Genomic DNA, 65,136 nt, shown 5'->3' on the forward strand with positions numbered 1-65,136 from the left:
TAGCTGGGACTGCAGGCGCCCGCCACAACGCCCGGCTATATTTTGGTTGCAGTTTGGCCGGAGCTGGCTTTGAACCCGCCACCCTCGGTATATGGGGCCGGCGCCCTACCGACTGAGCCACAGGCGCCGCCCAATTATACTCTTTTCTTAATAGTTTTGAAATGTACCATGCATCATGCACATTAGGTGAAGTCCCCCCAAATACCATCCCTCCTCCCCCAAAATGTTTGTTTTGCTTTTATTTTGAAATTGAGGACTGTCCTCAGGAAAGGGAAATAAAGTTCATAAAAAACATTAATTCAAACTAAGCCAAATAGTACAATGGCCCAGAGGAAATTTAGCCTTCTAGATGAAGTGGTTTTTTTTTTTTTTTTTGTAGAGACAGAGTCTCATTTTATCGCCCTCGGTAGAGTGCCGTGACGTCTCAGCTCACAGCAACCTCCAACTCTAGGGCTCAAGCGATTCTCTTGCCTCAGCCTCCCACATGGCTGACACTACAGGTGCCTGCCACAATGCCCTGCTATTTTTTGTTGCAGTTTGGCCGGGGCCGGGTTTGAACCCACCATCCTCAGTATATGGGACTGGCGTCCTATTCACTGAGCCACAGGTGCCACCCGATGAAGTGGTTTTTAAAAAAGGAATTTCTAAACACTTCAACAGACATGCTTTGAACTGCCAAACATGAAACTGAAACTTCATAGTAGCCAGGACCATTATTTCAGAATGGTGAAACCTCAGTATACAGTAGTATCTTTTATGAATTAATGACAAAAAGAAATAAACCATTTTATTCTGGATCACTGCAAGTTACATTTCCTTGAACCTGTGGTCTGTTACTTAAATTCCCTTGCTATGTAATAATGGTTGTAAAGCTTCAACTTTTAAGTATTAAAAACTGCAAATTATGAGTATTTTTAAAAAGGATGTAAATATAAAATTGTGATTAAATTCACGTAAATCCTCCAATCTATTTGAGATGTATTAATATTTATTTTGAAGGAAATTTAATAAAGACAATAGTCCTAATATTTAATCTATCTTATTACTGGCATAGCCTCAAAAGTTCTTTGGTTAACAGGACTCCCTCTTTGCAGAACTGAACTGCCTCTATTCTGTTTTTGGTGAGACTGCCAATCAAAATCACACCTTCTCATGTTTTTAAGAACAAATAGCTGGATACACCATCTCTTTTAGGAGGGAGAGACTGAAGAGTTTGGCAAAGGCAAAATATCCCTTTCTGGCTTGGCGCCAGCCACATACATGGGGGCTGGTAGGTTAGAACCCGGCCCAGGCCTGCTAAACAACAATGACAACTGCAACAAAAAATAGCCGGGTATTCTGGCGGGCGCCTGTAGTCCCAGCTACTTGGGAGGCTGAGGCAAGAGAATGGTTTAAGCCCAAGAGTTTGAGGTTGCTGTGAACTGTGACGCCATGGCATTCTACTCAGGGTGACAGACTGAGACTGTGTCGCCAAAAAAAAAAAAAAAATTATGGCATTCATTAAGCTATTTTTATGTGTGTCAAAATTTACCATAGTAAGATAAACTTTTAAAATGTCCTTGGCTGGACGGCGCCTGTGGCTCAAGGAATAGGGTGCCAGTCTCATATGCCAGAGGTGGCGGGTTCAAACCCAGCCCTGGCCAAAAACCAAAAAAAAAAAAAAAAAAAAAAAAAAGTCCTTGGCTGACAAATCACCTGCTTACACTGATAATTCTTTTTTTTTTGTAGAGACAGAGTCTCACTTTATGGCCCTCGGTAGAGTGCCGTGGTGTCACACGGCTCACAGCAACCTCTAGCTCTTGGGCTTACGCGATTCTCTTGCCTCAGCCTCCCGAGCAGCTGGGACTACAGGCGCCCGCCACAACACCCGGCTATTTTTTTGTTGCACTTTGGCCGGGGCTGGGTTTGAACCCGCCACCCTCGGCATATGGGGCCGGCACCCTACTCACTGAGCCACAGGCGCCGCCCTACACTGATAATTCTTAAGTCTCAGCGTACTACTTTCTTGAAGTCTCTCCATTCAACAAGCCTCAAGGAGTGAAATATTTTTCTTTTCCTAAAGCTCAGAATTTTATAGATAGCTCCAAATATTTCTACGTGCAGAAGCAAAGAGCATTATGAATCAATGTATATGTCCCTATGACTAGACTCCACACCATTAAATCTTTAAGAAATCAATTTTCCGCCTGTAGTCCCAGCTACTCGGGAGGCTGAGGCAAGAGAATCGCTTAAGCCCAGGAGTTGGAGGTTGCTGTGAGCTGTGTGAGGCCACGGCACTCTACCGAGGGCCATAAAGTGAGACTCTGTCTCTAAAAAAAAAAAAAAAAATCAATTTTCCTAACACTCTTTTTAATTGGATTACCACTTTTCTCCATAGGTGGTCAATTCGATTACTCACTAATCCAATATTTATTCACCTATCAGAACTGCCTTTTAACTGATTTCCACCATACCTCTTAGATGATAATCTCCAAGTGGACAAGAATTTATTTAACTCAAATTTATTTAGTGCCTGTGGCTCACTGAGTAGGACGCTGGCCCATATACCGTAGGTGGTGGGTTCGAACCTGACCCTGGCCAAACTGCAACAAAAAAATAGCTGGGCATTGTGGCAGGCACCTGCAGTCCCAGCTACTCGGAAGGCTGAGGCAAGAGAGCTAAGAGCTGGAGGAGGTTGCTGTGAGCTGTGACCCCATGGCACTCTTCCGAGGGCTACAAAGTGAGACTCTTGTCTCTAAAAAAAAATTTATTCAACTTGTTTGTACAGTGTACTGCTGACTGAAAAGTATTTGCCAATTTTAAACACCTAGGCGTTTATTTCTCTGTTACCTTGTGTTGACTGATGATTTTGGATATATTGTATACTGTGAATCATTTTAGGATTATAAATAACTCATCCACTAGGCTATAAATTTTACTAGATAAAAAACAGAAGTGAGCAAACAGCTGAGACATCCGATATAATTTTTTTTCTAGTTAACATCTCAGACACAATTTTTGTAATTTCACACTAGACCTCAAAATTACAGCATTTCTATTATTTGTGAAAGGTTAAAGACAATAGAAGTGTATCTAAATTTTTATTCTAACAATACGAATAGGCAGTTACACTCAAACAGAAGCTGAATTCTAGGTATAAATGTTCTTTTGCAAGGTACATCTTAAAATTTGCTTAAGTCCAGAGAGATTTTTATTCTACAACTTGATTTTTACATCAATAAAATCTTAGATATAACAATACAGATGAAGAAACAATTTAATTTGTATTGAAATAAATATTAAGACATACAAAGCACACACAGAGAAAAAGGGTCACAGTAAATTACAAGTAGAGGCATTATTTCACTCAATCACCAAAGAAAGCCCTTGATACTTCCAATTTCACACCATTAAATTTATCATTCCTGCTGATTTAAGCAGAACACAAAACAAATATGGATCCCAGGGCTTACTTTCACAGGTACCAGCATGGATAATTTACTACAGTGATCCGATTTGGAAATCAGTAGGGACCAGTAAATCGCTGCATAAAAGAAAGAGTGAATGAGGTCCTTTTTCCTTAGTGTCAGCAGGCTATGATTATTATGTTTATTAGATTTTCTTGAAAGGACTTCACATTTTCTCAAATATGCAGGCGAAGTATATTTCCCCTCTGAGCCCTACATTAACATTTATGTGCTTTGGTCTTGAATACAGGGGAATGATGAATTTTTCAATTTATTTTATAAATTTATATAGTCTGTATAGTGCTGGCCCGAAGAATGTAACTCCCCAACCTGTACAATACTAGATATTAAAAATCGATTCAAGAAAAGTTACTAAGAAATGCTGACACACTGTGTATACAAATTTTTTAGTTCAATATATCCCATTATATAAAGCACCAGAAGTAATGCATTTATAAATCAAGCAGTTTTTATGACTTTGTTTCTAATCTCTGCTACCCTTTTACATTTGTTCCATTATCTACACATCATAAATGTTACCTGGCAATGACTTTGCCCATTTGGTCTTAACTTACAAATATGCATGTTAAGGCAAAAATTAATGTCAAATGTAATTGTCCTATCTTAACGTTACAAAGGAAAACAGTAAATGTTTGGAATTAAGCTGTCATGAAGCAAGAAAAAAAGGTTAGTTTCAAAGTGCAGAGCCTATCAAAAAAAAGCAGCTTTGGAAGGCTATGAAGGAAAAAAATGATTCTTAGGCTTTTCTCATGGAATATGAGCTAACTGTTTAGATCCCAGCAAAGATATCCATCTACAATATTTTTCCTCATTTTCTAAGAAAGGAATCAGCTTTAGATTAAAAAAATACTGTACTTTTATCTCATCACATCAACTCAAATTTAGTGCAGGTCAGATTTTCTATAAGCACAAGACAGGAAAGACTATATGTAGTTAATCTCAGACACGGGAATAAAGTCCTTCTAAAGAAAACTCATAAATACCACTTTAGAACGTAAGTATTTCCTGGAATAACTATTACCAGGAAGCCTCTCAAACTTTTGGCAGCTCCTTATTCTGAATAAGACTCAATAGCTTTCTACCCTAAATAGAAGAAGACTGCTCATTTAAACAATTTCTGGTAATAACTTCTGGATTTATATAGGTATGTCTTTGGTATACTACAGACTATTTGCTGACTATTTGCTGATCTACTATATGAGCATTCATATAGCTTCTATGGAATTCTCCTAATTCTAGAGAATTTCAAAAAGGTGTTAAGATAAACTAGTTGTCTACGCAACTCAAACTTAATTTTCCAATCTACCTACCATTCCTGATACAGTATCCCAAAATTTCAACATATTTTACTGTGAAAAGTCTACATTTTAAAAAAGATTGAACTGGACTTATCTAGTATATCTACAAAGTGATGATGACAAATTTGAAGGATCATTTTTCTACACAACAGAAGACGAAGAACACATTTATACTGGTGTGTTCAGGCACTCACTTGGTATGAAAAGACAGGAGAGACCTGATCTGAATGATGCCACATCCCAATTGGGGCCTATTTTACTGTTTTCCTAGACAGTCCATATCAACAAGGGTATTTCTTTTGAATACCAGTATTTACAAAGTGTACCCACAGTAAATACTTACTAAATATCTGTTCAATATTGAATGATTATACATTTAAAAGGGTCATGAAATTCAGATCCTTCGTTTTATGACTGACATAACCTTAGTGGCATTTAACCTTCCAACACAGCCTGTGAAAACGGTGGTTGGGGGGCTACTCGAGGAAAAAGCACCATCTGTTGATTTCAAACATAACTGAGGCTTTCATTTCTGAGTATCAAAAATTAGTCTAATTTAGGGGACAGCTTTGAGGGAGCAGATCCTAAGAAGGATCTGCTTAGGGCTGTGGTGGGAGGTGTTAGATCAACTTACTAATCAAAGTAAATTCCTTAGCATTAGTTAAATGTCTTTACCTCAATTCCTCAAAATTAATTTCATTTATTCTGATCTAAAGCTTTTTTTTTTTAAAGCCTTTCAATTCTTCCAAATTAAATTTCTTTTTTTTTTTTTTAAGAGACAGAGTCTCATTTCGTCACCCTTGGGAGAGTGCCATAGCATCACAGCTCACAGCAACCTCCAGTTCTTGGGCTTAGGAGATTCTCTTGCCTCAGCCTCCCCACTAGCTGGCACTACAGGCACCTGCCACAGCGCCTGGCTATTTTTTTTGTTGCAGTTTGGTCTGGGCCAGGTTCGAACCCACCACTCTTGGTATATGGGGCTGGCAACCTACTCACTGAGCCACAGGAGCTGCCCCCAAATTTAATTTTTTCAAAAAGTTAGCTTTCTAGGCTGGGCATGGTGGCTAATGCCTGTAATCCTAGCACTCTGGGAGGCCAAGGCAAGCCGTTGCCTGAGTTCAGGAGTTCAAGACCAGACCGAGGAAGGAGTGAGACCCAATCTCTTAAAAAAAAAAAAAAAGAAAGCCAGGCCTGGTGGTGGGTGCCTATAGTCCAGCTACTGGGGAAGCTAAGGCAGGATTACACTGAGCCCAAGAGTTTGAGGTTGCTATGATCTATGATGCCAGGGCACTCTACCAAGGGCAACAAAGTAAGACTCTGTCTCAAAAAAAAAAAAAAAAGTTAGCTTTCTCTCTTGCTTTCTTCCAGGAGCATCTACCTCAGAGCATTTTATTCTACAAAAATTTAAATATGAACTGTATTTAAGAAATTTCTCCTTAGACAGCTGTTAAATAGTTTAATAGTTACCAGATATACAAAAGGAATATAGAATCCTTGCTAGAATAAAGTAGGTTTTGTATGAGACTTCTACTTGTTCAAGGCTTAATATTCAGAAGTATCAGAACAGCAGCATTATACTACTTCCTGAAGAATTAAACATCTGGACTTAAATCAAATTCTTTTAAACCTGTAAGTAAAAATACATTCAGGTATGCAGAAGAGTTACTTCCTCCCACTGCTTTCATTGCTTATACTGTTATTATATTCCTTTAATTTAAATTTCACAGATGTACATGCAACACAATAATTTCAGGTGCCAAATTTGCTGGCTGCAAATATTTATACTGCAGGATTTGCAGCAAGTTCATGCAACCGAAACATCTTGAAATGCTCAAATTGTAATATTTATTTTTTTGTGAGTTTAAGAGTGTTTAAATTATATATTAAGCCCTCCTTTAAGAAGCAAATTTGTTTTCCTTCAGTCTAAATATCAGCATATCAGAAATATAATCCTATTGTGTGATAAAAAGCCTTGATTTAACGCAGAGTGTTTTATATTGTAGTGATTTTACTGAAAATCCTTTTCATTAAAACCAACATAAACTGGCTGGAAGCGAGGGCTCACGACTCTAATCCTAGCACTCTGGGAGGCCGAGGCGGGAGGATCCCTGGAGTTCAGGCAATTGAGATCAGCCCTGAGCAAAAGTGAGACCCCATCTCTACAAAAAAATAGAAAAAATTATCAGGTTGTTGTGGTAGGTGCCTGTAGTCCTAGCTACTCAGGAAGCTGAGACAAGCGGATCCCTTGAACTCAGGAGTTTGAGGTTGTTGTGGTATAGGCTGATGCCATGGCACTTTAGCCTGGGCAACAGAGTGAGACTGTTTCAAAGGAACAAAACAAAACAAAAACCCCCAACCCCAACATGAATTATTTCCTTTAAAGAAATCTTTCAAAATAAAGAGGAAAAACTCAAACCAGAAACATACTTACATAAATCTTTAAAAGTAAAAGACAATCATAGTAAAAATAGGGGACACAAAAAGAAAACAAAAAAATGGAAAAACTGGTGAAATTTAAGTTGTGTTCTTTAGTTAATATTGTGCTAGGGTTAATTTCTTACTTTGGATACACATTCTACTAAAATTATGTAAGATGTTAACACACATATCCAAAATGGATATGCAAGAACTCTGTACATTTTTCAAACTCTTCTGTAAATGTAAAATTACCAGGATAAAACAAATTACAGAGAAAACACCCCCAATAACTCCAAAACAAGCCTTCAGCTGCCAAAATTTCCTGATACAATTCTAGACTCAATTTTTAAAAACATAATTAGAAATCAGTAGTATGTTTACTTAACATTGTAATCACTTTATTGCTCTAGAAAGGTCAGTATTTAAAGCCATCAGATTACATGTATAGTGATAATGAGGCTAACCAGACATGCACAAAATCAACTGCGTATCAGGAGGCTGCTTCTCCAACTTAGTGGATAAATACTACAAAAATAGTTGGTTCTAGTTGAGCTATCAAGTAGAATTTTTCTTGTAATCTACCTTAAGTATAGAATCTTTCTGAAGATTAGGAAATTGAACAAAAAGAAAACTGATGTTACTGATAAGTTATTAATAAATGTATCTGAGAAATCCAAATTACATGCAGAGGAAATTGGTTACAAAACCACCGTCACTTAATACTAAAATTGTGCAATGTTTTAAACATTTCCAATCATGCGAAAGTAATGAGGATCAGCATGAATTTCATGAAAGAATTTATGGGAGCTCAATGAACAGAACACATTATACAACCCAAATCACAGTTGTATAATATATCAAATTCCCCCAAATTTGTGTATTACAAGACTGAAATGCCATTATTCCCCCACAGGTTCTCCCCCAGTCCCATTCCCAATTAGCTTACCTATAAACCTTTCCATTTAACCTCTAAATTAGATTTGATATTTAAATATGTAATCTACAGGATGCTTTTCTTTTTTTTTGTAGAGACAGAGTCTCACTTTATCACCCTCGGTAGAGTGCCATGGCATCACACAACTCACAGCAACCTCCAACTCCTGGGCTGAAGCGATTCTCTTGCCTCAGCCTCCCCAGCAGCTGGGACTACAGGCGCCCACCACAACGCCCAGCTATTTTTTGGTTTGCAGTTCAGCTGGGGCCGGGTTTGAACCCGCCACCCTCGGTATATGGGGCCGGCGCCCTACTGACTGAGCCACAGGCGCCGCCCTACAGGATGCTTTTCATTATTACTTCAGAATAGACACAAGTATAGTCAGATGATCAATCTTCAGTTACATTCCATTCAAAAGGCATCTAAACTGCTACAACTGTCTTTAAAAATTCAAGCCTAAGAAACTGAGAAAATTTCCTGTCAGGAATCTGAACTAGGTAATTCTATGAATTACAATAATACTAATTACCTATGTGTCCACATTGTAAAAGAAGGACTTCCTATTTGAAAAATGTTACTCAGTGGGTCTATGAAAGGAAATCTGTGTTACTGCTTTTTAATGTAAAATGGTTAGGTGACCCCAAGTATTTATTTATCCAATTGGATAAAAGGCTTATAAATTGAGTCTTTTAAAAAATACTCAAAGCCAGAGCAGGAATCATAGAAATAAAATTTTAGGTCAGAGCGTAAGGTACATATAGAATTCAGCAGCACAAAGTCAATTCAGTAACAATTTGAAGTTAAATATAGGGGGAAGTGCTTCCGTTAAAATCATGAACCAAAATTACTAAATGGAAAAATACTGTCTCAAAATCTACTAATTCTCATGTTAATTATTATCATAACTCATGCCAGATATAAATTAGGTTACTAACTACACAGAAAATTTAGAGTTATTTTTACCAGAGAAATAAATGTATTTCATGATGTAGGCACAACAGTATCTAAAAAAAAAAAAAAAAAAAATTGGTAATTTTTATCACAAGATACAAACTTCCTTAACCATTAGCAACACAGCATAGAAAAATTTACTCAAAACTTTTTAAGCTTGATTTAACATGCTAGGAAAATGATTATTTTTCCATTGAGATGCATTTATGTAACTTATGTAAATTGGATTGAGGTCAGTGTAACACTTGGAATTACAACCCCTAGCAGAAGTACCAGCTGCTAATAATGCTTGTATTGTATGTATAGCTTGACTGAATGTTAAACTATGCAACTGTTGGAGCCAATCTGCTTATAAAGGCAATGCTCTGGAGACAAAGTCTTCTCAGGAACAGTGGGCAGGCAGGTTTCATTATAATGTGTTCAACGACAATCCTCAGTTCATTAAACAAAGTCCTGTAAGATAAAATAGTTTTCTTTCAGAAACACAAGGAAAAAGCAACATATAGGCATACCCTGATTTGCTGCACCTCACTTTACTGCACTCCATAGATATTGCATTATTTTTTTTAACAAATTGAAGGATTGTGGCAACAGTGAGTAAAGCAAGACGACTCTAAGCACCATTTTCCCAACAGAATGTGCTCATTTCATGTCTCTCTGTCACGTTTCAGCAATTGTCACTATACTTCAGATGCTTTCATCATTATTATAACCATTATGGTGATCTGTGATTAGTGATCTTTGATGTGAGTATGGTAACTATTTCGGGACACCAGACTGTCCCGAAGTCATGAAGATGAAAAACTGTCGTGTGTGTTCATGAAGGAAATTAAAAATGCCACGCTGCTGAACGTTGATGAAAAACTGTCGCGTGTATCTGGCTGCTCCAAGAGACTGTTTCCTGTCTCTCTCTTTTCTCCTCAGACCTCCCTATTCCGTGAGATACAACTGTATTGAAACGGTGCAAATTAAAAACCCTACCATGGCCTCTAAGTGTTCATGTGAAAGGGGAAGAGTCAGACACCCCTCACTTTAAATCAAAACCTAGAAACGATTAAGCTAAGTGAACAAAGTATCTCTAACGCTGAGACAGGTTGAAAGCCAGGCCTCTAGTGCCAGTTAGCCAGGTTGTGAATGTGAAGGAAAAGTTCACGAAGGAAATTAAAAATCCATGCTGCTGAACGTTGATCAGCGTGTTGATTACACGGAGAAAGTTTTGGTGGACTCTATAAAAGATCAAACCAGCCACAATGTTCCCGTTTTCTGACAAAGTGCTGTTGCACATTAACAGACTATGGTATAGTGTGAATGTAACTTTTATATGCTCTGGGAAACCAAGAAATTCATGGGACTTGCTTTACTGTAATATTAACTTTATTGTGGTAGTCTGGAAATGAACCTACAGTATCTCCGAGGTATGCCTAGAATACTAAGCAAATGCTGATGAAGGAATGTACCATAGCCATTAACAAATTAGAGAAAATAAAAGAAATAACTAGAACGCACTGTATGGGCCACACAGAATACACACAATATAATTCTCAAACCCAACACCTGTGTCTCTGAGTAGAAACATTCGTTTAACAAGGCATTTAATAAATGCTACCTCTGACTACTGTGGTTAGGGATTATTTATTTTTTTTGTTTATAACTCCAGCAAATTAAAATAGTTTTTAAAAAGAGAACATGAAAAAATATACAATATGGTTAATCCCACCATTTCCCTAAATATACAAATCTCTCAGAGAGTTCCTCATGTGTAAAATTAAGAACACATACTTCATAGAATTGTAGTGAATTTTGTTGTTATTATTTTATTTTTTTTGAGACAGGGTCTTATTCTGTTGCCCAGGCTGGAGTGCAATGGGCACAGTGATAGCGTACTAACACCCTGAACTCCATCCTCCTGCCTCAGCCTCCACATAGCTAAGACAGATGCCCAACTAATTAAAAACTTTTTTTAAAGAGTTGGTATCCCGCTATGTTGCTCACATTGCTGGTACTGAACTCCTGGCCTCAAGCAATCCTCTGAACTTGGCCTTCCAAGTGCTGGGATTACAGACCTGAGGCACTGCACTTTAGCCTCAGTTGTGGTGAAGTTTAAATGTTTAAATGAGAGAATAGAGAAGATGCTCCATAAATGTTACTTCTTAGATCATTCTACTGTTTAAAATGTTTTTTGCCTTCAGACTAAAGCCCAACTCCTCAAGCTACCATCTACCAGCTTCCACAATCTGGTCTCAATCTAGTTTTCTATCTCATCTCCTGCTGGTCCCTGCCATAACTCCTGTCACTGATTTATGTCGCATGTTTGTGCACAAAACAGTTTATGGACTTTCCCTTTGCCTGAACTGTGCTTGTTGCCTATAAGGTACTCTTTATTACATACCATACACATCACATGTACATTCTACAGGCTAGTTATACACAAAAGCACATAGACTGTACTGTAACTTCTAAGTGATTTCAGGCATCACCAAGGGTAAGGGTAATTTCCATCTTATGTGCTGATTGAACCTGTGTAGAGATGCAGTAACTCCTATTCTACCTTTCTGTATCTTGTTTTACATTTATAGTTAGAAAAAAGAAATCTACTTTTTCAAAAGTCTTTAATATGCTCTCACACAAAGACAGGAATGATACTTGGAAAAATGAACACTTGCCCCAGTATTCTATGTACTAAATATCTTTCAAATCTGTTCCCTTTTTCTTTAATCATTGGATTAGTTCAGGCTCTAGACTAACAATCTCCAAACCGATGTATCCTTTTCTCCTTTTGGTGAGCCTGCAATTATTTCTCAAATATCATTATGGGGGTTCCCAACCCCTCCAATGTTACAATCTCCCTACCTCAAAATAAAATCCAGGTCCTTTCTACTATCTACCTTTCTGGGCAGAGATCATTGTCATTTCTTGGTATATGTCCTGAGCTCAAGTAACAGTTAACACTATTAGTGTGCTGAGCACTTTCAGGCACCCAGGGGCCTGAACTCAGACTCAGTCTTTAGAAGGAATGAAGCCTCAGTAGGTCAATAAAGTCAAATGGCTATTTCCTTTTTATTGAGACAGAGTCTCACTTTGTCGCTTTTGGTAGAGTGCCGTGATGTTATAGCTCACAGCAACCTCAAACTCTTGGGCTCAAGCAATTCTCTTGCCTCAGCCTCCCAAGTAGCTGGGACTACAAGCACCCACCACAACGCTTGCTATTTTTAGAGACGTGGTTTCGCTCTGGCTCAGGCTGGTCTCAAACCCATGAGCTCAGGCAATCCACCCACCTCGGCCTCCCAGAGTGCTAGGATTACAATCGTGAGCCACTGCACCAGGCCTGGCTATTTCTTTTATTACTGGCTCTATCACTGGCACAAAGTCACAGAGCAAGGGTGATAATAGAACTTTCAGCAACATTTATCAAAATGTTGTGTATCTGGGCTGTCCAAACAACAGACACCAACAATACATGGCTTCTGACCATTTCAACTGTGGTTAATCTCAAGAACTGAGTTTTAAATTTTATGAATTTTAATTAATTTAAATGGTTAGATGTGGCCAGTGTGCTGCATTGGACAACAAAGCCATGAACTATCTGCTCTAGACATCCACTGGTATCAGTCCCACCAACCTGAAAATAAATATCACAGTAAGTAAAAATGGTACAAACTGTGAATATAGGTGGCTTAAAACCTTTAAACAAAAAAAGTATAGTGCAGAAGATGTAGTTTTATAGCCTGTTTCTCCTTAGGTATAAGCTCAAATATTTTCTATTTCCTTTCCACTGTTTTGATTAAAATGTGTGCTTCTGAAAGATCCTGAAGATGCTTGGTGCACATTTGTGTTATTGTCATTTACTGCTATCCTTTCTTTTCAGCGTACTGAAAACTAAACTTCTAGACATACGGATATGATTTACAGTAACATGGAGAGAATGGAAGTGGAGAAGGAAATATATAGCAGCACAGAAAAATAAATTTGCTGGGCGGCGCCTGTGGCTCAGTGAGCAGGGCGCCAGCCCCATATACTGAGGGTGGCGGGTTCAAACCCAGCCCCGGCCAAACTGCAACAAAAAAATAGCCGGGCGTTGTGGCGGGCGCCTGTAGTCACAGCTACTCGGGAGGCTGAGGCAAGAGAATCGCCTAAGCCCAGGAGTTGGAGGTTGCTGTGAGCTGTGGCCATGGCACTCTACCGAGGGCAATAAAGTGAAACTCTTGTCTCTACAAAAAAAAAAAATATATATATATAAAAAAAAAAAAAGAAAAAGAAAAATAAATTTGCTGATGAAAAAAATGGATGTCAGGGAGGGGTTCAAGAAGATAATGTCTGAAATGGCCCAAAAAGAAAAAAGGCAAAAAACATGGAATCAAGCAAAAATGAATATTAATTTGCTACTAGAGACTGGCTATATTTCAGGCAGGATCACAAAAAGACACTGTTTAAAGGAGCACAAAAATGTCCTAAAAGGAGAATCAGATCATAGAATATGGAGAATAAACTACTGACAACTTCAGAGATTCGAAGTATTTTTTAAAAATACTACTTCACTTCACCTCCAGGAGGTTACCTCCTCTACCAATGAAGAAATTAAAATTTTAAATAACTTGCCTAAAGTCATACCTCTGGTTAATAATAGGTCAGCGTTCAGATTCAGTTCTTTTTACTATACTTGTGAAAATATAATATAGAGATCATTTTAATATACTCATTATTTCTGGCTGAATTCTACTATTAAAATAGAAAATAAAAACTATGTCAAAACAGTACCTGAATAACATTCAAAATACTACTAAAAATAGCTATTCATTTTAGCTGAATTACTCTAGTATTGGAGATCAGAATGCATAATTTAACATATATTAATCTAAACCTCCATTCCTAAAAACTATAGTAATTTCCTAAGATATTTCTGCTTCCCCATTTTTCTGCTCCAAAGTATTCTACACAAGGCTATCAGAATATTTTGACCATGTCCAAACTATCATGTCTCAGATACTTAATAGTTAAAATCCAAACTCCCACCCTTCTTACTCAAGAAGCTTTATTATATGGCTCCAATATACCTTTCTAATCTTAGCTCCATATCACCATTCATGATCCTCAGTAGAGTCAAATAAGTCTATCAGGGTCCTCAAGTAAGGCTTACACCTTCCTGCCTCTGAACTCTCACTTCTACGGTCTCCCTACCTACAATGTTCTCCCTATTATCGCCATCTATTCAAAGACTTTACTCATTCCAGAAAAAAGATGAAAGGGGTCCAGAAATATCTACAGATGGAATGATTTTTCCTTTGTAATTATTATTAATAAATACTTAGAAATACTTCAAAATCTATTTTGTGAAATCCCTTCTGTGGACTATAGCACTGATACAATAAAGCAAACCCGGTTAATTTTCTTATCTTATGTACTGGCTTGTGAATACTGTATCCTAAACTATTGTTCCTTTATTTTATTAATTGACATGTTTTTTTTTTTTTTAAGACAGAGCCTCAAGCTGTTGCCCTGGGTAGAGTGCTGTGCCATCACAGCTCACAGCAACCTCCAACTCCTGGGCTCAAGCGATTCTCCTGCCTCTGCCTCCCAAGTAACTGGGACTACAGGCGCCTGCCACAACGCCCAGCTATTTTTTTTTTGGTTGCAGCCGTCATTATTGCTTGGTGGGCCTGGGCTGGATTCGAACCTGCCAGCTCAGGTGTATGTGGCTGGCACCTTAGCCACTTGAGCCACAGGTGCCAAGCCTGACATGTGTTTTCGTTTCTTCAACTAGGAGAGTTCCTTGAGAATGGAACTTATGTTATATATATTTTTAAATTCCCAAAGTGCTTTAGAGGTGGTCAAGCTAACTCCAGTCTTAGTTTCTAAAAGGAAATAAAACTACATCCTCATCAACCCCAGTCACTTCTAAGGCCTAGAATTTAAATTCACAAAAACATTACTTGCTTCTAAATTCTAACATAATCAGCAAGAATTATAATTATTATACTTTTATAATACTCTGAACAAATAAAATTTAAACTAATCAAAAACTTACCGACAATATGGATTTCTTCGAGAGGAATATCGAAGAGTAAGGAATCTATAGTATATAAAAGGCTGGAGCAAACTTCCTTGACCACTGAAATAAACAAATACGAGGGTGATAAAGATACATTACCAATTCATATTCACACTGTCAAAACTTAAAAGCAATTCATCTGGAGGATACCTTTATTCATCAAAAGGTCATAGTAAAAGCATATCTAAATCCAAGTTATTCTTAAAAGGGCAATAAAAGAATATATGTGATTGGTAAAGTAAAATGCTACTGTTCAAATTTTTGTAAATGTATTCTTGTATGTACTACTTTAAAATTTTTTTTCTCTCTTCATGTCAGACTGGTAATGTGCTGAGGTCAAACAGTTTGAGGGAGGGACATTTGAAACTTGAGCATGAAGACCCCAATCCCCATGCTCATGAACTACAAAAGGATAAACCATGAAATTATAAAATACTAATTATTTTTTTTTTTTAATTTTTTTATTAAATCATAACTGTATACAATGATATGATTATGGGGCATCATACACTCACTTCATAAACCATTTGACACATTTTTATCACAGTGGTTAACATAGCCTTTCCGGCGTTATCTCAGTTACTGTGCCAAAACATTTAGTAAAATACTAATTAAATAAGAAAATGTTACATAAATAATTCCATAATTACCACAATTAATGAAATCAAGGTTTTCATTTTTTTTTGGAGACAGAGCCTCAAGCTGTTGCCTTGGGTAGAGTGCCATGGCATCACAGCTCATAGCAACCTCCAACTCCTGGGCTCAAGCAATTCTCCTGCCTCTGCCTCCGAAGTAGCTGGGACTACAGGTGCCTGCCACAACTGCCGGCTATTTTTTGATTGCAGCCATCATTGTTGTTTGGCGGTCTGGGCTGGATTCGAACCCACCAGCTCAGGTGTATGTGGCTGGCACCTTAGCCGCTTGAGTAGAGCGCCAGCCACATGCACTGAGGCTGGCAGGTTCGAGCCTGGCTTTATGGCAGGTGCCTGTAGTCCCAGCTACATGGGAGGCTGAGGCAAGAGAATCGCTTAGGCCCAGGAGTTTGAGGTTGCTATAAGCTGTGACACCACAGCATTCTACTGAGGGTGACATAGTGAGACTTTAAAGAAAAAAGATATTCACTGAAATAATCAGGTCAGGCGTCTATGGCTCAGTGGTTAGGGCACTAGACACATGTTCCTGGGCTGGTGGGCTCAAACCTGGCCCTGGCCTGCTAAACCAAAAAGAAAAAAAAAATAGCTGGGCGCCTGTAGTCCCAGCTATTTGGGAGGCTGAGGCAAGAGAATTGCTTGAGCCCAAGAGTCTGAAGTTACTGTGAGCTGTGATGCCACAGCACTTTACCGAGGGTGACAAAATGAGACTGTCTCAATTAAAAAAAAAAGAAAGAAAGAAAAAAGATATTCACTGAAATAACTACAAATAAAATGCAAAAACAGTCTACTGTGGACAGTAAGGTAGGAGGGTTAAATAACTTTTATTATGTTTATTCAATGGATTTAGGATGCCACTACTTAAAATCTTGTCTCAGCCACTCGAGTAGCGTGGGACTACAGGTGCCCACCACAACACCTGGCTAGTTTTTTTATTTTTAGTAGAGACAGGGATCTCCCTTTGCTCAGGCTGGTCTCAAACTCCTGAGCTCAAGTGATCCACCTGCCTCAGCCTTCCAGAGTGCTAAGATTACAGGTGTGAGCTACCATGCCGGACCCAAACTACACATATTATTACAACCATATTTTAAAATTAATTTTGGAGAAAATATATTAAGATGCTAAATGTTTTTTTTAGCAAGAGACAGAGTATCACTTTGTTGCCCTCAGTAGAGTGCTGTAGCGTCACAGCTCACAGCAATCTCCAGCTCTTGGGCTTAGCCAATTCTCTTGCCTCAGCCTCCCGAGTAGCTGGGACTACAGGCACCCGCCACAATGCCCAGCTATTTTTTTGTTGTTGTTGCAGTTTGGCCAGGGCCAGGTTGGAACCCACCACCCTTGGTATATGGGACCAGCGCCCTACTCACTAAGCCACAGGTGCCACCCTAAATGTGATTTTTTAAGTTAATTTTTTACCCTTTTACTTTCTCAAAAAATTTACAGAATTATAAACTTACTGCTAAATGCCATATCCTTTTCCTCCAATAAATAATTTGACAAATTTTAACTTTTTGAAGTGAGAAAGTAATACGCATTAATACAAAAAATATAAAGAGAAATTATTCACTTAAAAAATAAGTTTACAAGTTAGCACCTTCTTTAAAGTTATAGCACAATTTCTAAAACACCTTTCCAAAATTTATATACATTGTGTGTATGTGTATAATGATGAACACTAAAACAGCGTTCCCTTATAATCCACTGAATGTTTGATAACTCTAGGAGGGAGGTGGTATTATTATTCCTATTATTCCCAAGAAACTGAGACAGAAATCTATCTTACGTCCTTATGTATGCCCACATCACCCCAAAATATAAATGGGAAACATCATAGGCTGTTTGCCCAGCTATTTTTTTTTTTTTGCAGTTTTTGGCTGGGGCTAGGTTTGAACCTGCCACCTCCGGCATATGGGGCCGGTACCCTACTCCTTTGAGCCACAGGTGCCGCCCATGCCCAGCTATTTTTTGGTTGCAGTTGTCATTGTTGTTTAGCAGGCCGGGCCAGGGTTGAACCTACCACCTTTGGTGTATGTGGTCAGCGCCCTTCTCACTGAGCTACGGGCACTGAGCCTAGGCTGTTCTTAACTGACTTTCACTTACTATATCTTAGAGATCATCCCATATTGCAACACATAAATTACATTATCCTTTTTATAACTTTAAGTATTCCATCTTATGTTTCTACCTTTATGTAACAAGCTCCCTACTAAATATCTTGGGATGGCTCCAATCTATAGTTAGAAATAAAGCTACAATGATCATCCTTTTTAAGGGCAACGTGTTTGGAATGGTCATGATTTAAGATTGTTTTTCATTTTATAGCTTGGGTTATATTTAAGTTACATAATAAAGCATTAACAGCTTTTCCTATTAGGAATTAAGTGCAACTTTCTAAGCTGATTTTAATTTTAAAAAATTTCTCTATTTAGATACTTTTGATTGGGCGGTACCTGTGGCTGAAAGGAGTAGGGCGCCAGCCCCATATGCTGGAGGTGGGGGGTTCGAACCCAGCCTCAGCCAATAAATAAATAAATAAAATAAATACTTTTGATAAATTCTCGTCTCTTTAACCATAATCTTAAAAATTAAGATACTAAGTTTGTACATGAGAGTTTAAATGAAATGTTTAAGAAGCACAACTGAATTAATGTATCCAAATGAAGTTTTTGTCTAAGTTTTCATGACATCTCAGAATTTCATTAAAATTATCTTAAGCTGGGAGGTGCCTATGGCTCAAAGGAGCCAGGCTCCGGCCCCATGTGCCGGAGGTGGAGGGTTCAAACCCAGCCCTGGCCAAAAACTGCAAAAAAAAAAAAAAAAAAATCTTAAGCTTCCTTTCCTTTTGAATAAGCTAAGAAAATTATCTTAAGCTGACTTAATAAGCATAATAATTTTGCTTATTAAACAGAATATACAGGTTTCAGAATATAGACATCAATTATATCCATATGAACAACTAGTTTTGGTTTCTACCATTTTAACTATCACCCAGTTACATAAAACAAACATAGAATCTGGTATGACCCAAGAGTAGAATTAAGTGACTCAAGAAATAGAAAAATGGGCGGCGCCTGTGGCTCAGTGAGTAGGGCGCCGGCCCCATATGCCGAGGGTGGCGGGTTCAAACCCAGCCCCGGCCAAACTGCAACAAAAAAATAGCCGGGCGTTGTGGCGGGCGCCTGTAGTCCCAGCTGCTCGGGAGACTGAGGCAAGAGAATCGCGTAAGCCCAAGAGTTAGAGGTTGCTGTGAGCCGTGTGACGCCACGGCACTCTACCAGAGGGCGGTACAGTGAGACTCTGTCTCTACAAAAAAAAAAAAAAAAAAAAAAAAAAAGAAATAGAAAAATGAATAAGAGAGTAAGAATGCAGAAAGTTCCTTTCATTAATTAAAGTTTGTGTAAAGATCACAAAAGAGAAAAACAGATGTGTAAGATTTGTCCCACACTACATTACTCTGTGTGTGCGTGTGCGTGGTTTTGGACAGGGCTGGGTTTGAACTCGCCACCTCCAGCATATGGGGCCAGCACCCTACTCCTTCGAGCCACAGGCACCACCCTACATTATGAGCCTTCAGCTTCCAAGGTAAGAGAAGACTTTCATTAAACTTTAGGGCAACTGTTTCAGAGTTAAATAACTCACAAATACAGCTGCATCAAATCCTATATTCAGCATTCATGGAATGCTGTAGGTGGAAGGATTTTAGGCATTTACCTGTCTTAACCAATACTAGTTTTTAAATGAGAAAAAGTCTCAGAAGCCTACATAAATAGTTTAATCAACTAAAATCCAGGTATGTTACACCTAATAAGACGTCCTTCCATTGTTATCACTCTAGAACTTTATTTAGATTACATTTTCTAGTTTGAAGCTCCCACAATTTAAGCAACATGTGACAACCCTGAGTTCTCAGAGGAAAGCATTACGTAAAAGAGCGGCACAGATGCATTCACAAGAAAACCTGTAAGACTCTGTATTTGGTTTGAAGAGACTGCTAAATGAGTTAATTGTCTGGTATATAAAAACCTTACTACTTAATCAAGGCAATGCATATGAAAAATTATAACTATGCAATCAATAACAGTTTGTCACAAATGAACAAGTTTATGGGAAAGAGGAAATACATTTTAAAGGACAATTTGGCATGGTCTATTAAACACAAGAGTTTATGCTCAGCAAAATCAATTTTGGTGCCTGTGTTAAAGAAAACACTGGCACATTAAGTATGAGCAGGTAGAAAGATGTTTACCCCATCAATATTCAATATTAATAAAAGTAAAAATATGGAAACAAATGCTCACGATCAGGGGAATGAGTAATAAAATGCAGCACACTAATACCATGGAACACTATAGTCATTCCACGAAGGAAACCAGAATTGCACACGCCAACCCAAATAGTCATGAAAACATAGTGCATGAGTGGAAAAGAGCAAGACGCAGAATAACACTTTCGTTGTCAAATAAAAGCTAAACAAATAAACAAAACCCCATACTCACAACATAATAACATACTTTTTATAGATTTAAGTATTTTTCTGTGTGTTTTAAGTATATCAAACTCCTTAACTTTGGGAAAACAAAGGACAGAATTCCAAGGAAGATTTATAGTCAAGTGATATTTTAGTTTTTTATCTATAATGTTCTACTATTTGCAAAACTAAAAATTGAAAAAAGCAATCATCCAGGTAACAATGTAGATTATTTTAAAATTTAAATGCAAGAATATCAGTGCAGCTGTCAATACTATTTTAATGTTCTAATTTTTAAGAGCAAGGCTTTCTTTTTATTGCCCAAGCTAGAATGCCATGACATCAGCCTAGCTCACAGCAACCACAAACTCTAGTTTCACGCAATCTTCCTGCCACAGCCTCCCAAATACCTAGGATTACATGTGCCCACGACTCCCAGATAATTTTATGTGTTTAGCAGAGATGGGAGTCTTACTCTTTCAGTCTGGAACTCCTGCCCTTGGGGGATACTCCCACCTTGGCCCTCCTAGAGTGATAGGATTACAGGTATGAGTCACTATGCCTGGTCAGGAAGGCTTTCTTTATTCATGTATTGTTTCTAGAATTAAGATACAAACAAAATAAGGAAGGCAATAACAGGTTAACTATTAACACAAGACCTTTTTTTTGAGACAGAGTCTCACTTTTCACCCTCGGTAGAGTGCCGTGGTGTCACAGCTCACAGCAACCTCAAACTCCTAGCTCAAGCGATTTTCTTGCCTCAGCCTCCCGAGTAGCTGGGACTATCGGCACCTGCCACAACACCGGGCTATTTTTAGAGATGGGGTCTTGTTCTTGCTCAGGTTGATCTCAAACCTGTGAGCTCAGGCAATCCACCTGCCTTGGCCTCACAGAGTGCTAGGATTATAAGCATGAGCCACCGCGCCCAGCCTAAAACCATAATTTTTAAGGTTTTTCTCAAGTATAAGAAAAATCACCTCAGGCCAGTTCCAGTGGCTCACGTCTATAATTCTAGCACTCTGAGAGGCCAGGGAAGAAAGATCTCTTGAGTTCAGGAGTTTGAGACCAGCCTGAAAGAGCAAGAACCCTGTCTCTCCTAAAAATAGAAAAAAATTATCTAGGCATTGTGGTGGGCACCTGTAGTCCTAGCTACTTGGGAGGCTGAAGCAAGAGAATGGCTTGAAGCAGGAGTTTAAGGTGGCTGTGACTGAGGTTGACGCCATGGCACTCTAGCCCAGAGTGAGAACTGTCTCAAAAAAAAAAAAAAAAAAATCATCTTACTAATGGCAGAGAATGAACTAAACTAGACTTCCTAAGATTCTTTCAAAGGTAGAAATTCTGAAAGTAAATTTCTTTTTCTTTCTTCCAGAGTAGCTGGAAGTACAGGCACCTGCCACAACAACGCCCAGCTATTTTTTTTGTTGCAGTTTGGCCGGGGTTGGGCTTGAACCCGCCACCCTCGGTGTATGGGGTCAATGCCCTACTCACTGAGCCATAGGCGCTGCCCTTGAAAGTAATTTTCAAAATGTCAAATGATAAATCACAGAAATGATAAATGAGTTTACTATGCTTTAGTTTCTCTATTACAAAGTGAATAGAATTAGATAAGGTGACTGCTAAGATCCATCAGTTTTCTGAAACAAATACATTTTTTTCTTACCTAAAAAGCATAAAAACTGTAGCAGGCATCAAGAATATTTCATTACAAGCAATAAATTTCAGAATATTTTGTTGATTAGCACTTAATTTGTCCAAGACGGATCTCAGCAGAGGTAAACTATTTGAACCCTTTGCCTAAAATAAAAGATAACAAACATGAGAAATAATGAAACATTTTTGATTACTCAATTTTTTCTTTCTTTGGATAAATAGCATACCCAAGAGGCAGTACAACCAAAAGCCAAGTATTTGGAAATGATGATATAAAAGTTTATAAACCACTTGAGAACAAATGTTAGTATATTTTCCCGATTTATTTTGTGATTTTAAAGACTAAAAAAAAAAACAAAAAAAAAAACACCCTTTAGTACAAAAATACTTTTTATTCATAGATATTTTTTTTTCTTTTCTTTTTTTTTTTTTGAGACAGAGTCTTACTATGTGCCGTGGCCTAACAGCTCACAGCAACCTCAGACTCTTGGGCTTAAGTGATTCTCTTGCCTCAGCCTCCCGAGTAGCTGGGACTACAGGTGCCCGCCACAATGCCTGGCTATTTTTTACTGCAGTTGTCATTGCGGTTTAGCAGGCCCAGGCTGGGTTCAAACCCGCCAGCCTCGGTGTATGTAGCTGGCACTGTAACCACGGTGCTACAGGTACCGAGCCAATATCTTATTTTTCTTTCTTTTTTTTTTTTTTTGGCCGGGGCTGGGTTTTGAACCTGCCACCTCCAGCATATGGGACTGGCGCTTTACCCCTTTGAGCTACAGGCGCCACCCAATATCTTATTTTTCTTAAGATTAAATTATTTCACCAAAAAGTAGTGGGTATTTATTTCCAATCAAAACAAAATCTGACTACGCGATAATACAGTTAAAATATCTATGACTCCTAAGCTAACTAATGGTAGAAATTACAGTCTAATTACTGCTATCACAAAAAATTACAGGAAAAAGAAAAAGGCTAACAGAAGGCATAAAGCTGGATATTTTAATTTTAATTTCAGTGTTTGAGTGCATATGCAGTACATTTACCTGGCATATTGCTGTTAGGCTTACTATCCACCAAACCAGCAATTAAAAAATTTTTTTTCAGGAAAGCAGCAGTTCTAAATGTTAGTATAAAGAAATTCACTCAGGGGCGGCGCCTGTGGCTCAGTGAGTAGGGCGCCGGCCCCATATGCCGAGGGTGGCGGGTTCAAACCCAGCCCCGGCCAAACTGCAACAAAAAAATAGCCGGGCGTTGCGGCAGGCGCCTGTAGTCCCAGCTACTCGGGAGGCTGAGGCAAGAGAATCGCGTAAGCCCAAGAGTTAGAGGTTGCTGTGAGCCGTGTGACGCCATGGCACTCTACCCGAGGGTGGTACAGTGAGACTCTGTCTCTACAAAAAAAAAAAAAAAGAAATTCACTCAGGAGGCTGAGGCAAAAGAATCACTTAAGCCCAAGAGTTTGAGGTTGCTGTGAGCTGTGATGCCACAGCACTCTACCGAGGGCGACATAGTAAGACCCTACATTAAAAAAAAAAAAGAAATTCAGCACACTCTAATTATCTGATATATTAGAATTAAACACTGATAGAGCAAGTGATTTGTGACAACTCATCAAATTTAACAGCTATAAATAAAAAAATAAAGAGATCTAGTTCAAACTTCACAAATTCTTCTGGACATTGGGGTTAATTTCAACGGCAATCATTTGTCTACAAAATATACTAGTTTGTGGGCGGTGCCTGTGGCTCAGTCGGTAAGGCGCCGGCCCCATATACCAAGGGTGGCAGGTACAAACCCAGCCCGGCCAAGCTGCAACCAAAAAATAGCCGGGCGTTGTGGCGGGCGCCTGTAGTCCCAGCTGCTCGGGAGGCTGAGGCAAGAGAATCGCTTAAGCCCAGGAGTTGGAGGTTGCTGTGAGCCGTGTGAGGCCATGGCACTCTACCGAGGGCCATAAAGTGAGACTCTGTCTCTACAAAAAAAAAAATATATATATACTAGTTTGTGAAACTTCAACAATAAAAACTTAAAAAAACTGTCAAAGTACTAATTTATAACAAGTTTGCAAGAAATAGAGACTTTTTGTGGCAAATGGCAAAATGTCTTAGAAATCGAATTCATGTCAAAGATCCATAACAGGAGTTTTACTTACGTCAAGGACCTTTTTCGTGTATGTAGCAGCATGAAGCAAAGAGAACAACAGGACTGGGAAAATACTCACTGAAGAACATAATTAAGGAAAACGTTTAAAAGTCACAAAGCACTCTGCAAAACATGCTGGATCCTATGCCCAATAACAGATTTCAAACAACATCTGCTAAAATAAATTTGTAGAATGGCTTTTATTTTACTGATACACTTTAAAACAAGTCAAGTTTTGCTAACTGTAAAGAAATGATTTTATTTTATAAAACTCAGTTTGATGAAAAAAACATTAATGTTTTAAAGTTTCCTTTACTACTAGTAATTGATAAAACCTCACACTTGCTAAAGTAAATTGAAATCTAGGCCACCTCAAAGGGTTAAACACAGCTTTTAACCCCACAATGGCCTTCCTGGCCACTCTAACTTAGCCTTCAAAGTTATATAAATAACCCAGTATTTCCCAAACAGACCTCAACTGCTGAGGAAAGTCTGAGGTAAGGCAGTGGTTTAAAGAGTAGTTCCCAAATGTTCTTCAACTACAGATCTTTTACTCCTTTTGTAGAAGACCCCATTATTGAGTCACTGTATCTATCAAGCTGTTACAATTCTGTTTTTAAATTATAATCATAACTGGGCAGGTGCGGTGGTTCACCCTTATAATCCTAGCACACCAGGAGGCCTAGGTCGGTGGATTGTCTGAGCTCACCAGTTTGAGACCAACCTGAGCAAGAACGAGATCTCATCTCTAAAAGTAGCCAGGCAGGCACCTATAGTCCTAGCTACTCAGGAGGCTGAGGCAAGAGAATCGCTTGAGCCTAAGAGTTTGAGGTTGCTATGAGCTGTGACGGCATGGCACTCTACCAAAGGCTACAAGTGAGACTCTGTCTCAAAAAAAAAAAATTATAAGCATAAAAAAGATGCATTTGGCCTTATAGTCAGGTGAAAGTCTCTTCAGTTTAATTAGAGACACAATTCAGAGAATCCTTATTTCTTAGTCCAAATGCTTGGCTTTATGCCATGAAAAAATATACAATTTTCATTTAACTTTTTGAAAAATGAAAATTGCTCTAAAGCTCCATTTTCCACCCCAATTTCTGCTAGGTTGACTAAAAAAAAAAACCTGTCAAGTATTTCCACAAAATGATAAAGAGACTGTTAGTCAATCATGAATGGCAAAAATACTTGTCCTAAAAATATTAGCAGGTTTTTTTTTTTTTTTTTGAGTCTCACTATGTCCCCCTTGGTAGAGTGCAATGCCATCCCAGCTCACAACAACCTCAAACTCTTGAGCTTAAGCAATTCGCTTGCCTCAGCCTCACAGTAGCTGGGACCAAAGGGGCCTGCCACAATGCCCAGCTGTTTTTTTTTGTTATGTTGTCATTCTTGTTTAGCAGGCCCTGGCCGGGTTTGAACCCACCAGTCCCAGTGCATGTGGCTAGTGCCCTAACCACTAAGCTATTGGCACCGAGCCAATGTTAGCAGTTTCTAAGAAATGAACCATTATATTTTTCAATGCTAACTGAAGGCCTGATATGAAGGATGTGATAACAGCCATTAACAAAATCTGAATATCAAATTCATTATAACCATCCTCATTTAGAACCCAAACATTCCTAGTTTTCAACTGGCAAACAAAACAGAGACATATACCCAAGTGTTAGAAGAATTCTAACTCTTCTAATAGACTTCTTCAAATTAACATCCTCACCAATTCTTTCCCACCATCTTCCTCAGCTGATAAAAGCTAAAACCCCCTCTCCTAACTGTCAACTTCTGTTGTTGCTTAAATAATTCAGTTTAAACTCAGACATATATCCAAACTTGAAGCCTGATTTAGTAAGAGGCAGTATCAGGTAGTGAAAACAAAACCCTGAACAGGGAGTCAAGATACCTGGGTTCCACACCTGGCTCTGTAACTAACCTCATTTTCCTAGGCCAAGTTCCATCCTCTGTCAAATGAATAAGTAGAGATCAAAGCAAGAGATTTCTAACAAATTATCTCTAACAGTCTACAGGTCACAAATCTTTGATAAAGAAATTCATTATCTTAGCTTTCAAAATTACTTTTAAACTACAAATTTAGAAAAAATGTGAAAAGTCTGCAATTTAAACCCTAAGCACCTGTCATTGATAAAGCAATGACAACAGGTTACCTTTGTAAGAACAAACATCAGAACACAGTTTGTAATATTACTTTGGGCCCACTTTTGTTACCATAATACCTGACTATTTCAGGAATCAGATTAGCATTTTTTGCCAATTATTAGTTTAGGTTATTCTTACTGCTCACTACTTTCTTAAATTTAAGGAACGTGAAAACTGTAATCTTCAACACTCCCATGAAAGAGAGGCTAGCAAATAATTCACTGTATAGAAAAGTTTGTTTTCATTGGTCATGAGTATCTTTAGCATGACCTCAGGATTCACTCAACAACTTACTGAGCACCTGTCCCAGAGATCAGTACTGATGTATTCAATTTACTCTATATTAAATCTATGGAAAATACACTTTCTGTCATTTCTATTTCTCCTGCCAAAGAAATTTTAAGCTACTAAAAAGCACAACCAAAAATCTCTAAATAAATTCCTGTTATAGCTCAGAAAGGCAACAATTCACCTGCCTTTCACATTAATGAATGTAACTAACAAATGCAGGTCAATACAAAGATACACTGAACAGATATAATTATCATTTATAGTTATGGTACAAAAATCATTTAATGAGCTTTACCTAAAAATGAACAAATACAAATTATGATGGGACACTACAGACCTATGCATTGAAACATGAAAACATTATCCTTATATTTCAAATGACTTACATGAATTACCTTGGTAAAGCCAGGAATTTAAACACAATCTTCATATACTGTATAGATATGTATTACCCACCTACAGACAGCAACCATTAAATGTAGATTATGTCTGGCTTTTACAAAGACCTTGTCAGCATTACCATGTGTTAGCCAACGTGTGTGTATGTGCTGACCTCATATTTTTTTTTATTTTTAATTTCAGCTTGCTTGTTCATTCTTCGTTTGAAGTACTCTTTTTTGTTGTTGTTGTTCATTTTCTTCTTCTTCTGATGAGGCTCTTTCCTGTTGCTTCCCCAGTAGCTGGGATTACAGACGCCCACCACAACGTCCAGCTGTTCTTGATGTTAGTAGAGACGGGGTCTTACTCTGGCTCACTGCTGCTCATACTGGTCTCGAACCTCTGAGCTCAGGCAATCCACCTGCCTTGGCCTCCCACAGCGCTGGGACTACAGGCGTGAGCCACCACGCCCGGCCTGACCTCATATTTTTGAAAACAATACTCTGTGTCCTTATCATTAAACGTGTATGACACAGTAATGTTTTCACAGGGCTGCAAAGATTGTATGTCAAATTCCTACATATTAACAAAATACTCAAGAAATTTCAGTTTCCTGACTTATAAAAATCAATTAAAATTCTTGATACTTTACCAATGTAAGTATTCTCAAAATAGATACTAATCTTAGAGAAATTATTTTATTGTGCTTTATATTATATATAGTTGTACCACAAATATTTAAAAGCTGTTACAGCAACACTTTTCAAAGCACAAAATAATTTCTAGAGAAACCATCTACTTACAGGGAAAAAACAACAACAAAAAAATTAAGTTCAAGAAATACTATTAACTCCTTTATTTTCACAATGCACATCAGAGTATCAAATGTTCTAAGGTAATCTTCCGATTTAAAAATGTTTAATCTTGTACTTCCCAAACATACTGGACTGTAGATCTTCTCTCTCATCCTTTCCCTCCTTTTGGAATAATCCCCACTATTATTGCACAACACACTTTTGAAATGTGAAAACAAATTCCAAGTGAGTTATTTAATTCTCATTAGCTCCAGGGATTAACCATGTGTCCTATCTTCTACTCTATCTATAGCAAATATTAATTTCTTTTTATTTATTAATTATGCTATTCCCTGCTGAAATAATTTTTTTTTTTTTTTTTTGAGACAGAGTCTTACTTTGTCACCCTTGGTAGAGTGCCGCGGCATCACACAGCTCACAGCAACCTCAAACTCTTGGGCTCAAGCGATTCTCTTGCCTCAGCCTCCCATGTAGCTGCGACTGCTGGGCCTGGCTATTTTTAGAGATGAGGTCTTGCTCAGGTCTCAAACTGGTGAGCTCAGGCAATCTACCCAGCCTCTGCCTTCCATAGTGCTAGGATTACAGGCATGAACACTGAGCCTGGTCTTGAAAATTTTTTTTTCTTTTTGAGACAGAGTTTCACTATGTTGCCCTCGGTAGAGGTAGAGTGCCATGGTGTCACACCTCACGGCAACCTCAAATTCAGCTCAAGCGATTCTCTTGCCTTAGCCTCCCAAGTAGCTGGGACTACAGGCACCCGCCACAACACCCGGCCATTTTTTTACTGCAGTTGTCATTGCTGTTTAGCTGGCCCAGGCCAGGTTCAAACCCGCCAGCCTGGGTGTATGGGTATGTGGTTGGTGCCATACCCAGAGCTATGGGTGCTACCCTTGAAATAATTTGTTGATTAATTTCCATTTGTTTCTAGCTCACTAGGAGTTAAAGAACTGGGGACCTCTCTTTTTTAAAGGAAGACATTCGTACACATTCCTAAAGATGATATGAATTAAATGAAAGAAAATTTTAAATATAGTGAGTTCTGCACAGCCTTGCTTTGAATATGAATTTTAAAGTTATCTATTCTAGTAGAGAAGCTTACAATAGGCAGAACAAAGACAAATTTTAAATTTCCCAAATTAACTCTTCAAAGTTTAGACTTCACATGGAAGAGTCAGAAATTCTCACACACTCAAATGATGTGCTAAAAATAAACCCAGGTCTCATGGAATACCCTCATTGCTGAAATAATCATTTGGCAATTTTACTGCCAAAAAGGTAGAAAAGGATACTTGTAACAGGGTAGGAATTGACAAAGATGAGTGAATACAACAGGTAGTGGCAGCTGTCCTCTAACAAAGCCTGGGCCAGGAATGCTCTGCTTAACTGGAAGTGTGGTAATCTTTGATGTAGCCTCAGAGCACTGGTAAGAGCATTTGCCAGCAAAGCACGTTGGTAAAAGCTTGCTGCTTCATGCAACCTGCAAATTACCAGAGGAGAGGTTATCATGAGACATAAACAACTACCATGTCTCTTCCTCCTTTGTGAATTGCATCATAATTGCACAATACCTAAATCATTAAACTGTCAATAGAAAAAATTACTTGAACTTATTCTACCTTCCACCTTCTCTTTTTTTGAGACAGAGTCTCAATTAGTTGCCCAGGGTAGAGTGCCATGGCATCAGCCTAGCTCATAGCAACCTCTAACTCCTGGGTTCAAGTGATTCTCCTGTCTCAGCCTCCGGAGTAGCTGAGACTACAGGCACCTGCCACAACACTCATCTCATTTTTTTTTTAAGTAGAGACGGGCGAGGTCTCAAACTTCTGAGCTCAAGGGATCCTCCCACCTCGGCTTCCCAGAGTGCTAGGATTACAGGTGTGAGCCACCACACTGGCCTTATTCTACTTTCTTAAAAGAATAACTTCATGTATATGCCTAACTAAATTTCATAAGGCAGTGATTGTTTCTGTCAAGTTAGAAAAAATCAAAAAGGCAAAAAGACACCATCTCATCTCATCTCCATACATCCTTTGGCTCCTTGGATTTTCAGTGTGATATTGATTTCACAAACCACCAGATATAAAATATTCCTCCAAGTGGTAACAGTATTAGGTTATTAACATTTTAAGGTTGGGTTTTATGTTTTACTTGCCCTTTACAGTTCAGTAAGTCTTATACCTAAAAGGCATTCCCTATAAACTGACTATAAACTGAATAACTGAATATCAAAGTCAGCAATTTGTACAATACATACCCAAGAAGAGGCAGAACAAACAACGCAGAGCAGTAAACTGTGAACAGGCGAGAAAGCCACATTGCCGTGTCCAGTTTATTGGTCATCATGAATTGCTAGATTTAAAAAGAAAAATATAGTAAACTAAGCCTGAAAATTACATTTTTTAAGGATGAAGACTACAGTTTTATTTCTATTCAAAATACTTAAAAACCTGTTTTTCAGATCATTAAGTGAAAACTCTAAGGCATGAACTGGTTCACGTACATGCTTAATGACAAGTCCAAGCACCTCACTGCTTTGAGGTAGAAAGTACACGAAGCATTTTGATAAACAGAAATAAATACCAGCTGGCGTTTAAAGAAATAAAAAGACTAAGAAAAAAATCTGAACACAAAGTTAACTACAATTGTCTGTGTCTCTTCAACACAATAATACTGGCTTCATCTATTTTAAAGGAACATTAAATAAGAACTAATTGCTCTCAAGAGAACATAATGCCTATTCTTAGAGGAAAAAAAAAAATCTCAAATCCAAATACATAGGTCTCAAAGTAGAGTAAAAAGGCATCACATAAAAGACCAGTTTGGATTAAATAAACCTTTTGAAGGAGAAATGTAAAACTCTGGTAATAGTAATATTAAACTCATTAGCCATCAATGGTTTGTCTATAGATACAAAGGGCTGGCATACTGCATGTAGGTGCTCAAAATATGGCTGTCAGGTATTAAATTAAACGTCACCTGCCTCTCTAATTATATGGTTCTCTTTATCACCTCTGAGTACCACCACAAGGCTTATTCTAATTTCAGTGGTCCTAGATTAAACTTCCATTTACCATTTTCTTCATTTTTTTCCCATTCTGTCTTTTCCACTGTTGCTTTCCCCCAATATCTTGTGTCCATTACCACTAAAGAACCTAAAGTCTGTTTTTTATTAAAATAGATCTGACATTCAAATTCTAAATTTTATTTTTTTTTACTAGATCTACATAATTTTAACATTGAGATCCAATACTAACATATATGGGTATATAAAGTCAACAAAGTTTCACAAACAACACATACCTTATTGTACGTGTGATGGCTTTTGACATTTTCTATTTAATTTTTTAAAAATAGCTGGTGTTTCCACTAACCTGACTTCAAAGCTCACTAATTAGTCTAACTGAATTCTAAAAACACTATTCTAGGCAATTTAACTTCATTACCTTTTGAAAAATTTTGGGGGAGGGGGGAATGCAAGTACATTTAAAAACTCACAGATGTTTAATGCATGTCTTTTTAACTAAATGTAGGTAACTTAAGAAATATGAAACATACCTCTGATTTATTCTATCCAGATCTACCATGATGTGATTCCTCTAAATTTAAATGACTAGCAGTAATCAAGTGGAAGGCTGAATCTAGCTTACTCTGCTCAATTTCTCTACAAATATTAAAACTGTACACTACAATTTAAAATTTAACTTTGGAACATTCTCTTCAAAATCTATTTGTTTAGGGTCCTTAATTTGCAAAACATCATTGAGCTCTGCATTTCATTTGTTTTATGCATATAAAACAATAAAAAAAAGTTTAAGTGTATTGGTTGACATTTTTAAGGGTGAATTGCCCAACCACCATATTAACAGTTCAGGCAAAAATAATCAGTGGATCTCTGGGCGAAAAACCACTGAGGAGCAATATATTCACACAGTCTCAAAGCATCATGCCAAACAATACTTTTTAATTACAAAAGGAAAAAAGGTTTCTTTACAGTAGAGAATCTGGTGGACACTACCTTAAACAAATAAACTCAATTCTCCAGTGATGGGATAAATCAACATAAAACGCTCACTCAGAAAGATGTCTCATTATGTAATCTTGCTGACAAAATGTTTAACCCATATCTAGTCATGAGGAAAAAGAATGAGATGACTTCAATTTGAAGAGCATTTCTGCAAAACAGGTATAGACTCTTGAAAACGTTCCAGTGCCTTGAAAAACAAAATAGAGAGGGTGAGGGTAGAGGAACTGTTCTAGATTAAAAGTGACTCTGGGCTACGAAAACAGCCTTGAAGGACAATTATGGAAATGTTACCATGGATTGTATATTAGGTAATATCTCCCAAATGCGGTAACTGTATTGTAGTCATGTAGAATAATAAGTATATGTGGATTAAAAACTAGAAGACAATAATGTTTCGGGTACAAATAATTAGTTAGCTCCAGAATCTTAAAAATAAGAAATATGCAAAAGCATAATGTTTCTCTTCTTAAAGAAAACCAAAGTGAAGGAAAAAAGGACCTCTCTCCGCCCTTCCTTTGCATAATTTCCATATGATGGCAGACAGTGGGCAGAAGCCTTCGGTGCCAGTGCGCGTGTGCGCCACGAGGTTTGCGTCAAGGCGTAACTTCAGGTGGCACCTTCAACCTTTGGGCCTAAGACGATCTGAGAGCCGGGTGTGGAAGGAGAGAAAAAGGCCCAACTTCCATGGCATACAGGTGAGCAAGTGCCCCACACCAGCCTGCGGACAAACCTGTAGCTCCCTCACGGCCTCCCCTCTCCGCCCTCCACCCACTCCCTAACCCCAGTCCAGAAAGCACTTGGACTAATGACCCGCCTTGCGACTCTTTCCTCTTCTTCCTAACTCCCGCAAATCGAGCCAGATCACCCTGTCCGTCCACTTACCAAAGGGCCCCCGCCTTGGGGGCCGTTCGGGGTCGTATCTGCCATAAGGGACTCACACGAGCGTCTGCGACGCTTCAATACAGACAGAGAAGAAGGGTCAGAATGTCAGCGCCGAGCCACGACCCGCGTAACCGGCTTCCCTGACTCGGGCGGCACACAGGCCCGCCGCACCCCGACGGAACTCCGGACCTACACCAGGAGAGGGCCTCGCCCGCCCCGTGCAGCCGATGGGTCGAGGGCACCGCCGAGACCAAAGCGGGCTTTTCAGAATGACTGAAACCAAGAAGGAGCTCCGGCCGGAGGCCCTAAATAACGCCGCGGGCTGCAGCTTCTCATCGAACCCGGAAGTGCTCCTTTCATTTCCGTGGGGAAGAGGCGGTGACGTCGGGGAAAACCGGAGCCGTGCCCTGCAGCATGACGGGAAGCGTAGTTTTCTCCGCTCGTGTCGTTCCTTCTGTCCTACAGGCCGACCGGCTCGGTGAGCTAAGAAGTGAGGCCGGCGAAGCAACTTTTGCCTCATCTCTGGCTCACAGATGAGTCTTCTGCCCATTTCCGTCATCTCTCTACTCCCTAATATTAAGGCCTCAGAAGCATCTTTTTTTTTTTTTTTTTTTTTTGTAGAGACAGAGTCTCACTGTACCGCCCTGGGGTAGAGTGCCATGATGTCACACGGCTCACAGCAACCTCCAACTCCTGGGCTTAAGCGATTCTCTTGCCTCAGCCTCCCGAGTAGTTGGGACTATAGGCGCCCGCCACAACGCCCGGCTATTTTTGGTTGCAGTTTGGCCGGGCCGGGCTTGAACCGCCACTCTCGGTATATGGGGCCTGCGCCTTACCGACTGAGCCACAGGCGCCGCCCCTCAAAAGCATCTTTGATCCCTCCTTCCAGGGGCTCCCTGATCCCTGTGGTTCTACTTATAAGACTGATGGTTTCTACAAGCACTTACCAAGCCCTCTATGTGACAGGCTCCATGCATGGCACGGACTGCAGAAGAAAAAGACGAACTGAAATCACAGCATGATGCTTGTGTAATAAATAGGGCCAGAGGCTGATTTAATCACAGGGGCACAGAGGAGGGTCCCTAAATCAGAAGGAGTTTGGGGACGTTTCCTGGAATAGATAGCAGAAATATGGCCCTAAATCTTAAAGGACAAGAAGTTGGCTGAAAGGGTCAGGGGACTTCGGAATAAAAGAAAGCACATGAATTAACAGGACAGCCAGAGGACTAGTTCAGTTTGACCAGAATGAAGGTGACAATGATTTGGGCTAGAGAGGCAAGCAGGAGTGTGCTGAGAAAAGAATCTGAACTTGACCCTGAAATTCAGAGAATCATGGTGCAATTTTAAGTGCAAGTGTGAGATTTCACTCTGGAAGCAAGGTAGAGAATAGTCAGAGAGGCAAACTAAAAACTAAGTCAGGAGAAGGGATGAGATTCTGCGCTGAGGCAGTGTTATAGGGGAAGAGAAGAGGAGAGATGACTTGGAGGTGGCTTCTGCTCCTATCTACTGGGGAGGCTGGGGCAGGAAGACTTCTTGGGCCCTGGAGTTTGAGGTTGATCATGAGCTATGATCAGCCACTGCACTGCAGCCTCTGCAACAGAGTGAGACTATGTCTAAAAAAAAAAAAGGAGACTGACCAGATATTGGTGTTCAGGACAGGGAATGTCATTTGCTGAGACCTAGAGAAAGGTATAGAAAAGAATGCACTAGAAGAGCAGTAGACTGAGAATCAAATGTGAGGGGAGAAGGAGACCTACAGGAAAGCTAATACCCTACGTGGAAAACTGTGAAACTGTAATACTTCTCTCAGATGTGTTGTTATTTTGCAAAATCCACAGGCCACCTGCCAGTCAGCTGCAGATGAGAAGTCAAATGCTACTTTCCTCTCTTTTTCTAAGGCCACTGCTCAATTTCATATCCTTAGGATCTCCAGTCTGGATTGCCTATCCACCTAGCTGAGCTAAAAATGCCATCTCCTCTGCACTCCTCATATACTGTTTACTTTATATTCTTATAGCACTTATCACCTTCTAACATGCTTATTATTATTTTTTTTTTTGAGACAGAATCTCGCTCCGTCACCCTGGGGTTGAGTGCCATGTTCTTAAGCTTAGCTTACAGCAACTTCAAATTGCTGGGCTCAAGTGATCCTCCTGCCTCAGCTTCCCAAGTAACTGGGGCTACGGGTGTCCACCAAAATGCCTGGCTAGTTTTTCTATTTTTAGTAGAGACGGGGGTCTCATTCTTGCTTAGGCTGGTCACCAACTACTGTGCTCAAGCAGTGCATTCATCTTGGCCTCCCAGAGTTCTAGGATTACAGGCATGAGCCACCATGCCTGGCCACATATAATTATTTGTCTACTTGCCTCTGTGTGTGTGTGTTTTAGCCAGCTCAGGCTGCCATAACAAAATACTATAGACTGAGTAGCTTAAACAACACAAATTTGTTTTTTCATAGTTCTGGAGACCGAGAAGGTCAAGATTCAGGTTCTAGCCTTGTCATTCTGCCGCCTTGTCTTGGGGCTTGTAAGGCAGCTACCATTTTCCTGTGTGTTTACTTTGATATTTCTCTTCTTCTTCTTACAAGGCCACTAGTCCTAAGTCCTATGCAGTTAGGATCACTTATAACTTCACTTACCCTTACATTTGCTTCCTGGAGACCTATCTCCAATACAGCAACATTGAGGGTGAGGGCTGCAACCTATAAATCTGGGGGTACACAATTCAGCCCATACCTTGTGGGTGCCCACTGTCTCACACATGTGCCTTCTCTCTCTATATATATATGTATACATATATATATCTTTAATGATTTAAAGGATCCTCTCATTGCAACAATATTAAAGCATAAAGTGTTCTGTATTGTAAATTCCATACAGCTAAAATGATTTTTCATATAATACGTTTTTGATTTTTGCTCAACTTTTATATCCATGGCAATGTATGGTTGCAATTAATAAACAAGTGTAATCCCATGAATATTCTTGATATTTTTGTTAAGTACTAAGATGCAAGTGAAACAACCAAGACATATATTAAAACTTTACTCTTTCAACAATGATGTGATCAACTACTTTGCTAAATTGAATTATAGTTTTTGAATACTGGAAGAACGTTTACTTAATGTTTTTGTGCTATTCACACGTAACATTTACAGACATAACGCACTTTTTAAATTAATTTATTTTTTATTGTTAAATGTAAGCATTGTTAAATGCATACATTTGTGCAATCAAGAGGTATAATGTGCTGGTTTCATATACAATCTGAAATATTCTCATCAAACTGTTCGATGTAGCCTTCATGGCATTTTCTTAGTTATTGTATGTAGACATTTGTATTCTGCATTTAGTATGTTTCGCCTGTACCCATTCTAAGATGAACCGTAGGTGTGGCCTCACCCATTACCCTCCCTCCACCCTGACTTCCTCCTCCCTTCCCCTCCCTTGGCCCTTTCCCCATATTCTTGTGCTATAGTTGGGTTATAGCCTTCTTATGAAAGCTATAAATTAGCTTCATAGTAGGGCTGAGTACATTGGATACTTTTTCTTCCATTCCTGAGATACTTTGCTAAGAAGAATATGTTCCAGCTTCATCCATGTAAGCATGAAAGAGGTAAAGTCTCCATCTTTCTTTAAGGCTGCATAATATTCCATGGTATACATATACCACAATTTGCTAGTCCATTCGTGGGTTGATGGGCACTTGGGCTTTTTCCATGACTTAGCAATTATGAATTGGGCTGCAATAAACATTCTGGTATAGATGTCTTTGTTATATTGTGATTTTTGGTCTTCTGGGTATATACCTAGTAAAGGAATTATAGGATCGAATGGCAGGTCTATTTTTAGATCTCTAAGTATTCTCCAAACATCCTTCCAAAAGGAACATATTAGTGTGCATTCCCACCAGCAGTGTAGAAATGTACCCTTTTCTCCACATCCACGCCAACATCTCTGGTTTGGGGATTTTGTTATGTGGGCTACTCTTACTGGGGTTAGGTGATATCTCAGAGTAGTTTTGATTTGCATTTCTCTGATGATTAAGGATGACGAGCTTTTTTTCATGTGTCTGTAGATCGTGCGTCTGTCTTCTTTAGAGAAGTTTCTCGTCAAGTCCTTTGTCCACCCTGAGATGGGATCACTTGTTCTTTTCTTGCTAATACGTTTGAGTTCTCTGTGGATTCTGGTTATTAAACCTTTATCAGAGGTATAACCTGCAAATATTTTCTCCCATTCTGAGGGCTGTCTGCTTGCTTTACTTACTATGTTCTTGGCTGGGCGGAAGCTTTTTAGTTTGATCAGGTCCCAGTAATGTATTTTTGATACTGCTTCAATTGCCTGGGGAATCCTCATAAAATATTCACCCAGGCCGATTCCTTCAATAGTTTCCCCTGCACTTTCTTTAAGTATTTTTATAGTTTCATGTCTTGAGTTTAAATCTTTTATCCAGTGAGAGTCTCTCTTAGTTAATGGTGAAAGGTGTGGATCCAGTTTCAGTTGTTTATAGATTGCCAGCCAGTTCACCCAGCACCATTTGTTAAATAGGGAATCTTTTCCCCACTGAATGTTTTTAATTGGTTTGTTAAAGATCAAATAACAGTAAGTACCGATTCATCTCTTGGTTCTCTATTCTATTCCAGACATCTACTTCTTTGTTTTTGTGCCAATACCATGCTGTTTTGATCACTGTCGATTTATAGTACAGTCTCAGGTCTGGTAGCGTGATTCCTCCTGCTTTGTTTTTATTTCTGAGTAATGTTTTGCCTATTCGAGGTTTTTTCTGATTTCATATAAAATGAAGTGTTTTTTTTCAAGATCTTTAAAATATGACAATGGAGCTTTGATAGAATGCATTAAAATTATATATTGCTTTGGGTAGTATAGACATTTTAACGATGTTGATTCTTCCCAGCCATGAGCATGGTATGTTTTTCCATTTGTTAATATCTTCAGCTATTTCTTTTCTTAAAGTTTCATAGTTCTCTTTATAGAGATCTTTCACGTCCTTTGTTAGATAAACTCCCAAATCTTTGACACTACTGTGAAAGGAATAGAGTCCTTGACTGTTTTTTCGGCTTGGCTATTGTTGGTATATGTAAAGGCTACAAATTTATGGGTGTTGATTTTGTAGCCTGAGACATTGCTGTATTCTTGGATCACTTCTAAAAGTTTTGTAGTAGAATCCCCAGTGTTTTCCAGATATACGATCATGTCATCTGCGAAGAGTGAAAGTTTGATCTCTTCTGACCCTATGTGGATACCCTTGATCGCCTTTTCTTCCCTAATTGCAATGGCTAAAACTTCCATTACAATGTTAAAGAGCAATGGAGACAATGGGCAACCTTGCCTGGTTCCTGATCTAAGTGGAAATGATTTCAATTGAACTCCATTCAATACGATATTGGCTGTGGGTTTGCTGTAGATGGCCTCTATTAGTTTAAGAAATGTCCCTTCTATACCAATTTTCTTAAGTGTTCTGATCATGAAGCAATGCTGGATATTATCAAAAGCTTTTTCTGCATCAATTGAAGGAATCATATGGTCCTTATTTTTTCGTTTGTTTATGTGTTGAATTACATTTATAGATTTACGTATATTGAACCAGCCTTGAGACCCTGGGATAAATCCCACTTGGTCATGGTGAATAATTTTTTTGATGTGTTGTTGGATTCTGTTTGTTAGAATCTTATTGAGTATTTTAGCATCAATATTCATTAGTGATATTCGTCTATAATTTTCTTTTCTTGTTGGGTCTTTCCCTGGTTTGGGGATCCAGGTGATGTTTGCTTCGTAGAATGTGTTGGGTAATATTCCTTCTTTTTCTATATTTTGGAAGAGGTTTAGTAGTATAGGTACTAGTTCTTCTTTAAAGGTTTGGTAGAATTCTGACGTAAAGCCATCTGGTCCTGGGCTTTTCTTTTTAGAGAGATTTTGTATAGTTGATGCTATTTCAGAACTTGATATAGGCCTGTTCAACATTTCCACTTTATTCTGGCTAAGTCTTGGTAGGTGGCGTACTTCCAGGTATTGGTCTATTTCTTTCAGATTTTTGTATTTCTGAGAGTAGAGTTTCTTGTAGTATTTGTTAAGGATTTTTTGAATTTCTGAGGGGTCTGTTGTTATTTCATCATTACCATTTCTGATTGATGAAATTAGTGATTTTACTCTTTTTTTCCTGGTTAAGTTGGCCAAAGGTTTATCTATTTTATTGATCTTTTCAAAAAACCAACTTTTGGATTTATTGATCTGTTGTATAATTCTTTTGTTTTTAATTTCATTTAGCTCTGCTCTGATTTTGGTTATTTCTTTTCTTCTGCTGGGTTTGGGGTTGGAGTGTTCTTCCTTTTCCAGTTGCTTGAGGTGTCCCATTAAGTTATTAACTTCCTCTCTTTCCGTTTTCTTGAGGAAGGCTTGCGGTGCTATAAATTTCCCTCTTAGGACTGCCTTTGCAGTATCCAAGAGGTTCTGGTAATTCGTGTCTTGATTGTTGTTTAGTTCCAAAAATTTGGTGATTTCCTTCTTAATCTCGTCTATAACCCATCTATCCTTCAGAATAAGGTTGTTTAGCTTCCATGTTCTTGTATGGGTATGCAGGTTCCTGTTGTTATTGAGTTCAACTTTTATTCCATGATGGTCTGAGAAGATGCAAGGAATAATTTCTATTTTTTTAAATTTGCTGAGGTTAGATTTGTGGCCTAGGATGTGGTCGATTTTGGAGTATGTTCCATGAGCTGATGAGAAGAATGTGTATTCAGTTTTGTTGGGATGAAATGTTCTGTAGATGTCCGTTAAGTCCAGATGTTGAATGGTTGAGTTTAAATCTAAAATTTCTTTGCTTAGCTTCTTTTTGGAGGATCTATCCAGGACTGCTAAAGGGGTGTTAAAATCTCCAACTACTATGGAGGTGGAGGAAATTGAGTCACTCATGTATGTTAGAGTTTCTCTTATAAATTGAGGTGCGTTGTGGTTGGGTGCATAAATATTAATAATAGAGATCTCATCATATTGAGTATTACCTTTAACAAATATGAAGTGTCCATCCTTATCCTTAATTATTTTGGTTGGTTTAAAGCCTATTGCGTCTGCGAACAGGATTGCATTGCTTTTTTCTGCTTTCCATTTGCATGGAATATAGATGACCATTCCTTCACCTTGAGTCTATATTTGTCTTTTAATGTAAGATGAGATTCTTGTATGCAGCAGATATCTGGCTTGAGTTTTTGTATCTAGTCAGCCAACCTGTGCCTCTTTAGAGGACAGTTTAAACCATTCACATTAATTGAGAATATTGATAAGCTTTTCGAGAGTCCAGTGGACACTTTTAATCCTTTTGCAACTGTGGAAGTTGGAATTTGATCAAAATTTTCTGGGTGAGTTTACTTTTGTGGTGGAGGATTACACTGGTCTTTATGGAGGATAGGTCTGAGAATATCCTGGAGAGCTGGTTTAGTTATCACAAATTTCTTCAACATGTGAATGTCATTGAAGTATTTAATTTCTCCATCATAAATGAAACTTAGTTTAGCTGGGTATAGGATCCTGGGTTGAAAGTTATTTGGTTTTAGGAGATTAAAAGTCGATGACATCCTCTTCTAGCTTGAAAGGTTTCAGCAGAGAGATCTGCAGTTATTCTAATATTCTTCCCCTTGTAGGTAATGGTTTTCTTTTGTCTGGCAGCTTTCAGAATTTTCTCCTTCATATTAACTTTAGTGAAATTGATTATGATGTGTCTGAGGGATGTCTTATTCGAGTTGAATCGTGCTGGAGTTCTGAAACTGTCTGCTATCTGAATTTCAGAATCTCTTTGCATGTCTGGAAAGTTCTCCTTCATAATCTCATGGAGAAGAGACTCTGTTCCTTGTGAAGGCACTTCGTTGCTTTTGGGGATCCCTATAAGATGAATATTGGTTTCCTTTGAATTATCCCAGAGCTCTCTGAGAGAGTGATCTATTTTTGCCCTCTATTTCTCATCCTCTTTGAGAGTTTGAGAGCGTTCAAAAACTTTGTCTTCAATGTCAGAAATCCTTTCTTCTGCTTGCTCCATTCTGTTACTGAGGGATTCTACTGTGTTTCTCAGATCTTTGAGGGATACAACTTCTTGTCTCAATGTGTCAAAATCTTTGATCATTTGGTCTTTGAATTTGTTGAATTCTTGAGATATCTTTTGGGTTACTGCTTGAAGTTCTAATTCAATCTTATTTGCTATCCAGATTCTGAATTAGATTTCTGACATCTCAGCTATTTGTTTTTGCACGGGATCTTGTGCTGTGTCTGCCCCATTGATCCTTGGGGGAGTTGATCTACTCTGATTATTCATATTGCCAGAGTTTTTCTGTTGATTTCGTCTCATGATTGTTTTTCACTGTTGCCTCTGGCTGTCCTCAGAGTTGGGGAGGTGTCTCTCCAAGATTAGAACCCAGCGGGATTGCTCTATTGTTGCTTGATCTTTGTAGGGAGTGACCCTGTGTAGTTCCTCTGGGGCTGCTCCAGCTAGGGAGTTCTGGTTGTGGAAGCAGCTCTGGCGTGTGACACCCGGATACAGCAACAGGGCGGGAGGTGGTGCGCACAGTTCTGGGAGTGCCTGGCACGCAGTGACTTTGGCACAGAGAGCCCAAGGCTTCAGCAGTCTCTGGCCAGGAGAAGGGCTCTGCGTAGAGGCAAGGAGGGCTCCAGAGGGCACGCAACTACCAGTATCCCTGGCCAGACGAGTGGGCCAGTGTGGAGGCTGGGAGGACACAGGAGGGAGGACGCAGGGTTGCACAGCTCCTGCAGTTCCTGGTCAGGGCATGCGGAGGCCCAGTTGGTGCGGGGTCGTGGCACAGATCTTATGGAGGTCCAGGCAGCACCTAGCCCAGGAATTTGAGGTTGCTATGGGCTGTGACACCAGGGCACTCTACCCAGGGCAACAGCCCGAGCCTCCAATGTGCCAAAACCATCTCACTCTGCCCCTAAGGGTTAAGGCTGTAGGGCAGCTCAGTCCCCACCTTTAGCCTGCTCAGTTGCTAGGTTACTAGGTTCTGCTGCTCCTTGCTCTGGGACCCTGAGGGCAGAGCTTGCCGGGGCAGTTCTCTCACACAATGGCTCCCTGCAGCCCAGCTCAGTGGCTCTGTCTGGGGCCCCAGACAATGCCCAAAGTTCTCCACACTCCTCCTAAGCTCTCCCCAAGGCAGTTCAACTGAGTGCCAAGTCCAAAAACACCGAAATAGTTCATAGGTAAGGCCTTTCCAGTTTGCAGTCTCACTGCCGCTTGTACTCACGGTTGCCGGCGTGATTAGGTCGATCGAATACACGCAACCACTTGCCAGTTTTCCACTGCTTTTGTCCTCCTCTTGGGGTCCAGAAGTCCCTTGCTGACTCCCTGTATCCTCAAAAGGGATGATTATAGGCAGATCTCACCAGTCAGAGATGTCTGGAGTCTTATCTCCCCAGACTCACCATGCCCAGTTGTAGGGAAGCTGTTACTCGGTCGCCATCTTTCAGTTAGAGCTTTCTTGATCGCAAGTCATAGAAATTAAGGCCAAACAGACTCACGGGGAATAAAAGGCAAAATAATATGACTACTTTGAAAAGACTAGAGGTTGATGATGTTTTCTTTTTTTTTTTTTTTGTAGAGACAGAGTTTCACTTTATTGCCCTCGGTAGAATGCCGTGGCATCACACAGCTCACAGCAACCTCCAACTCCTTGGCTTAGGCGATTCTCCTGCCTCAGCCTCCCAAGTAGCTGGGACTACAGGCGCCCGCCACAACGCCCGGCTATTTTTTTGTTGCAGTTTGACCGGGGCTGGGTTTGAACCCTCCACCTCCGGCATATGGGACCGGCGCCCTACTACTTGAGCCACAGGCGCCGCCTGAGGTGGATGATGTTTTAATAGGCATGACTGAAGTCAAGAGTCCAAATGATGGCAAAGAAACTTGTGTTCTCTGGGCAGCACCCATAGCTCAGTGGGTCAGGTGCCGGCCACATACACCGAGGCTGGTAGGTTCGAACCCAGCCCAGGCCAGCTAAACAAAAATGACAACTGCAACAACAACAAAAATAGCCAGGCATTGTGGCAGGCACCTGTAGTCCCAGCTACTTGGGAGGCTGAGGCAAGAGAATCACTTAAGCCCAAAGTTTGAGGTTGCTGTGAGCTGTGAAGCCACGGGATTCTACCCAGGGTGACAGGCTGAGACTCTGTCTCAAAAAAAAAAAAAGAAAGAAAAGAAAAGAAAGAAATTTGTGTTTTCATCTCTGCTTCCCTCTGCATTAAGTTCATTGTCAAGCTGATTCTCCATTAACATTAGTCTGTGTTCCACCAGGTTAGGAAGACCAGCTGGTAGAAAGTGCCTCTTGCCCAATACTTTCAAATAATGATCCAAGTTTGATTCTCCCTGGGTCACATTTGGTCCCATAGACATTTTCAAACTAGTCATTTGGTTTAAGAGACAAATAGGCCAGGCTTGGGCCATTCACCACTCTTGTTTGAATGAGGAGTACTGAGGGGGAATCTATTTGGGATTGGCCTCTCCTGAAACTCTGAAGTGTGTTGCTATAAAAAAACAAAACAAAACAATGGATGGATGCCAGTTTATGCCAGAGAAAACAATATAATTCTACTACAATCATTATTTTTAACCGATGCTTTTTCTAGTGTCTGTCAATTTCACTTGATAAGAATCAGAGTCAATTCCATTGGGTCAGGGTCAATTCTTAAGTGTTACCTAGCTTATTTCAATTGAAGGTAAGAAAGTCCTGATGTAACACAAACCCTAGGCTGAAGCAGTCACCTACCAAGAGGCCATTACTCCTTTTGGCTAGAAATTGGCTGATGGAGCAAGAATTGAATCTAGAGTAATTGATGACTTGGCTTTCCCCCCGATTTCAAGGGGGATTCTACTGAACCATCAAGTCATCAATTTGTTCATTTCTGCTTCCATCAGTGATTAATAATTCTGTGGTTGGACAAGGCATCTTTGCAATTGCTAAGTGCTGAATCATTCATCTTATTAAGAATATATTTCTGCTTTTATTTGCTGTCTGAAAAGTAAGCTCCCTAAACTCTGCAGATATAACTTGAGGGTGAGGTCTTAATTAAGAAATAAAGATTATTGTTATTTTTTAAAATTGATAATGTAATGAAAAATTTAAGACTTTGGAATGAACAGACTTGCAATGGAATGCTGAAGATTCCACAGATTTGAGTAGGCTGTTTTTAAACTCTGCCAATTGTATTTTTTTTTTTTTTTTGAGAAAGTCTCACTTTCTCTCCCTCAATAGAGTGCTGTGGCTGCCCAGCTCACAGCAACCTCAAACTCTGGGGCTCAAGTGATTCTCTTGCCTCAGTCTCCCAAGTATCTGGGACTACAGGCACCTGCCACAACACCAGGCTATTTTTAGAGATGGGATCTCGCTCTTGCTCCGGCTGGTCTCGAATCTGTGAGCTCAGGTAATCCACCTGCCTCGGTCTGCAAATTGTAGATAACTGGTATCAATGCATTTAATTCTTATCTAATATGTTAGCTTTCTCTTGCTGCTGTAACAAATTACCAAAATTGGGTGATGTGAAACACGACAAATTTATTTGCTTATAATTCTGGAGGCCACAAGTCCCACACAAGTCTCTTTGGGCTAAAATCAAAGTTTCTGCAGGGCTCCATTCCTTTCTGGAGGCTCTAGAAGCTAATTTATTTTCTTGCCTTTTCTAGTTTTTAGAGGCCACCCTATTCCTTGGTGCTTGGACTTCTTTTTCCATCTTCAAAGGCAGCAGTGTTTTATTTTTCTTAACATTCATACATAGTCACAGCTCTCTCTGACTCTTCTGCAACTCTTTTCCATGCTTAGAGACCCTTGTGATCACATCAAGCCCACCTGGATAATTCTGGATAATCTCTCAATAATTAGATTAATTCCACCTGCAACCTTAGTTTCCCTTTGTCCTATAATTCAACATATTTACAGGTTTTGAGGATTAGGACATAGACATCTTGGGATGGGAAGTGGAGAGGGTAACATTATTCTGCCTACCACACCTATAGACATGCAAATAAATTCTACCTAATGGATGCTGAAAAACCTTTTTTTTTTTTTTTTTGAGACAGAGTCTCACTTTATCCCTCCCCCCCCATAGAGTGCAGTGGCATCGTAGCTCACAGCAGCCTCAAACTCTTAGACTCTAGCAATTCTCTTGCCTCAGCCTCCCAAGTAGGTGGAACTATAGGTTCCCTCCACAATGCCTAGCTATTTTTAGAGATGAGTTCTCACTCTGGCTCAGGCTGGTCTTTGAACCTGTGAGCTCAAGCAATCCACCTGCCTCGGCCTCCCAGAGTGCTAGGATTACAGGTGTGAGCCACCTTGCCTGGCCTGAATAAACTTTTTTTTTTTTGAGACAGAGTCTTGCTTTGTTGCCCAGGCTAGACTGCCATGACATTAGCCTAACTCACAGAAAACTCAGATTCCCGGGTTCAAAATATCCTCTTGGCTCAGCCCCATGAGTAGTTGGGATTATAGGTACTGCCACAACTCGTGGGAATTTTTTTTCTATTTTTGGTAGAGACAGGGTCTTGCTCTTGCTCAGGCTGGTCTCAAACTCCTGAGCTCAAGGGATCCTCCCACCTCAGCCTCCCAGAGTGCTAGGATTAGATGTGAGCAACCTCTCCTAGCCCCTAAATAGACTTTTACATCTGTCTACTCCTGTGTAAAAATCCAATTTTGTTTCCATTTGTAAATTCACTTCAATATTCCTTTAGTCCACATCAATTTGTAGCCTTTGACTTCTCCACTGAACCAATTTTTTTTTCTTTTTGTAGAGACAGAGTCTCACGGTACCGCCCTCGGGTACAGTGCCGTGGCGTCACACGGCTCACAGCAACCTCTAACTCTTGGGCTTACGCGATTCTCTTTCCTCAGCCTCCCGAGCAGCTGGGACTACAGGTGCCCGCCACAACACCCGGCTATTTTTCTGTTGCAGTTTGGCCGGGGCTGGGTTTGAACCCACCACCCTCGGCATATGGGGCTGCCGCCCTACTCACTGAGCCACAGGCGCCGCCCCCACTGAACCAATTTTAACAGCTTCACCAGTCCCCTGAAGAATGAAAGATCTATGTAAAATATTTGACATGTATTTATTTTATAATGTATTTATTATAAAATAATTTTTTATTTTATAAATATTGCATATTTATGATATATGTCATCATTTTACCATTTTTGAAAATTTATCAGAGACTTTTAGCTACTAGAGAGAAAAAATTTACAGTATACACACACACACACACGAGATATATTCTAGAATTTCAGAAATTGAGGATATCCTCCATCTCTTCCTTCTTCTTCTGAAGGAGGAAGATGGACCTCTTTGGAACTGTAATGACTACTGGGTAAAAGTTAGAGATCAGGTTCCTTTCCCTGACACTCCAAACTCAACTTTGTGCCACAATCAATTCAAAGGAATTACCTAAAGTCACTTGCTCATTACTCTAACTGGATCTTGCAAAAATTTTAAAATCCACTTATTTGTTTCTGGTTTTCCAAATTGCGTTTATTTGCGTAATTTCTAGCCATTATCACATTTGCTCCTGTGAGACAAGCAAGAGAGAGAAAATTCTTGGACGTTTTTCAGAGTTTGGGACACCGAGGCTGAGGTGGGCTTCTGGCAGGTTCAAGGTCACAGCCAGCAGAGCAGAAACTTGCGGCCCAGCCTGGAGGGTGCAGTTTCATGGCTGTGGGCCACAATCTTCTTAAAAAGAGAGCTGCCACCTTACCTCCAATATTCAACCTACAAATAGTGTTTTGTGAGATTAATAAAATCTTTAATCATAACTGCTTAAAAGTGTAAAGTATCTAGTTACTCAGTACAAGGACAAAGGAGATAGGAGTGTAGGAAATTACTCTGTTCTCCTTCACTTCACATAACCTAAACTCACCCTGACAGAATAACTTACAATAAACGTTATCTTACATATTGAAATACAACCACCTAATAGGTACACATGTCCGGTTGTCTAGAACCAACAAGGAAATGGGAGGTGATGAATTTGACGCTGCCGTATTGCCAATCCCAAATTCCTTTTTTATTTGTTACATTGTCACAGGGGAGCCAGACAACGGCTCTATAGATTAAGATTGTGTTATGTAACTATGCTCTAACCTATAAAAAAAACTCAGTAAAATAAAAATGTGAATAAATAAGAAGAATATGAGCATCAGATAAGGGGATTCGTAGGTTTGTTAGGTGAAAAAGTCAGATTTGGGTGCTGGGTGGTATTTAATGTATTTTTACTATTGATCAAAGTTTAAAAGAATAATTGTTGTGCTTATTTTGTTTTCTATAATCTACCATTAGGGAAGAAAACCCCATGCCTGTCATTTAGAAGGGCCTGCTCCTTTCTTAGCACTCCTGTCCCCATCTAGGGGCTGGTTAGTGCAAACATCACCACCCCTTAGCCTCTGGTAATAAAGGAAGGAAAGGTTTAAGGAACCCAGAAAGAGGAAGTCCCTCAGGAGGGCTGCCTTGGCAGCAGTGGTGACCTTTGCTCAGGGAGGAAGCAATTCTGCAGCAACCCGGTAAGCAGGGAACCAGAGATAAAACAAAAACAAACAAACAAAAACACCCCTACCTCCCAAATCCAGCCCTCCCTCCGATCTCCTACCAGGGATCCCCCATGGCCAGATTCAAACTGAAGCCAGAGATCAAGTGAGTCCATGGATGCAGCCCACACAGCTCAAGGTCATGGGCTAGAAAAGGGTAGAGAATAAATCTGGAGAGGCTAATGGAAGATATTCCACACGAACCCTATGACATGGGTGGTCTCGTTGTGCTCCTTTTATAGATGGAGAAATTGAGGTACAGAGAGGTGAAGAAATGTGCCCGTGGATAACAGGGAGCAAATCTGGTGTTTAAATCCCGAGCCTGTATGTTTAATTGCTATGTATATTGTCAGTGGTTTTTGTTCTATAGTATCTCCCACATAGTGCTTGCCATATGCAATGAGCTTCTCAGTGAATACATTTTGTTTTGTTTTTGTTTTTTTTTTCTTTTGTTTTGTTTTCATTGAGGCATTTTATTTGTTCAGTATGTATTACATCCCTAGGAAAAGAATCGCAGGATTTTCCCTCCTGTGTGTTTTCTTCTTGCTTCTTTGTGGTCCGTGATGCCAGCTGAAGTCGTCAGTACAGTGAAACCAAACCGGCAGGATGGGAGCAGACAATTCTGCCATCTTTCTAGAGTTGCACAGCAAACCTGGGGCTGATCGCTCCACACTTGTTTAACCTGTCTGTGAGGTTCTCAACGATTTTCCCAGCTCTGCAATCATTGAGGATTTCAAATTCACCAATGTAACCATGCTTCATCATCACAGCGGACAATGGGGTGGCGCCTGTGGCTCATAGGGCGCCGGCCCCATATGCCGGAGGTGGCGGATTCAAGCCCAGCTGCAGCCAAAAAAAGCAACCTCCAAGTCTTGGGCTTAAGCGATTCTCTTGCCTCAGCTTCCCGAGTAACTGGGCGCCCGCCACAACACCCAGCTATTTTTGGTTATAGTCAGCTCAGTGAATACATTTTGAAAGAAGGAAAATGGCTGGCTGAGGTGGCTCCTGCCTATAATCCCCACATTTTGGGAGGCTGAGACAGGAGGCTCACTTGAGGCCAGAAGTTTGAGACCAGCCTGGGCAACATAGCAAGAATCTATCTCTAGAAAAATTTAAAAAAGCCAGCTGTGGCTTGGTGCCCGTAACATAATGGTAACAGCACTGGCCACATGCACTGAGGCTGGAAGGTTTTAATCTGGCCCGGGCCAGCTAAACAACAATGACAACTGCAACAAAAAATAGCCTGGCATTGTGGCGGATACCTGTAGTCCCAACTACTTGGGAGGCTGAGGCAAGAGAATTGCTAAGGCCAAGAGTTTCAGATTTTGTGAGCTGTGACATCACAGTACTCTACTGAGGACGACATAGATTCCGTCTCAAAAAAAAAAAAAAAAAAAAAAATTAGCCAGCTATAGTGGCATACCTGTAGCCCTAGCTCCTCAGGAGGCTGAGGAGGCAAGAGAATCATTTGAGCCCAAGAATTGGAGGTTGCAATGAACTATGATTGGGTCACTGCACTTCACCCTGGGCAACAGAGTGAGATTCTCCTGGGTAGATTGCCATGGTGTCATTGTAGCTTACAACAACGGGCTAGAGTTTTCTATTTTTAGTAGAGACAGGTCTCGCTCTTGTTCAGGTTGTTCTCAAATTCCTGAGCTCAAGTAATCTGCCTGCCTCGGCCTCCCAAAGAGCTAGGATTACAAGTGTGAGCCACTGTGCCCAGCCTACATTTAAATTTCTTGCTGGTTGGACTTGCAAAACTGACATCAATGAAGAGAACATAAAATTCATAATGTCCCTCTACCATAAGTCCTATCAGTTCAAAGATTACGTATTCACCACACAAGAACACTTACTTAAAAGGCCCTAAAATCATGGCCTGGATTGCAGTGGCCCACCATGGTTCACTGTCACGCTGAACTCCTGAGCGCAAGCAACCCTCTGCTCAGATTGCCAAGTAGCTGGGACTACACATGCCACCAAGCCCAGCTAATTTTTAACTTTTTGTGGAGATAGGGTCTAGCTATGTTGCCCAGCCTGGTCTCGAATTCCTGGGCTCAAGTGATCCTTCTACCTCAGCCTCCCAAGTAGCTGGGATAACAGGTGCACACTACCATGTCTCACTTGGTCTTTACTTAGCAGATTTCAGTACTATCCCTTTCAGACACCTAATGTCTTCAGAAGCAGCCCACTGATGTGAAATTGTTTACCTAAGTCCTTAAGAGAGACTTGGGGTCAGCGCCCATAGCTCATTGGGTAGGGCGCCGGCCACATACCCTGAGGCTGTGGGTTTGAACCCAGCCTGGACCAGCTAAAACAACAATGACTGCTGCAACAACAACAACGATAACAACAACAAAAACAACAACATAGTCAGGTATTGTGGCAGGCACCTGTAGTCCCAGCTACTTGGGAGGCTGAGGCAAGAGAATCGTTTAAGCCCAAGAGTTTGAGGTTGCTGTGAGCTGTGATGCGCACAGCACTCTACTGAGGGCGACATAGTGAGACTCTGTCTCAAAAAGAAAAAGAGAGAGAGAGAGACTTGGTATTATTGCCAAAAAGAATCATATTAATAAGGAAGTCCATTATTGCTTGGAGAGTAGTGGTTTGATTCTTGAATGTGAAACTTGACTACAAGGCAGCACAGGGAAGTAATTGAGAGCATGGACTTGGGGTCTGGTTCTGCCTAGCTATAACCAGGGCAAATTATTTAATTCGATTTCCTCATTTATAAAATAGTACCTACTTCTAAGGGTTTCTAAGATTTGTAAAGTGCTTAGACTGGTGCCCAGTTCACAGTTAGTGCTTTGTATGTGCTTGTCATCCCCTAGAACAGTGGTTCTCAACCTTCCTAATGCCACAGCCCTTTAATACAGTTGGGTTGAGAACCGCTGCCCTAGAAGGATTACTAGTGACTTGGCTCTGAATTTCATGTATGGTGGGGAAAGATATTGGTAAGTGATTTTATTGAAGATCAGTGCACAAAATCCTCCGTCCTCCACCCCCTTGACAAGTCTGTGGACCACTTTCCCTTACCATCATTCATTAGAGTTGACCTTGGGCCCTGAAACCTGCATTGCTAATGAAAGATTTGAATGGATCTGGTTCTACATCAGTGTCAGTCAGTTTGGGCTGCCATAACAAAATACTATAAATTTGGTGATGTAAATAACAGAAGTTTATTTTCTCACAGTTTTGGCGGGCCTCACCTAAATCCAATTATTCAGAAAGTCTCCATCTCCAATCAGCACATTAGGGGTTAGAAGTTGAAATATTAGGACAATCCAGTCTTTATTAATTAGAAAAACCATGTGTACCAGACTTTTCTTTCTTGTGATGTTTGTACATGATGATAGGGGCAGGAAAAGAGAGACGTGTTTCCCCCTGCTGCCAAAACCTCTGTGCTTCTATATTCACCGGACTAAACGATACTGCCGCCCCTTGTGTTCTCCCTGAACCCCATCCAACCTTGCTTCTGAAATACTAGATCAAAATTTTCTTCCAAGAAATATTTATAATAATGCAATTGGAATGAACCGTATTATACAAATATTTGTCAGTTTTGAATAGCAGAGGAGTTCTTATAATATGAATTGGGTCCCTCCCAAAAGATATGTTGACATCCTTCATCCTAGTATTTCAGCATGGAACATTATGTGGAAATAGGGTTGTTGCTGATATAATTAGCCGAGATAAGTAAGGTCGTACTGTGGTAGAGGAGGCCCCTCATCCAGAATGACTGGTGTTTTCATAAGAAGATGGCCATGTGAAGACAAGATTGGAATGATGCGTCTCCAAGCCAAGGAATGCCAAAGATTGCTGGCAAAATACCAAAAGCTAGGAGGAGGCAGAGAAGAATTTCCCTGCAGGCTTAAGAGGGAGCGTGGCCCTGCCAACACTCTGATCTCAGCTTTCTAGTGTCCAGAACTATGAGACAATACATTTCTGTTGTTAAGTTGCCCAGTTTGCAGCCCCTTGTTACAGCAGCCTTAGGAAACAAATTCAATTGTCTGCCTTCTAGAATCGGAATGTAATAGAATAGTTAGATTCATTTTATATTCCTTTTTTTTGTGTTAATCTTTTTTACTTCTTTTTGACGTATAGTGAGAAAACAAAAAGTGATCAGAATTTGCTATTTATTTTTCAAAGTTCAAGTCTGTCAAAGTGAGCTATGGCAAGTAAAAGCCCCCAAAAGATGAAAGCAAACATGTTGTTTTATTTAATCCAAGAAAATACAGGAAGTATTTGCTGCATAGTATGGCTTAGTGCCAGAGGAGTTGGTGGGGAAACGGTTATAAGTGCATTAAAAATGACATTTACAGAATCAATTATCAAATTATTTGTGGAATGCCTTTAAAATTAAATTTTAATTCCCAGACCCCAAATCAAAGAACATTATTAATATTGCTTCTATTATTAATTATGCAAAGCAGGTGGAGGATGGCAGACACAAATAAATCAACACTTGGAGAGCAACTACTCAGTCTCAAAAATCACTCTAAGAGGCATCTTTGAAGTAGTGCTTCAAATAGAGCGAGAATATTGGAGATTTGTAGCGATTTCTAAACCCTCACACTTCACTAAAATAATCATTTTTAAGATTAAAACATTTCTTTACATCCTGTCGCATCATAAAACAAAACATGGCCTCTATTGACTTGTAAAACTCCAAGCACACCCAAGTTCATTTCCTTTCTGTGTAAGTAAACTCTGTGTTTAACATTGGAACTGAAAGTCCTAAAGGAAGAATGATGTGCAGAGTAAAGAAGACCCATTTGAGGTGTGACTTGCTAGTTAGTGCTCATTTACCTAGAACGAAAGGAAATATAGACCGGACAGTAAAGTGTTTTGCTCCCTAAAATTCTCATTGATAAGAGTCTGCTGCAAAGATCTGGGCAGAAAAATAAATGACACATAATATCGTCTCTCTTCTTCATAAATCCTAAGGAAGGGAGCTATGATTGCCTCTTCCCACCAGACAATTTTGATCCGGCACCTATTATGTGCTGGGGATGTAATGTTGAAATATATAATCCAAGTCCCCACTGTCACGGAGCTTACATTATAGTGGGGACTATACACACAAGGTAAGTATCTATTGTTCTATGATATGTTCTATCAAGTTGCTTGAACACTTTGCATTTACAATTGAAAGGATGAGGCCTGAGCAAGACAAAGACCCTGTCTCTACTAAAAATAGAAAAACTATCCGGGAACTGTGGTGGGCGCCTATAGTCCCAGCTACTCAGGAGGCTGAGGCAAGAGGATTGCTCAAGCCCATGAGTTTGTGGCTGCTGTGAGCTGTGACGCCACAGCATTATGGCATCTAACCCAGGGCGTCGGAGTTAGACTCTATCTCAAAAAAAAAAAAAAATACAATTGAAAGGATAAATTTTATCATGAAGAAGTGAATTTGGGCTGGGCGAAGTGGCTCACGCCTGTGATCCCAGCACTCTGGGAGGCCGAGGTCAGTGGATTGCCTGAGGTCACAGGTTCAAGACCAGTGTGAGCAAGAGCGAGACCATCTCTAAAAACAGCCAGGTGTTAAGGTGGATGCCTGTAGTCCCAGTTACTTGGGAGGCTGAGGCAAGAGAACTGCTTGAGTCCACAGTTTGAGGGTGCTGTGAGCTATGACACCAGAGCACTCTACCGAGGGTGACATAGTGAGACTCTGTCTCAAAAAAAAAAAAAAAAAGTGAATTTGGTCATTTCATTGAATTTATAAATTTAGGATCATATTTTAAAATCTGAGATCATTATGGCAAAAATGGGATGTGGTATATACTGCTAGTGCAGTTTATTTGTCAGCCTAACTTAAAAGAAATAACAATCAACGTTCTTGAGAATTCATTTTTGTTACACTGGAGTTCTTTTTTTTTTTAGAAATGGGGGTCTCACTATATTGTCCTGGCTAGTCTTGAACTCCTAACCTCAAATGATCCCCTTGCCTTAGCCTCCCAAAGTGCTAGGATTACAGGTATGAGCCATTATTTCCAGATGAAGTTCTTTTTATCTACAGCAAATATAAAACCTGAATTTTGTTTGGGGGGGCCTCATCACTCCATATTATTCTGCTAACATTGAATGGATAAATTTTGGAGTCCAAAAAAGTCCTAAATGAATACAAGTATAACAATCCATTTTCCTATAACAGAACAAAAGAGTTTGGGCCTTTCTTTTATCTCTTACATCTCCACGAAAGGCCCACTAGGAGAAAACACTTTGGATTTGGGTCATTTCATACAAGAATCTTCTCGTTTTCTTTACATTTCTTATTATAGCTGTTTTGGAGGTTCCCATACTTTCAGTCCTAGCTCTCCACTATTTACAGAGTAAAATCCAGACATTACCGTCAAATAATGTCAGAGATTAAGACAATACCAACATTTCAATCATCCATGCAAGATCACCTGGTCTTTTTGGAAAGAGAAGGAGGGCTCAGTTCCGAAATTATTGTGCTCTCCATTCTCCAAAGTACTGAAACTAACAGTATTCTCAGTTGCAAGCAAGATACAGCAAACATTCTTTTTTTTTATATGAAAAGGCATTTTATTATTACTATTTTACTATATAACATATTAATGAATATACCACATTGCATTTTCTCAAATGCCATATGAGGCCCATTTTTCTCTGATTCCCGGGAAAACCTCAGTATCATCTGTCCTTTGGAGGATTCTGTTTCTTATGACGAGTGTGACACTGTCCACAATGATACCAACGGTGCTTAGTAGTAAAGAACATTTTGCTAAGTTGTTCTATCATGGGTCCTTGTTCAAGGCGTTCACTTTTTTCTGCTAATCTGGTTTTCAGCACTTGGTCATGTGTTTCTTCATTATTACACACAGGATCTGGTAGAGGAATAGGTTTTGTGTGTTCATATGGAATGTCCACAGAAGGGTGGTAGCATACTATTGTCCTGCCTTCAGATGTCAAAGCAAGCTCTACTTTGCAATTATAGTCATCTGGTAGAGAAGAATATGTAGATTAATGACAAACACAATATAAAGCTCCATTTTGGATTGGAAATAAACGTGTCAAGATACTTCTCCTTGATATCACCCATTTTACTGCTGCTCCAGCCATGGTGTATCAAGATACTTATGAAAAAAGATGTTTTGAAGAAACAGTGCTTTTAAAATCTGCTTCTAAGAAAAATCAATTTTCATCCCTTGACAGTGCCTCACCGTGAGCCCGCCATCTTGTTTCCTCAAACATTCTTTAATAAATTTCTGTTTTAAAGAGAAAACAAATTTATTAAAGAATATTGAACGAATTCACCCAGAGAACAAAGCTTAGAGAACACCCAGCTGGAACAATGGCCCAGATCATGCTCCAAAAATGGTCGCGTGCAGCCACTACTACTGCTTTAGTGAATCCAGACACTGTAACTTGAACCACCTCCTTGAATCACGCACACAGAGACTAAAACCACAACCATAACACAACTCTGCTGCCTGTCTGGTCCTAGCTGCAAGGGAGTCTGGCAAAGTGAGTAACTGACATTTTCAGATTCCAGGGTAGGCTCCCCAGTGAGGGGATGTCTCTGATTGAGAAGAAGTGTCCAATACAATGGCAAATATCTCTTACTGGCTAAACTGGACATCAGCTTACTGTGCCTTGACGAACATATGTGTAAATTAGGAATGAGCTTGAGACTTTTGCTGTCTTTATTATATAACACAAATGAGCCAGCTCTGAGGAGAGGACGATTGTTCTCCCTCACTCACTCCTCTACGCAGCTAAATGCAATTACCTCAGAGTGACTTAACAGTGTCCAGCTGCATACCCTGAAAAGCACTGTGGCCTCAGCCTACAGGGGCTTCTGCATTTTAGCCAACTCCATCACCTGCAGTCTTGACTCAAATGCCACTTCCTCTGGGAATCCTAGAAATTTATCTGCGAAGTATTTCAGCTAATTCTGTCCCACGATCTATGCTCTTGGCTGACTACACGTACTGAGTGCTTTGCTTTCCCTTCCGTGGCACTTACACACCTTGTGATCTGGTCTGTCCACACTCCTAATCTCACTGGGCACCGCAGGACCTCTTTGGAGAAGGGGCTCATGTGGAGCTTGGAGCTGGAAGCTGTTTACTTCACATTTGAAATGAAGACTAAGACACTGCCAGCTTCATTATAAAGACGAGGGGCTTGTGGGAGTGGAACGTGCTCCCCTTCTCCCAGTAGCTTCCTTTCAGCTCTGCTCCTCTTTTCTTCTATGTTGACCCAGAGCACAGGCTCTGCAGCCAGATCTCTGCCCTTCCCCAGGTGAGCAGCCTTCCTAGGAGAGCGTGTTCAACAAGTGACTTTACAAACGCCATGGGGTTGCTGTGAAGAATAACTGTGTTAGTTATATAAGGTGCTGGCAATGGGGCCTGGCACCTCTTAAGGCTATTTTAGCTGTTATTCTCTCGGCCTTCTAAAGGACAGGTTCTATCTTGGGTGTCTTTTGCATTCACCTCTGCCCACCCTTTCTCCCAGGGCCTTGCTTAAGGAGAGAATGACCAAGTCTACTTACGTGAGACAGGATCTGGAGGGACGCTGGGAGGTGGCGCAGTAGACAGTGGTGACTTCCTGAAACAGCAATAAGATCACTGAGGCATCCAAGTCACAGGGCTTCCCCAGGTTTCTGGGACAAAGGTCAGGAATGGAGTCTAGACTAACCCTTTGTAAGTAGTGTCAAATAAGTGGTCTTGCAAGGGGAAAAAGTGTTCACCTTACTACATAAAGCTTACTTGCTCATTTGATGAGATGCTACATATGGCATGCCTCATTTTGCCGACCAGTTTATTCCCTCCTAAAAATGGCTGTTCATCATACGTGTTTTCAGAAGCACAGAGACCACCAGGGGTCTTGTTCAACATGCAGGTTCTAATTCAGTAGGTCTGGGCAGGGCCAGAGATTTTGTATTTTTAATAAACTCCCAGATGTTGCTGATGCCGCTGGCCCACAGACCAAATGCATATAACTTTTTTTCCAATCACTGCAAACTAAGCAGATGTCCAGGCCTAGGGTAGTCCATTCCAACTTGAATTATTTCAAGATCGATATGGCGGTGGTGGGGTTTGGCCACAGTGCGTCCCTTTTGCTGCCTCCAGTTGGATGACAATGGAGAGGCCATTTATTACCATTTATTAGTACATATTACTATGTAGAAAGGAAAAATATTAAAAGCACTCCACAGATGGGGAAAATCTGAAGGTTTAGATTAGGTAGGTATTACAAGAGGGTAATGAAGAGTTGTTATATTTCTTTTCTTTGTTCATTTTTCTCTTCTTTGTTTTCACTCATATGTAGTATGTTTGTAGCTTTATAAGCCAGTGTGGTGGCTCATGCCTGTAGTCCCAGCACTCTTGGAGGCTAAGGAAGGAGGATCCCTTGAGCCCAGGAGTTGAAGGCTGCAGAGAGCTGGGGTAGCACTAATGCACTGGAGCCTGGATGACAGAATGAGACATTGTTTCCTAAGGAAAAAAAAAAAGTACATATTGCTGGATTTCTTTATGTGAGGTAGAATCATCTGGCATATTTGTTCAAATCCTGGCTCCTGGGCCCCCTCCGACTATGATGAATCATAATCCCTGAGAGAGATCTGAAAATCTGCATCTTTAATAAACAGCTGTTCAAGGCCGGGAGTGGTGCCTCATGCCTGTAGGCTCAGGTGGGTAGATTGCCTGAGTCACAGGTTCAAGACCAGAGCCAGAATGACAACTCATCTCTAAAAATAGCCGGGCGTTGTGGCGGGCACCTGTAGTCCCAGCTACTCGGGAGGCTGAGGCAAGAGAATCACTTAAGCCCAGGAGTTGGAGGTTGCTGTGAGCTGTGTGAGGCCACGGCACTCTACCGAGGACAACAAAGTGAGACTCTGTCTCCAAATAAACAAACAAACAAACAGCTATTCATCATTTTTTTTTTTTTTTTTTTTAGAGACAGAGTCTCGCTTTATCACCCTGGGTAGAGTGCCGTGGCGTCACAGTTCACAGCAACCTCCAACTCCTGGGCTTAGGCGATTCTCTTGCCTCAGCCTCCCAAGTAGCTGGGACTACAGGCCCCTGCCACAACGCCCAGCTATTTTGTTGTTGTTGTTGCAGTTTGACTGGGGCTGGGTTCACCCTTGGCATATGGGGCTGACGCCCTACCCACTGAGCCACAGGTGCTGCTCTATTCAGCAATTTTTATGCCGTGAAAATTCATACAGTGCAAGGTCAGATCTTTCAAGGTCTCTGGTAAGGAATATCATTTGACAAACTCACAATACATTTCATTACTAATGGTGGGAGTGATGGTAGCCCCAGTCCTTATCTTCCCATAAAACATCCTATGATTTCTACTTTGTTTTCTTACCGAAACCTCAAAGCAACCTTTGGGTCCATGTCAATATCCTTAGCATGCACTGCCTGCCTTATCTTATTCTTGTTGCTTTCTACTCAATTCAGTAAATACTACTGGCGCACACACAATATAACCAGATCAATGTTATTTCCACAATTTGGACACAGAATGGACTATGGAGTACTTTCCTCCTCAATACAGCGAATATAGAGTCAGCTCAATGAAGTAAATTTCCAATCAAAACCTACAGTTATTTACTTGGAAATATCACCCCCCCCTCCAAAAAATCATTACTCCGTGGAAACATAAGAGCATCTCCCACAGAAAGGAAAATAAATTCATGGTATCACTGGAATGAATACCGTCCTTGACTAAGTGACTGTTCAGTGGGAACAATAGCTATTTGGGGGTCTTTTTCAGCCTGGATAAGGTTGTAGTCTCTCCAGCACCAGCACCACTGAGCTGTAATTGTATGTCTAATTGTGTGGTATCTTAAAGGCATTTTCTGTGTAGTTTTTATTGGACAACAGCAGAAGTTTACCAGAACCAAAAATACTTTTCTTCACATTGTTAAGAGGACTTCCATGCTTTTCATCCATTCTTTAGAAAATGAAAAGCTAATGCCATGTAATCACAATTTCCTGGGATTCTGAAAAACCATTAAAGAGGCACATTGATGCCCTCTGAATGGGAACACTGTAGCGCATTTGGGATTGGCTCTGTTGTGAGGTTCTTGACACTCATATGCTCAAATCAGAGTTTTCAAAGGTTTCTTTTGTGTCCCAAACACTCAGATGGCCTGATTTCAACCATGCATGTGCTCCTGGGTGAATGCAGATGGTAAGTTTCTTTTTTCTTTCTTTCTTTCTCTTTTTTTGCTTTCTGTAAGGTGGGGAAATGCAAACTTCATTAAAATCTTTGTTAATTATATCAATAATTCAGGCTTGACCATTCTTAGAATTTCATTTTTATATGTGTGTAAAATGCAATACAGAAGTTGGAGTGTCCAACGCAGTGTTTTCCCTTTTTTGTTCTAGATTTGCATTTATTAAAAACACAGCAGAAAGCGAACTTTATTAGAAGCAAGAATGAATGGAAAGATTTCTGGCAGTGTTCTTACCATGTAAAGACAAAGTAGCATATCTGTGTTACTAGATATAGTATTAGGCTGGGTTTTAAGGCCTAAAAATACCACGGACCTGGCTTCTTCCTCCTAATATCTTCAAAAATATCTCTGACGTGGGTTTTTGTATGTAGATGCTTTTCTCTTTGTGTGTAGAATCTGGAGTTTCCTTGATTCCTAGGAAAATGGTTGCATATAAATCAAATTTGTTTTAGGTGTACTTCCCAATATGTTCAACAGCCAACATCATTTATTGCCATTTGTTGGGTACTGAGAGGTGTGCCAAGGAAACCCACACAGTGTCAGGCACACAGGGATTAAACAGAGTGCCATGGGCAATGACCAGAGTCCATGTTTCTATGTAATAGGAGATCTGTTTTTCATTCTCCAGATAGGAAGTCATTGTTTCTATCAAAAGAGAAATCAAATACATGCAAAGAAAATGAATTAAGATGGGAGAGTCAGAAAGCAGCAGCCCCAGCAAGTCAGGCTCTGGGTGGGTCAGCAAGTCTATTAGGACTGGAAATTAGAAGCAAGTATCCCAACTGCAAGGGACAGAAATAGTGTGGGTAACCCAGAAAAGGAGGGCTTCAGGGCTGGGCCTAGTCCCTGTCCACCCTTGCCAAGGTGAACCTACCGTGTATTAGAGTTTGTGGCTTAGGTCTCATTCTAAGTATTCAGTGGTTTTGTTTTTTTCTTTTTCTTTGTTTTTCCTTGAGATAGAGTCTTACATTGTCACCCTGGGTAGAGTTCTGTGGCATCATCATAGCTCACAGCAACCTCAAACTCCCGGACTTGAGCCATCCTCATGCCTCAGCCTCCCAAGTAGCTGAGACCACAGGAGTGTGCCACCACCCCCAGCTAGTTTTTCTATTTTTGGTAGAGACAGGGTCTCATTCTTGCTCAGGTTGGTCTTTGAACTCCTGTGCTCAAGCAATCCACCTGCCTTGGCTTCCCAGGGTGCTAGAATTACAGGTGTGAGCCATTTCACCCGGACAAGTGAGTTGTTTTCAAAAAATATTTTTGTGACTGTCTTAGTCCATTTGATGTTGCCTTTTTTCTTTTTTTTGAGGCAGAGTCTCACTTTGTCACCCTGGTGTCAATATTGGTGCAATTCCTGGGTCCCATGTGAAGGGCCTGGTTCTGAGTCAGTCCCAACTCTCTCTCTCTCTTTTTTTTTTCTTTTTGAGACAGTGTCTTATTATGTCACCCTTGGTAGAGTGCCGTGGTGTCACAGCTCCCAGCAACTTGTAACTCTTGGGCTTAAGTGATTTTCTTGCCTTAGCCTCCCAAGTAGCTGGGACTACAGGCGCCCACCACAATGCCCAGCTATTTTTTTTTTTTTGGTTGTAGTTGTCATTGTTGTTTGGCAGGCCCAGGTTGGGTTTGAACCTGCCAGCTCCAGTATATGTGGCTGGCACCCTAGCCACTGAGCTAAGGCTCTGAGCCCCAACTCTCTATTTTATTTATATTTATTTATTTATTTATTTTTTAGAGACAGAGTTTCACTTTATGGCCCTCGGTAGAGTGCCGTGGCCTCACACAGCTCACAGCAACCTCCAACTCCTGGGCTTAGGCAAGTCTCTTGGCTCAGCCTCCCGAGTAGCTAGGACTACAGGCTACTGCTACAACGCCCGGCTATTTTTTTGGTTGCAGTTTGGCCGGGGCCGGGTTTGAACCCACCACCCTTGGTATATGGGGGCTGGCCTTACCAACTGAGCCACAGGTGCCACCCTATATTTATTTATTAATTTATTATGATTATTATTATTTTGAGCACCTGTGGCTCAGTCAGTAAGGCACCGGCCTCATATACCAAGGGTGGCAGGTTCAAACCCGGCCCCAGCTGAACTGCAACCAAAAAATAGCCGGGCGTTGTGGCGGGCGCCTGTAGTCCCAGCTACTTGGGAGGCTGAGGCAAGAGAATCGCTTAAGCCCAGGAGTTGGAGGTTGCTGTGAGCTGTGTGAGGCCACGGCACTCTACCGAGGGCCATAAAGTGAGACTCTGTCTCTACAAAAAAAAAAAAAAGAAAAGAAGAGTTTCATTATGTCTCCCTTGGCAGAATGCCATGGTGTCATATCTTACAACAACTCAAACTCTTGGGCTTAAGTGATTCTCTTGCCTCAGCCTCCCAAGTAGCTGGGGCTACAGGCACCTGCCACAACGCCTGGCTATTTTTAGACATGGGGGGTGGGGTCTGGCTCTGGCTCAGGCTGGACTTGAACTCATGAGTTCAGGCAATCCACCCATCTCAGCCTCCCTGAGTGCTAGGATTACAGGCATGAGCCACGGTGCCCGGCCTTGATGTTGCTTCAACAGGATACTTGAGGTTGGGGACTTGATAAAGAAAAGAGATTTATTTGGCATTTGATTCTTGTGGCTAGAATGTCCAAGATTGGCCATCTGCTTCTAGGGAGGGCCTCAGGCTGCTTCAACTCAAGGAAGCAAATGGAAAGAGTAGGCATGTATGCAAAGAGATCGCATGGCTAGAGAGGAAGTGAGAGAGAGGAACAGAGGGTGCCAGACTCTCTCCCTTCATTCCCAGAGAAAGCAAGAGCTCACTCACTTTGCTTGTGAGAGCATGTTAGTCTATTCATGACCCAAACACCTCCCACTAGGCCACATCTCCCAACAGTGTTACACTAGGGGTGAAATTTTAACATGAGTTATGTCAGGGACGAGCTACATCCAAACCAGCAGTGACCTTCATCAAGTCCCTGTAAAGTGTTATATATAGAAATGTGGACCTGGTTCATATGACTTGACAAGAAAACTTGAATCAGAAAGGTGACCACAGATATGTACCCTCTCTTTTTGAATTGGGTAAGGCCAGTTTTTGTCTGGACATGCTACATGTGATTCTAGCATGTGCAAAGAATCTTATATATCATCCTGAATTAAATGGTTTTAAACAACCACATTTGGGTGGTATGGGATCCCACCATGGTTTTGTGAAAAAGAAATGAATGAAAAATAAACTGAGAGCTGAGATTTTTGAAGAAAGACTTTAAATAATCCATAGACAAGAGACATTCATTCATTATACCCCTACTATGTTTAATGCTCTGATGGGTAATGGAAGGTATAGGAAGGAGGGAGGTGGGTCTGCCACAGGTTAGTTTAATTTTCTACATTGTGGGTCTACTCTGATGAGCAGTGATACTCAAGACAGATCCTGTGGCATCCTGAGGTGTTCCGTGACTCTTAAGAAAGGCCATTTAGGGCGGTGCCTGTGGCTCAATAGAGTAGGGCACCAGCCCCATATGCCAGAGGTGGCAGGTTCAAACCCAGCCCTGGCCAAAAAAAAAAAAAAAAAAGAAAGAAAAAGAAAGGCCATTTAGCATAGGGTTAAGAGCATACACTCTGGAAGTAGATTACCAGTGTTTAAATTCCAGCTGTTATTTCCTAGTTGTGTGGCAGTTTGCAGTCTCCTCATCCTGAGGTATGAGTCATACTTATATCATAGGAAGGGGAAATTAAATAAAATATCAGAAATATTTGGTTCAAGTTATACCTAAGCTATTATCATCAAGTACTACTGACACTGATATTCGGCTGTCCATGTATTCCATTACACAGGGTGCACTAACTCTTTGCAAATGGTTAGCCTATGCAAGTCACAACTACCCAACCACGCTAGAAAAATGGAAATTTACTGTACAAAAATTAAGGCCCTGTCCTTGCTATTGAGGGTGTTTTGAGAGTACCTGGAGGAATCTTAGAGTTCTGTTTTTATTGAATTTGACAAATCATGAATTCAGTTCCTATTGCTCATAAGAATATAATTCATAATAACGGAAGAAAAGTAATTTATACTATTGCCTGAAGTGGCGGAAGTACGCCAGTTTTCATGTGAGCAGTTTGTCCACTAGGGGGCAGTCCACTCATTAAAACCAAGGACAGAACTAAGTATAAATAAAATCTGTAATTTAAAAAAATTGCATTTTAAATTAGTTTCAGTTTCAATAAAACTTTTACTGGAGATGCAACCACACAGAAGAATTTGTCCCTGTTCCTGCTTTCTGTTAGATAAGCCACTGAGATGCAGAAAAAGCAAAATGTGTTAGTAATCTATAACCCATTCTCAGGGCTGGCCAGACAAATGAGGGGCCCAGGAGGAATACTTCTATGAGGTGAATTAGACCAAGGCTAAATCACTGCACGGAACAGGATTTAAATGCAACAGAACTAGTGACAATTAGTGGGAGTATTAAGGCTTCAGGTACATAGCACATAGATTCTAAGGGTAAATATGTAAATTAATGAATGACCATTTCATATGCTCAGAATTGATAGCCTTAGACCAGATGTGCCTCATTGTCAGAATATGGAAACCATGCTTCATGTTAGAACAAAGCCACACATTTAAAACTCTGAACCTTCTCTGGGATTTGGTGACGCTGATTTTGTGGATTACATTTTTCATAGCAAGGAACTAAGGGACAGTTGAGTTCAAACAACCTATAACTTGCAATTAATCAGCAACCACTGGAGCACGGTCGATAGATCCATGACCTCGGTGTTAAAAGAGTCAAATGTAAATCTTAGTGTCTCTATAGTTATGTAGCCTCGGGACATACACATATATATACACAGTACACATATATATGTAAGCAAGTTTTCCAAAACTCTGGACGGCTAACAATTTAAGACATAATGAGGAAATGAAGTCAAATCATATCTATGTGTTTTTCCACTATGTGGAGCATAATCATATATTTATAGGACTTTTACCAGTTATAAGGCACTTTTCTTTTCTTTCCTTTTTTTTTTTTTTTTTGTGGTTTTTGGCCGGGGCTGGGTTTGAACTCACCACCTGTGGTATATGGGGCCGGCGCCCTACTCCTTTGAGCCACCGGCACCGCCCAATATAAGGCACTTTTCAATGCACTGTTGTCTCCTCATAAGACCTTCTTTAGGTAGCATTTTTTAAGGATTAAATGAGATAATGCACACAAACCACTTGGAGGGTGCCTGAGCATCAGAGCAAGGATCCAATGAGATAGCAGCTATCATTATTATTATAATTTGATCTTCACATCAATAATGTGCACCCAAAGTTGTCCTCTCCACATTGCCAGATAGGCCCAAGAGATGGAAAGTTACTCATCCAGTGTCATAGAGATGGGATGTCAGAGCCTGGACTTGAACTCATGTTTTCTCCTCATCCAGTCAAGGTTCCAAGACACTATTGACAATGGACGTAGTGCCATAAGGAGGAGTTTTGGTTTTATCTCTTTTCCTTAGAGAATATAACAAAGTGAGAACCCAAGTTGGATGCCCCACCCCCGGCTGTCCCGTCCTCCGGTCCTGGCCTTGCACTTCCCCTGACCCCAGTGCTCTTCAGTGTAGCAGTGGACAACAGAGGTTCTTAGCCTTCACGCAAGAATGCTCCGGGAGTTTTAACAAATACTTTGGCTTTGGGTGGTGCCTGTGGCTGAAAGGAGTAGGGCGCTGGCCCCATATGCCAGAGGTGGAGGGTTCAAACCCAGCCCCGACCAAAAACTGTAAAAACAAAACAAAACAAACAAAACAAATACTTTGGCTTGAACCTTTTAAATTAAATTAGAATTAGAATCAGATTTAATTAGTTATTAAATTAAATTAAATTAGAATCAGACCCTAGAATTATTCTAAATTTAAATGTGTTGTAGAATCTATTAACCAAAACATTTTGCTAGTCAATCTAATGGATATCCCCTTTGCTCCAAATTCACCTATGAGAAAATGCATGTCAATAATGTCAAGTAATCCAGAGAAATGTAGGGCAGATTCTCTAGATAACGATGAACTATTGAGGAACCTCTTCGTCATCTTCCAGTGACAATTCTCCAAGCCCTCTCCTTACCCTCCATCCCCCAATGCAACAGGCACTGCATCTCATGGGCCGTGGGGTGAGAACTGCTCTCTAGAGGGCCAGGTAGGAAGTCCTGGTCAGAACCACCAACACAGCTCTGAATGTTAAGAGTTAAAACTTCCAGATCTCTTGGCTGCTAATGTTGGCAGAATTATTGCTTTATCTTGGAGCTGACATTGGAGGTGGAACCCCCCTCCTTAATGTAATTTCTCCCCCAATTTTGGTACGAAGTTCTCCAAATTTGTCTTAAGTGGGCACAGTGCAAGTTATGTCAAAGTACAAGTCATGTTTTTTCTCCCTTTTGCAAAACCCCAGCAAGAAAACTCCACTCTGTAGCCTCACAGATTTGTTTTCTGTACCCACGCCAGGCCTTGGATGTATGGGCCTCTTTTCTGGCTGTAGTGTAGCTCTAGCTTGGCTTCTGGGATCTAAGCTGCTGTATCTTGGGTTAACCATTGCCTTTTTGTGTAGAGTGCTGTCTTGTATGGGATCAGCTCAAGAAATCTTTTTTTTTTTTTTAATGGGCATGGCATTCTCACTTGGGGGGGATAAAGCCCAGAAGAACAAAAGTTTTAGGCAGATGACAATGGATCCTGTCAATTAGACTAGGTGAAGCTACAGCAAATGAATGCTTTACTGAAGAAGACAGAACATAGCGAGGGAGAGAAAATAAGGCTGGAGGAATACAAGCACAATGGGAGTGA

At 40.3% G+C, this 65,136-nt stretch overlaps 1 protein-coding gene, 1 non-coding gene and 1 pseudogene across 3 annotated transcripts; all 3 read right to left on the reverse strand.

The window, feature by feature from the left end:
• Nucleotides 1-3,174: 3,174 nt before the first annotated feature.
• On the reverse strand, nt 3,175-33,117 carry TMEM33 (transmembrane protein 33). Of its 2 annotated transcripts, XM_053577475.1 has the most exons (8): nt 32,554-33,116; nt 31,720-31,858; nt 29,902-29,996; nt 28,937-29,124; nt 24,026-24,093; nt 21,893-22,026; nt 15,091-15,174; nt 3,175-9,521 (listed from the first exon to the last, which is right to left on the reverse strand). In XM_053577475.1, exons 3-8 carry the CDS (start codon nt 29,988-29,990, stop codon nt 9,392-9,394), a joined length of 693 nt encoding a protein of 230 aa, XP_053433450.1. In that variant the 5' UTR covers nt 29,991-29,996; nt 31,720-31,858; nt 32,554-33,116; the 3' UTR covers nt 3,175-9,391. The 2 variants fall into 2 exon arrangements, with proteins under 2 accessions (XP_053433450.1, XP_053433449.1); XM_053577474.1 differs by lacking the exon at nt 31,720-31,858 and having other exon boundaries at nt 32,554-33,117.
• On the reverse strand, nt 15,427-15,528 carry LOC128576162 (small nucleolar RNA U13). The gene has a single exon (XR_008377273.1). It is a non-coding gene; the product is annotated as a small nucleolar RNA U13 (small nucleolar RNA).
• Nucleotides 33,118-53,779: 20,662 nt separating the features above from the next.
• Nucleotides 53,780-54,208, reverse strand: LOC128575816 (39S ribosomal protein L42, mitochondrial-like; annotated as a pseudogene).
• Nucleotides 54,209-65,136: the final 10,928 nt, after the last annotated feature.

The sequence above is a fragment of the Nycticebus coucang genome, chromosome 23, assembly GCF_027406575.1.
Source record: "Nycticebus coucang isolate mNycCou1 chromosome 23, mNycCou1.pri, whole genome shotgun sequence".
NCBI lineage: Eukaryota > Metazoa > Chordata > Mammalia > Primates > Lorisidae > Nycticebus > Nycticebus coucang.

Excerpts from the sequence above, each read along its gene's own strand:
- TMEM33 (XM_053577474.1), bottom strand. The coding sequence starts at position 32,598 with ATGGCAGATACGACCCCGAACGGCCCCCAAGGCGGGGGCCCTTTG. Across the intron at positions 29,997-32,553 it reads CCCAAGGCGGGGGCCCTTTG|CAATTCATGATGACCAATAA; the intron begins GTAAGTGGACGG and ends TTTTAAATCTAG. Across the intron at positions 22,027-24,025 it reads ACACGAAAAAGGTCCTTGAC|GCAAAGGGTTCAAATAGTTT; the intron begins GTAAGTAAAACT and ends CTTTTATTTTAG.